Below are 69778 nucleotides of genomic sequence, written 5' to 3'. Positions count from 1 at the left end.
AGCTCAGAGCATGTGCATCTACACAGCCTGCCAGCTGCAGAGCTGAACTCAGCGACAGCAGGCACGGGGAATGCAGAGGGAGAGAGAAAGGGGTTTCCTTCCTTAGACTTGCATTTGTCAAGGCTCAGAAACCTTCCTGGCTGCCTGCTGGCCAAATCCAGCTTTTATTTGTTCCCAGGTGATTTCGAAGATTGCTCTATATAGTTAGTCCTACAAGGTACTGCCAGGCTCACAACGACAGGTCATGGCATAACTGGGCTGTGGAAGGAGAGAGTTTGGACACTCTGGTTGTATACAGCAAAAACGTTTCACCCGACAGTACAAACTGTTTTGATCTTGCAAGACCCAAACACCGCGAGTGCCTTCAGTGACATTCAGAAATTCTTTCTTTCTCTGCCATTTGTCTGTTACTTCTTAATAAAAGATACTATTTTGTTTAAAAAGCAAAACCAGGGTACCCAGCTGAAGGAGGGGATTTAGAAGCGAGGGGTGGCAGAACAGAAGAGCATATTCAGATCAGCTACAACTCTGATATAAGTCACTCATGAGAACCCTTCTTTTCTTCACACTGCAAACTGCCACCCTCTTGGCGAGCCTGTGTTATGCAAGAGGAACAACATACAGTCCCTTTCCATGGAGTCAGTATTTGTATAGATGGACTCCATCTTTATACACTTAGCTTGATAGAAATTCCGTTCTTTAGTATTGCCATAGGCTGTAATTCCCAGTTAAATGCAAACAGAAGTTACACAATAACAAAATTGCACTTGGAGAACTTGGAAAATAATAGTTTCTGGGTTTTTTTCATGTCAGTAGTCAGCACTCAAAAACATCTGGTAATTTTTTTAAAGAAACAATGCACTTCCTGCCTTGTAGCTCATGGAAAAGCAATTGTTGCCATTTCCAAAGTACCCATTGTTAAAAGAAACAGCTTTACAAGTTCAGGGACATAATTAAAGACAATGAAAGTTGATGGGAATAAAATGAAGAAACATCATAACAAAAAGAGTACAACAAGCAAGAAAACAACTGCAACATAATGGTATATCATAGCTTACAATTCAAGGGCACAATAAAATATGTCAGCTGAAAATACATAGAAGGAAAAAACAGTTGGAGACCTGTGTATTGTGAACAATAAATACTCATAAATTTTAATATATCTATTTCAATATACAATTCATCTGCAAAAATGAAGTCCACTGACTCCAAATACATAGCAAATGTACAGGTTATACAGGGACAGATGCACAGGGTTGTCTGGCACTGTACCAGCATTTTTAACTCTTTGCAGCTCAACACAGACATACACACACACCCCAGCTTCGGTAAACTTCCCATAAACTTCCTGTTATTTATATTATCATCATCATAAAATTGGCCTTGATTTCTCTGGCTGAACTGGTACCAAGACTTACGAGGAAATCACAAGGACTGTATGAAGTCTAGAAAGGAAACAGTCATGCTGACTTTGTTAAAGCTTAGATGCACAGAGTTCAAGGAAGCTATGTACCTTGCATAGGCTTATGTGAAAGCTACACAAGAGATTTGTTCACATTTCTTGCATGATTTTTAATGCTTTTCTCCCCTTGTAATACTTCTACTTTTTAGTTGCATTTTTGTTCCAAGCCAGTGTTACTACCAGTTTAATATTATCCATATTTAAATCAGGACTGTACTTACTGCAATGCTGTACAAAATCTGCATTCCAGTGGATGTGTAATCAGCTGTGATAACACAAAGCACTGATACAAGATTTTGTAGTGATACTATCTAACGTTCCTTGTGTCATACAAGACTTAGCAAATTGTACAGTTTGCTAAGTTCTCAAGATTCTATTCAAATCGAGCCAAGATGTAAAATGTTAAAGTGCAAGAGTTCCAAAACTCTTCAACTGCAAGTTGATTGGCATTGTAATTTTAAGCTCTGTTCATAGCTTTAGGCGTTTTCAATTCAGGCACTTTGTATGAAGATAAGTTACAGAAAAATGCAGCATGAAAGAGTCTAGCAAGCGTACAGTGTAAAGCTAGCCTTCTAGGCGCTTGCACGTCGAATCATTTGGCCATGCCAAGTATTGCTGAGTCCTGCTTCAGCCTTTGTCTGCAGCAGAATAACAAATCCATCATACACTGCCCCAAATCGAAGAGAAGCCTGTCATTGCTTGAAGAAGTTTGACCAAGGAATCCAAGTCTGAGTCACTCAGGACTCTGACAGCATGCTCTGAGCTGCAGATCTTGCCATATTTACCTCATTAGATGCCATTTGCTGACAAATGTTTATCATGCAAATTAAAAGAAGGGAAACAACCACCATGTCATCAGCTGTTCCAAGTGTCCTACAGAGAGGCCCAGGCTTCATGTCAAACAGGGAAGACAAGCATATGATAGTTCCAAAGGAGCAAACAGCAACTCTTAGGAAAAAAATCCACACGAGACCACCCCAGGTGAAGACACCTCGCAAGGCAAGAGTCAGGAATAACGGCATGTCATAAAGGTAATCTGCAAACTAAATATTCAGATGAGTTATTTTGCCTTCTGATGCATGCAGTTCTTTCAGTTCAGTGTGTCTCCTGAGCACTTTTAGATTCAAATTTCTTGAATGCAGAAACTTCCTGTGCCGTCCAAATCCACCTACACCGTCCAATTATTTTGCAGTATCTAGAGGCACACTTCTAAAAGGAATCCCCGCTGCCCCACCACTTTGAAAAGAAAGTGCTTGACAGTTCAGAAACTGCACGTTAATGGCTGCAGTGAGCATATGCCTGTCTTTACAATCTGGCATCGAGTGTAGGCTAGGAATGCTTGACAATGAGGCCTCGAGTCTTGCTTTGGTGTGGACAGGGACCATAGGGCTGAGTGATTATTCCTCTTCATTAATGCTAGTTTGTTGGGTTGAAAAATAATATTCTCCCCCACAGTGCTTAGTTTAGCCCATAGATTGAAACAGACTCCACAGTCCTTTCAGGCCCCCTACCAGGATGTGACAGGAGAGGAAGATTTGCTTTGGTGATATTCTACACCCTGTCAAGAACGGGCCTCACTGGTGCCTTCAGCCCTCATCTTTCACATCATTTCCACTGCCTGCCACGTCTCTGTACCAGCTGGGATTCCAGCTTTAAGAAAGTGCAGAGCCAGTGTGGACTGTTCGAATTTGGCAATACCTGGCAAAAACCCCAGCTACTTTCTAAGCTGGAATCTGATTTGACATTTTCGAGGCAAGTTAAAACCCTGGAGTTCAAATCTGAGTTCATATTTGAAAGTTCCAACCCAGACATCTTTAGTTCTGCTTTGCTTCCTGTAATTCATCCCACACTGCTTTCTCCTCCCTGCCAAGATGACTGCAGAAGGACTCCTGTGAGCTAGGAGCTCTAAGAAGCACCTTTACTAGAAGGTGCTGGACCCAGCAGTGGATGGCAACACTTCCACTATGGTACTGCCAATAAGGGCATAAAAAGGTAATTCACATAATGATACAAACTAATTCTCATTACTGGGTCTCTATGTGTTATGCGGTACTAGGTAAATGTAGATTTATAAATACTTACGGGTCGAGGTTGCCCTGAGAAACGCTTGTTGTAATCTCTAATGTCATGTACAATTTGTTTACATGGATTATCTTGTTGCTTTTCACAAGAGATGTTATCCAGAAGAACCACCTTCATAAGAAAAGATCGGAATTAGCACAGTTTATTGTAATCTCCTGTATAAAGGACAGTGTTCTGTAGTATGTGTCTCTCCATAGTCTCTCTCTCACAACTGGACTTTTGTCCAGTTCCACAATAGCAAGAACCTTTTCCTTTTATAACCTTCATCCAACCTTCCAGTACAACAGGCAGCCTCTGAGCAGGGTCAGATGAGATTCGGAACTTCCATGTTGCTTTATATGGGAAGTTATCCCAGAGGTTCAATAAACTATACAAAAGTAAAATGCTGCAGGCCTGTTTAGTATTTCACAGAGTTGCCTGAAACGATGTGTCGAATGATAAATGCAAATGGTTGCAGGGTCATTCAAGTCTAAGTGCGTTTTGAAATGCTATGGAAAATTATAGGATAAATAAAGTTGATCCTAAGAGCACAAGCCTGTCATTTTTTATGTATCATAATGCAGATGTCTACAAGGGAGGTAAGTCTTACCTTTTGTCTGCAGAGAGGGCAGGTTATTGCTGCTAACCAGGGACTCTGTTTCCAGTATGTGATCAGACAGGAACCTACCAAAAAAAAAAGAAATTGTATAAAGATACATTAAATGTCTTAGAGGATATTTAATGTTTACAAGGAAGTTATCAGAATTAATAAACCCTCTTTCTACAACTGACTGTAAAAATTAATGTAATTCTTTGTTTGCATTTTACTACCTGGTTTTACTCTGCAAAGTAGCTGTGTAAAGATGGAGCCTTAGCTCTTCTGTACTGGTATACGGAACTATACATGGACCTCCTAAGGGAGACTTTGATTCAGTTTCTTTTCCTGTGGATAGCATCTTACTCTTGAAGCTCCCCTGACTGTGGTTGAAGCGCTCAGGAATACAGGCACCCTTCAGAGCACAGCGTTAGCTGCTATGGACAAAAGCAGTGCAGCTGCATAAAGGTGGAGTTCCTCCAGAGCTAGTATGAATTTTATGGGTTATGAGGGCCAGTTATTCCAAACAAACCAGCATGCACAACCAAGGGACAGCCTGGGGATGCAGACTCCTGGTGGCACAACATATGTATTGGGGATGAAGTATCATACATTGGGCTATTTTGTATGTTTGCTCCTCCCCTCCCTGCCTGTACTATATTTCAACTCTCTTACCCTTCTGGAACTGTGTAGCCCTGGAAGAGCGAGTTACAGCATTCCTTTTGGTTCTTCTTACCCAGTCAACTGCTAACTAATTTCCAAATACAACATACTAAAGTCTCAGGTGTGAAAGAGGGCAGAGCCTGAGGACAGTAAGATTAGACCACGCATATAACTGACAGCAGTGGTTGACATACATGAATGTCAGTGCTGGCACTAACAGCAAAAACAGCAAAGCATAAATAGCATCTAATCAGAAGCAGCACCGCTTGACTTTCAGCTCCTGGGCACAGTGTGCAGTGTGACAGGTCAGGAAAAAAAAATCTCTCAACATTTAAACTGATCAAATTTGACAAGAACACCAGTGAAACAGAAGCAGAACGCTGCGCGGCCAGTTTGATGGAATGGCTTTATTGAATTGAACAATGCTCTTTGTTCCTAAAAATAACCAGCAAGTAGTTTCTTGTAAGCAGAATTCTTCAGTAACAAAAAGTCTTCAGGAGCCCTCAGTGCGGGGTTTTTCTGCACCGAGGCTTACTTTGTCTGTTGTCTCTGAAAAGGGAAATATTGGAGAAACTGTGTTCGCAATCAAGGATAAAAATGTTCATGATGCTATCAGTTACATCCTATATACTAGGACAAGGGATGTTAAATTTGGCCCAAAGATATTTTTAGGAACCTTGCTCTGACTTGTGCTTTTTACTTTTGTTTTTGAGCGCAGGGTTTTTCTTTATGACTCTTCTATTTTGTTTGCATATACAGACCAGTTGGCTGAGCACATGGCTGTGTTTATACCTAAATCCCCATGCGGTATGTATAAACTCAGTCTGGCAGCCAGCTTCCAGCTTTCGTTTGAACTTTTGCTTTTGACAAACATCATGCCTGACTTCAGGAACTGCTTTGACCCTCTGGGTCCAGATCCTGTATCGTGACCCACAGGGCTGTATTGCTGTGCCTGTGCCTGTGCTCAGTCCCGGTGATGACAATGGGCCACTAATGGATCCCATAGTTCTTCAAGGACTTTCAAAAAAAGAAGCCTGTGGAAATTAAAATTTGCTGCATGCAGAATCCTTTGTTCAGTAGAACAGGAAAGGAAGGACTCCTCTGAAGTTGACCTATTTGTGCTCGGGTGCATTTTTCATAAAATAGACAAAATCCTGTTTTAATCTAGCCTGCTACACAACCTTCTGAGGGAGTCCATAGGTTTCTCTAAAATATCTCTGTGGTTTTGTTAATTAGAAAAAAATAATATTGCTCAAGGATCGCTTTTCAGTTGAACTTCCTGAACATATGGTTCAAACTGAAGCTGAAAAGGAAAACTTCAGGACAAACTGTATGAATTACTACTAATAATAAAATCAGACATTTTTTGTAAGTCCACATTAATCTTCTTTAAAAGCTCTGGGTTGACCACATTTTTTAAATAAAACTTTTACCAGAGTGGAATTTATTAAGAGAACTCAGCGTTGCCTTAGCTCTGTTCCACAGGGCATCAAGAGAAGTTTTATTACTGATTTCAGTCACAACAGACTTAGATCTACGCAGAATGGTTTTGATAAGCCCAATGTAAAGTTTTATTGGTTTAAGACACGAAAAACAGACATGTTACAGAGACCGCTTCTACTATATAAACATAGTTATATATAATGCCTTGCACTGGAATCAGTGCTTCAGAGTGTAAATGGTGATGAACTTGAGGAAAGTAAAGTCCAGCTAAATACGTACAGCTAATGACAACCAATATATACCAAGCCTCTATATGGGACTTCTCCTCTGCGGATCTCAAAATAAAAATAAAGTCCATATGATTATGTCATGTTCACAGGTGGAAAAGGGAAAATTAACCAGGCCAGAGAAAGAGGACAGTTGATGATCTTTGTTGCTATGTCTGTTTTTGTACTTGAAACTGTAACTACCGTGACATTATCTGAAACATGTTTTGAGGCCTTATGCTTACTGTTTGTCCCGGAGTGAGATATATCCAAAGCACCCTTCTCCTCTATGTTATAAATCAATGTTATAAAAACATGAAACAACCTGAAGTATTAAATGGTGTCACTCATGAGCCCTACAAAGTGTCCCTATGTGTTGGTGATACACTGATTTCGTTGAGGATTCAGAGGATGGAGATAGTGGCAGTGGTGATGAGGAGTTGTGCTGTGTGAGTGTCATTTCAATCTAGAGAAAAATGACACTTCCTGAAGATAAAAATGTGTTTTTATTGCACCAGCATTAACAACACAGTCCCTTGCTCTCATTTAGGCTTAGGTCTTTTTATAACACTCTTACATGGTGAAAAAAGTGTAAATGGCTTGTAAATATAACTTGCACTTGCTTTGAGGTCTCTGTAAAATGCCAGCGCAGTAGAAAGGAGGTTTACAGTTCTGACCAGTGTCTTCTGATGTGTCTTGCTGTTGCACTGTCAGATAGTACTGCCTCCAGCAGCCTGCCTGCCCCTCTGCCAGAGATTACTGATCTCATGCTGCACAGTAGCCCTGAAGTACCTTCATGGGCAGTTTCAGCCTCATCAGATCATGAACTCCAGTTCTCTTGTAGATGTGAAAGCAATGAGCAAATAAAAATACTGTTACTGATTTTTGGGGGTGATATAAAGATGGGACTTCTGCTTCTAGCGTGAGCACTTACGTTAATTCCAGGGAGGAGGGCTTGGTCCTGGTTCTTACACAGGACTTGAGATTTCTGTAAGAAGAGTGCTTTATTTAGTAGCCTGTATAAGCACGGTCAATCCAGAAAACTTACCACAGAATGAATGTCCACAGTTGGTTTCTACTGGGAGAGTAGCTGTCTGGAGACAGATGGGGCAGCTGAAGCCACTGTGATCACTATGCTGCCAAATCTGGAGTGCTTCCTGGAAGAGGAGTAGTACAGAGTCTTCAGTAAATTAGTATTTTGATTGACATATAATAATAATGTTCATTAATAATAATTTGCTATGATTAGCAGAGAGTCACAGAAACTAACTATAGATGTCACACATAAATAATTGTTACCTCAGCAGATAATGAAAATTAGGCACAAAGAAATTAAAAGTGCTTTGTGTAATCCTGCAGAAAGGACCAGCATCAGAGGTAAGATCATGATGCCACATTTCTGCTTTTGATGACATATCTGCACACCACTGGATAATATTTACGTTTTGAAAGCCAGTCGAGTTTGGAGCACTGGCTTGTCTAGCTGTCATCATTAGTCGGACGGCACCCGAAGTCTGCCTCAGAATCTTTTGGATCTTTTTCCTCCTCCTTTGTAGTTAGGTCCATCACTTAAATGTACTGAAATAAAGAGCAGTGCGTTCTCTGCCTTCCTTGGGTGGCAGAATGGTATTCTTAGTGTATATCATAAGCTATGCAACCATGAATCCTTTATTTAAGTAAATAAATTGCTTCCAAACAATCCTTCCCTTTGCTTAACAAAGTCTATAATTAAGAATAGTACTGAGCTTTGTTTCTAGAGCAGGAAGATAAGAATTCTTAAACCTCTGAAATGCTGAAGAGGCATTTTGAAGCACATTTGTATTATAATATTTCTGCAGGGGAAAGGCTGAAGGAGGTACATTGGTCTTCCAGTCTTTGCTCCTAAATCATTCCCTGAAAGCAGTGAAAATCTATTTGGCAGTATATTCATCCATGCCAGGATTGTTTGGTACAGTGGGAGATAAAAAACCCATTCTTACTTGATATTCGTTCCTTACCATATTGAAAGTTTTTGCTACCTTTAATATGATGCATTAGATAACCTGTAATGGATGATGGACCTGCTTTGTCTTAGCACACCATGGAGGAACTTGCATTTGACCATATGTTCAATTGCCATAACCACAATGAGATCAGTCTTTGAAGAAAATGTAATAATAATGTGGTTAGTGTCCGTTCTTTCTCAAGATAAAGTTACTTCAATGTTTCTATCGGTCCCAGAAACAGATAGAAATTGTGGGGGAGCTTCCGAGGAAGTTCCTTCACTTTAAGGCAAAGTCTTGAAGTCTATTGACTGTCCTCCACTGCCTACACATGCTTAGCAAGCTTCAACAGGAGATGGCGTCAATTGCAGTTTTATTTTGTACTTTGATAAAAAAATTATGAACTTCACATGTTTCTTAATAACCACAGAGGTCTAGCATTAGGTGGAATAGGTATTATTTCTCTCTCACTGAGGAAGGGCATTCAGATGAGATGATGGCATACTTTGGGATTACAGTATCACTGTATGCATGCTGGCCCTTGATGCCCGATTTGGACTGCTTATTTGGTTTTTAGGTATCTGGTTGGCATTGGTCTATGTCATGGATCAATGAATACACTTTCAAGTATCTGACCTATTTATAGAAGTTTTGATACAGAGAAAATTAAATAGACTCTATATTTTGCATGTCAAATACTGGAAGATCCAGAGTGACTGTGAAGATTCAAGCTTATTTGACAACAAAGATTTTATTTAATTCATTCATTTTTCTAATGTAATAATTCCAAGAAAGAAGAGAGAGGTTGTCATGTAGATCTGCCAAATGAATGAGCAGGAATCCAGGTCTTTTAGACACGGCCACAGCCATGTCTAAAATGAAAAGTTTACCAAATTAATCATTTTAAATCAGCATCTTTAATGCCAGTCTTTCCTTCCTATAATGAGGATCTGTAAATAAGGACCAGAGGTTTTAAAACAATGTGCCATAACTACTGGAAAAAGTCTCTCTCTTTTACTGTTTGTGAAGTTATAGATGTATTTATTTCTGATTCTCCAGAGCAAAATTTCAGATGCTGAAGGCATTTACATTGTTTTCAGTTTTTCCTCTTTATGCACTGAGAAGATGATCTCCTGCTGAGATAACAACCACACAATAGCCCAACAAAGCTGGGCTGACTGAATATGTGTAACTAAAACATAACAATGATCAGATGCAAGTCCAGTACACTGACAGGTGAATTCCAGGCAAGCAAGTTTTAACAAAATGCTACCTAAAATTCATATGGCACATCACATTCCTATATTTTGACTTCCCACGCAATACCGATGGGGTACATGCAGCTTCGGAAGAGCATTACTTCGACTGATACAAGCTGTAATAGTTTTCATCAGCTGAGGAACTGCCCCAGAGCAGTTGTGTTTATAAACACTGCATACATGACATAAGCCAATTAGGTATCTACTCTTTATTTTTGCAAAGTAATAACGCACACATTTCTTTAGCTTTGTCTCATACAACACAGGGCACCAAATGTGTTTCTGATTATGCAGTAGATACTGAGTCAAGGGAAACCCAGCATTCCCAGACCATAACCAATGGAAAGTTTGAAAAACTCTCTTGCCCTCTGCAACCTCAACAAGTTGAAAGTGCTCGTGTATTTTGTATTAGAACGTGTTGTACAATAATTAGCTTACTATATGACTCCTGGGGGACAAATGATTATAGTTTTTTTCCAGATGACTCATCTTCTGTTGACTTAATGAGCAAGTCTGCAGAAACAGAGTTTGTGCTGTTCAGAAAATAGGAGAATTGACTGTTGCTGTGTTGCTGTATGATACCAGTTCTGGCTGCTGAGGTAAGCTACCACGCGAAGGGGCTGGAAACTCGTCAGCTAAGGGCAAGTTGCTGTTGAGACCTTGAAAATGCTCTCAAAGCATTTGAGTTAGAGCTAGGACTCTATGAATTAAAGCAAAGAACCAAGCAATGACCCTGTACTAATGACACTAGGTGAATACATGCATGTATATGGTGAAGAAAAATCACTCAAACTCAGTATCATGAAGCAGAATTTTTTATCCTGTAATCTCTCTCTTACTGAATGAAGCAAGGTGGGAAGCAAGCAGCTCTGGCAGTATGACTAACAGGTGACACATTCCAAGGAAAAAAAAAAAGGCAGTTCTTTACAATTAAGCAGGGGATGTTCTTGTTATAGATGCAAGAAACCTCTGAGTTCAACAGGTACTGGGCATCAAGTACTATTAAGTGTAAAGGTGGTACCTCTGACTGAGAAAGTTCCTGAACCATAAATTGCTAGAGAATGGAAGAGTATTCCAGGGAAGTATCATTAATGTTTTTTTATTCTTCGGTAGGCATCCATTGCTGCAGAGATGGCAAGATGACCCTGGTTTGACCTGATATAGCCATTCTTACATAAATAGAGCATTTTGGGGAAAGAAGAGACTCAGAATCACCTTCAGCAAAGATACCAGTGACTTAGTCTTGTCCTGAGTAGACAGGCTAGGAAAAACATGCCAAATCTTTCATTTATTTTTAATACATTATGTGCACATAATCAAATTTCTGATTTATTTAGTCCAAGCACTCAAAACAGTGTTCAAGTTGGCTTTATCCTAGTTATAAGGGGACCGCCCAGCTGGGTCTGACAGCAAGAGAAGACAGATTATATCTGATACAGCTGTAAGTCTGCCAGAATTAATTTACCCCTTCCAAAACCTTGACCCAGCCTTTGAACATTTGAACTAGCAGATTGAATTAGAGATTGAAGTAGCGATTATGGCAGTTAGTATTTTGTGTCATGAGGCTGTGAGGTTTTGATGGCATTAAATAGTCTTAACAAAATATTTAGTGTGACTTTGCCTAAAATGACAGCTTTTTAGGGAGCTTCCTCTCATACGGTAGTTCTACATGTAATTATAAACAGTAATTAAAATTGTCATTTCTGTTAGCATCTTAGGCTGGAAACTTTGAGAGTGCCCATAAAAGTTGTTACTACTTCATAGCCTTGTATTTGGATCTTGGTGTCTATCTCACCTTTGAAAATCCCAGGCCTGGATAATGCCATACTGATACCGTAAAGCAGCTCTGATGAATAAAAAGGGGACTATGGAAGTAGTTTTCTATGTAGCATCCAGAAATTATGCTCCTGTGCCAGGAACATCTCTGCTTTGGGAGACATGGGGCAACCTTGCACCATTTGTCACCAGAAACATCATTTTGCAGTAACTGTTGATTACCTGCAGTCAAATTAGAGAGCACCACAAATTATAGTACAGAAAACCAAGTGTGGAAGTTCCTTCAGGATTCATACTACTCACATTGGTGAGGTTTGAAATTAGTTTGTTCCCAAGTCTAAGGGACAGAGGGAAGCTCAAGAGTTCCTTGTACTTGAAACCACAGTATTCCAGTTGTGTTATATGAAGAAAGATACCAAGTCAAGAGTTTCCATATAATTTTCTTAAGACTACTTTGAACACCTAATACTATAGTTTTTGTCCGAGGTTCATCTTAAAAAATCCTAAAATATTGGTGTTTCTAACCTATATGTTCTTGGGAATTGTGCTATGGCCAGAATGGGACGGTAAAAAGTTAAGTCCACTAGAAGTCAATTCACTTCATTTGGAAGACCTGGGGGAAAAAAACACCCAAAGTTCCGACGCAGATTATTCTGAAAAACAGACTTAGAATCCAAAGATCCAGAGAGAGCCCTAAACTCTGCCACCTCAAAGTTTAAGTGCCACAATACCTATCTTTTGGGTATCCCTCCCACCATGAATTCCCTAGTCTGGAGTTATGACTCCCAAGCACCTTATATAGCACAGAGGGAGAGTGAGATGTAGAAGGACGATACCCAAATCACGCAGGCCAAGTACTAGAGATGCCTACCACTAGCCAACAGTAATACTAAACACATAGGTTATGTCTAAACTCTCACCATTTGCAAGGAGAACCCTGTCATGTTGTGAAGCTGGGGGACCCAGCATCCTCTCAAGGGCACAGGAGTATTCTTTGAAAGAACTGGGCAGGGCTCAGCATTCTAAAAGAGTGGCACTGGCCACCTTTTAAATAATTCTCGGTAGTGAAAGCTTTCACCCACGTAGGAAATGCTGGCATAGTGCTTTCACTGACCAAAGAGATTCTGTCCGCATGTCCAGTGAGAAAACCCTCACCACCACACCAGTGGGGACCATCAGCAGTTTTCACCAGTCCATGTGCCTGAACTAGCTAATGGACATAAAGTAACTCCCTGTGTGAAAACACTGAGGGAAAATGAACCCACCTACTTCAACAAACTAGCAAGGCAGCAACTTGAATGTACTGTGACACACATGCTCATAAATGACACAAATGGCTTTTGAAGACTTATATTAAGATCATAGGAGTTGCAATGGATGACGATGTACAGCGCTTCATGTCAAATTTTAAATTTGTTGGTTGGCAAAGGCCGTGGGAAGTTTGCACGTTTATTTTTAAATACCGTTTGAACTTTTTCTAAAGTCAGGTCCTTATGTTTTTATTTCTTTCTCAGTGAGCATCACAGGTGTTACTTGCTTTTGGGGTCAAATTTGCAAAAGAATTCTCCATGTAGGTACCTCAGCAGGGGCCAGGCTTCGAAGCTGGTCAAGCCCAGAAGTTTCCTATGTGACAGTCAGATTTTTGAGAAAAAGGAGATCTTTTAAAATCCAGACAAATCTTTTAGCTTAAAATGAAAGCTGAGCATTTCAGAAAATAATTGTAGCAGAACTCTGCAAAAGTAAGCCTATTGTTTTAAAATGCTGCCACCAGATTTGACACATTTTTAATACATAGATGCAAAAGAAATGCATGAAGTAGTGATCAGGCCCTTGATTATGAAGCCAGAAACCCTTCTCTCTGACACAGCTCAGCTCATGACAACAAGGAAATTCAATTTTAAAGCATCAGTGATGAGCCCCTCCTCATCAGCATGTTTGAAGAGAAAGACTTAAAGTTTAAAAGCACTCAGCAGATTTGAGTGCTAACAAGCATTTATTATTTTTTCCATGAACATGTGCTACTATTTAGAAGTAAAATAGACCTTGCTTTGAGGTTTAAACTTGTTAGGAAGGCATGATACTGTGTGACCTCTCGGTCAGATTCCTGTGATAGCGAGCAGCTGCTCTGTGTCTGAAATACAAGGCCAATTAAGATGATCAGGGAGGATACACAGGACAGCTCATTATTTCACAATATATATTTAACGTAATCAGAAGCAAATTAAAAATATGACACATTTTAAAGGGAAGAATTTAGCAAATTTTCCAAACATAATCGAGTGACTAAAACTATAAATAAATACTTCAATTATTTATTCATAATCATTCTAACGAACACTTCCTACCGTGGTTCAGAAGACCTACATAAAGTTTGGCTTACCATTCCTCTTTCCAGTAATTTTTGAGAGGGGCCGAGTAGGTTGCACCAGCTGACAGTGTTGGTGTGGAATCATTCATTGAGGCCAGCTATGCCTCTTTGTCAATTATTAACTTAGTTGCCCAATGGCAAGGGTCTGTCAGGTTTTCTAAATTACGGTTATGCAAGAAACATTGTGGTGTTCTTTTTTTCTCCTCAAATAAAGGAAACCTGCTAAAAAAGAAGAGGACTCCTGGGAAAAAAGCCCAACAGCCCTCACTTTCTAAAACATCTAAATAAATCTTCTCCCCCCCAAAAGATGTTTAACATAATTGAAAAGATACCTGAACCTAATTAAAAAACCCCGCATTACTATTTTTAAATATTAACTCGATCAAGGGCACACTACAGGTATTTTGATAATCTGATAGAGTAGTAGCTTACCAGTACTCTTGTGAAACAGGCTTAAAACTTGCCAGACACTTGTGATTCTTTGGAATTGCATAATTGCAGAATTAGATTGTGTAACACAATATTGTCCAATTAATCAAGTAAAGTGTAGATTTTAAGCAGAAGGTCCAACATGGTAAAATAATTTTAATAGATGGGCATATATACTTCATAAGGTATTTATTTTTGGCATGCTCTATGGTCCTTAAGAAAGGCTTGATTTCTGTAAAGACGTTCTCCAATTTAATGCAGCAGAATTAATAAGGAAACCTTTTAGGGGCTTGGGTTTGTGCAGTGTTGGCCATCCTGATCCTGATTCAGCAAGGCATTGAAGCACATGCCTAGTTTTCAGCTCTCAGGTAACACATAACTTCATACGGAGGGGTTGAGTGGGAGTCAGTAATATCGGAATAGAAATACACTTAGAAGAAAAATAATGCCCCTGGCATTCCTGCTGAAGCACTGATAAGCTAAACAAAGCACTTTTCAAAGACTAATAACCGGATGGGATTCGTAGCATAAACAATGCTCCTTGTTAGTCACCAGTCCCCAGGGCATCTTCCTCACTTTGTTACCAATAAATTGGCAACAAATGAAATTCTGTATGTGATTTCCTGCCCTGGGTATGCAGGCGTGCTCGCATGCCAGTGTGATAGCTGTCATTTATTATTTATCCAAGTATGTATACAAGTCTGCAGTGTGATTTAATTACTTATTAAAGGTGCCAGACTGACAGATGCAGAAGCTGGAGCCGTTTCTTTATCCAGAGAACTGACACAGTGTAAGCTGTGGCATCCTCTCCCGGCTGTTCTAGTAAAATCCTCACCCCAATGGACTCCCCAAATATCTGAGCGTAGCTCTCTCTCCCCAACCTTTTCCCAACTACTCTGCTCAACCTGTTGAATTCATAAAGGCTGCTAACAAAGATGTCAGTTATTCCTGTGACTTTTAGACAGGAATGCTTATATACTGGAAAACTGGTTTGGAAACATTATATCTGTTTTAGCTAAACCTCTCAAGTATTTGGTTAGTACCAACTTAAAAAAGGATTTGAATGGTTTTAATACAGAGGTGAAGCCCCCTCTAACTAAATAATAGCAAAAAGAGTATAGACGTTTTGTAAAGGTGAAATGAGCCCAGAAGATTTCCTTTTACTTGCCAGGGGCTGTATGTGTAGTGCTACGGCTGTTTTACAGTCACTTATGGCCTTACCTACTGACAGGCTAGTCTTGGAAACTGGATGCCAAATTCTGCACTGTTTCAATAAGCAGGATTTCAGTTCCATTTTTTATGTCACTCTAACCCTATTATTTCTCAGTTATCACTACAGTTCAAAGCAGTTCTCCCCACCCCCAGGCACGGCTAGATGCAGGACAGCAGGGAATCTGCAGTCTTCTCACACTTTCACTCAGCACCCAGTCTTTTACGGGGAAACTGAGATTTTATTAGGCTTAACTCTTTGAATTTGACCATACCTGTTTGCCAGATCAAGACTGTTAAATAAGAGCAAATTTCCCTTCACATAGCTCCAGAATATTTTGTGAAAGATAATGGACCTAAGAAAAATCTCTTAAACTTCTATGAATCCATATGTTAAACCAGTAAAAACATGATTGCCCACGGCCAGCCGTTCCTATTGCCTTGCTAACTTTTTTGGTCCCAGTACATGCCTGAAAGTTGCAATCCTGGACCTGTTTTGTCTAATTGTAGGTTGGGCTTTTTTGGTGCTGGATCTTTGGCTGAGGCCTTAAAGCACAACTACAGTGCAAGTAATACTGTTTACTGATAATAAGCTTGTCATTTGGGCTTTGGAGTTTGAGCTGGCAAACACTTAGGTGCCTGAATTATTTTGCATAGTTGAATAGTTCCATCAAAGCCAACAGGTCTGTTCATGCCAACCACTCGTATTATCGCATTATTAATTCCCAGTTTTACAAACCAAGTTTCTTATTCCACTCCACAAAAGTCTTCCTAACCAAAAATTGGGACTGAGAAGTATAAAGATGGGACTGAGAAGTACGAAGATGTGAAAGAACACTTCCTGGCAGTGTTCTGGAGCAGGGCCTGTGTAATGGCATTGACACAAAGCAGGGGGTTTTCGGCTGAGATGGGGTTTTGCATTATATGCTCTCAGTGTGTCCCAGCTGTGACCCAATTCCACCCTGGGATGTAAGAGCGGTGGCTGCTGGCAGCTGGATACGTAGGCAGGCTTCACAGTGTTCTGCTAAAATGAGGAGCTAAGCTACCAGAACTGCTGTGAACCCGGTTCCGATGCAAGAGCAAAACCTGTCAGACCAGCTGTCAGCGAAGAGCATCATGAAAGCAAGACAGAAATCCCCTGAAATGGAAACATAAGTGAATGGCTAGTAAAATCAGACAATCAATCATAACTTTTATATTAAAAAGTGATCCAAGTGCAAAACGCAATTTTGTTAGAAATGCCAATAAAAATAATTGTAACCTCCCTGGCACTGCTTAGAGAGCAATCTGCTAAGAAGAGGCTCGACCCCCCTGCTGTAGGAGTTGGCTTTCACTCTTTGGAATATGCTGTATCCAGAGAACCTTAAAATATGTAAGAAAATGTGTTCAAAATGTTTAGGCAAATCGAAACTTGTTTTCAAAGGAAAAAGGAAAAATGACATCGGTACAAAAATGATGGGAAATCTGAACGTGGTTTTGACAGGTGCATGCTAACCTGCTTATTTAATATGTAAGTGTGGTGAGTACCAGAACAATTCATCTTATGCTTTACATACCTACAGCTATCCTACTCTGTTTAGCTATAGTTGGCTTTTAGACATTTCTGTGTTATTTAACAGCAAGTGATAGCTATGACATTTTCACCTAGTGTATCTATTTTTGAACACAAGACTTCTTCGATGAGAGAATACTACTTACATACTCCATTTAAAAACATGTATTTTAGTAATTTTTCACACGAACTTATTGATATTGAGAAAGGAATACTCTCTAATTATCCATTTTAAAATAACATCAAAGTTATTAATGTTGTATTCAGTGAATCTTCTGTACTGATGATGATGTTTCTGAATAATGAGACAACTGTATATAATGGCATATAATAGGTACAATAGAACAGAGATTTCTGAAAATTCTTTCCTGTTTAGAGAGATTAGATATATTATCAGAATTAGTTTCTCTATGCAAGACTACATACCGGTGCCCTGGCACAGAATCAATCTAAAGGGATTACTTCTTTTTGGAAATTAAGGTTGTGATTTCCCTCATCTTGAAAAAAAACATGCTTATGAGCTTAGTCACGGAGTAACCCCAGACTGTGGTGAAAACTGGAGGTATTTGGTGCACAATATTAAATAAGTGCAAGGATATTCTCAGGATCAGAATCTACAAATCGAGTGGTTGTGTTGGGACACAAAACCACCCACCAACCCGGTGCCTTAGAAATCACAACATTGCACTGCCTTTTCAATGCACCTGTGGAAACAGGATTTGAAAGCACGCACGTGGATTTGTTTGTGACAAACACGTCTCTGTCCCAGTTCATATCCCAGTACTGAATTTTTTGTTACTGGCACCAACTGAAATTGTATCTGGGAAATTTGATACATGTGAACTTGTAAAGCCAGGAGCTGCTACCACGACAGCGCAAACAGTTCCATGATGTCAATTAATGCCAGCTAGCTAGCTAATACTGGAATTGCCAAAGCCCGCTTTCACTTGTGACCTTGTTCACTGAAAAAAAGATAAGAGTACTAAAATAGAAGTGCAGATATCTTTGAGAAAGTAAACAAAAAGCCAGAAATAGAAAAGTGCAGATATGAGATTGATGAATGTTGGAGAAACAACCAAGGCACCGAGCGAGCATGCTAGGAGGGAAGGTTACAATGACAAAGTGAGGTCTTGTTGAGAAAAAATAATGTCGTAGAGGTATAGATATTTTATCCTGCTCGAGTCACTGTTCATAAAAGTTCCCAATTCTGAGATGTTTCCCTGGGGTAATTGAAGTAGATCACTCCTTTAAGACATTAACCATTTATTCTCCTGCTGTATGAAGCCAAAAGGCACAATTACAAAGATCTGGTCACAGTCTTATTTATAAATGTAGGTAGGTAGTTCTCCGCCTCTGACCTGCTTTGTTTCCAGTATGGCTTTTTATGGAATTTCATGAGATACCACGACTTCTGTCTCTGCAGCATTATTGCCATCTTTTCTCTAACCGCCCGCCCCCCAACATGGGAATTGCATTATACTAAAGCAGAGATAATCCATTGTTCTCTGCACTCATCTTTTCTAGTTCTTCAAGGAGTGACCAGGTAAGCTAGTCCTTAGATAGTCTATCTTGCCTTTTTCTTTTTGACCCTGCAAACTGCATTTCCTTTCCCCAGGAGAATTTAGAGACAGTGGACTGGTCAGAGACACTCACATATATAATTTAAAAAGAAGCCACATTTCTGCAGAGCCTGTGGTTCTGAAGGGTACTGAGGCAAGCAACTTAACAATTGCTTCAAATCAAGTCCAAGCAGCCTCTCTGTCCGTTCAGCTCCATTCCCCTTCTCTTCTTTCTCCAACGAAAGATAAAAAACTGTCTAGGTTTTGTTTGTCATATGCATGAGATGATTAGCAATAGATTCCTACTTTGCAATTTAATATTCTCTGTAATAAAATGGGATCTGCACATCTCATGTTAACAATATTGTTAAAGTAACATCTGTTTCACTTTATCAATGCCTACTTTACTGACATATGATAAACCTGAATTAATATTTTTATAAGTACTTGCGATTATTTTCCGAAACTACTATAATAAACTAAAGATACTAAAACAATAACACAACAATTGTGTTGTTATTTTTCTGTGCAACAGGTGTAGGTGCATTTGTACTCTATACACACACTCACTGTATCACACGGGCTAAGATAACTATACCTGAAATTTTGTAACCAACGACCCCAGAATTCCTCCAGTCAAAACAAAATTCATTGTAAGACAGACTAGAAATGCCAGTGCAAGCCTTCACGGTTTTGGTGAGACGACTATTTCTTACCACCATTAAGTCTGTGGGGATCAAAGAAAATGTCCATTGAGTTAAGATGTGCTAAGAAAAGTGTAAAGAGCATAAGTGGCTCAGGAATTCCAGGAATCCCACTGGCTTAAACAGTCTTTTATTAAAAGCAAGTGTTCTCATAGTTGAATGACTTCCAAGAAGGGCCTCAAGTGATGAAAGTCTTTCCATCAAATGTGAAAATACTTGAAAGATGCTTAGTCCATGTGAAAATATTTCCACCTTTCAGAAAAGCCTGAACACAAGACTCCTTTGATGAATATACTCTCGTAAAAGGTATTAATTTTCAGATTTAATATACAAAATATCCAGAATTCCTAGTATTTTTGAGAACAAATAGATTATAATGACTTTCATCTCCTACAACAACCAGACAAAATATCTCAGGGTATTTTACAAAATAGATACTCCAGTTATATAGTGAAAAATTTTACATTCATCATCATGACATTGCTCCCATTTCCGTTAGGGCATAATTGACCTGGAAAGTATTGCAGAGCATCTTCAGATAAAAAGCAACAGGAGCTCCTTCAAACACGTCACAGCGCAGCAGTCAGTCATGTTGGCTAGCTGTGCAAGTTAGACACACCCTATATACCCTATAGCGTCCTCCCCCCCTTACCTAAAATAACAATAACAGTACCTCCTGCCCTCACCAAAGTGCATAGACCAGAAACACTGTGAAATGGCCAGCTATCCCAGTAGTATGTCAGCCACCAGGACTGTCTCTTTTTACTGTTTCTGGTTTTGTCCTCCTTTTCCGTTTCCTCAAGCTGTTTTTCTCAGCTAGAAATAAGGAGGTAAGCCAGTATCATGTGCCCAAACAGCTCCTTTTGTAAGATTTTCTCTGCACCTCAACTACTCCCTGCTCTGGGAGTTATGACTCTTGTAAAAGGCAATTCATGGCGAATTGGAAAACAATAATGAAATAAGGCATCCGTCCCCACCCCCCAACCCGTTCTTACACTGGAATGGAGTGAGCAATGAACTGGTATGCCAGTTACAGCTGACACGGGGCTCTTGGGTAACCTTCTGAGGAGCTCTCGGGCCCTGGGGGTGCAGCAGTAATCACAAGACTGCGAGTGCTGCCTGCCAGCGACTGGCAGTTTTTAGAAGCTTGTTCTGTCTCTTGTGCAATCGGGAAACAAAAACCTGGGTGAGACCAGCAAGGTACTGATAATCTCCAGCCATTCAAATAATGTGAGTTCGCATTAGAATCATGACGTGGTTTTTTGCTTCGTATTTTGTGATTTTTAAGTGTTCAGTTATGCTGAATGTTCTTTATTTGATTATAAGGACTTCTAAATCGGCCGCGTTTGGGGAACAGACAGATAGCCAATGCCTTTTTCATGAAAATATAGTAATTTCCAATACACAAAGAGCTTGATTCAAAAGGAAGTGGGAGTGTATATGCCAGTAAGAGATTATGACAGGACAGGAAGAGTTGTGTGGCCCAGGGAACACAGCAGGTATCAAATCAGCTTGTATTGTGTAATTATTAACCGCACACATTTTGGCAATTGGTTAGTTTCTAGTTTCTGTGTCTGAAAAGCTCAAATATGCCTCAGCGCCACAGAACATCCTGACGCTTATTTGATGCTTCTAAAGGTTTTGAAAGATGCTCGGGTGCAGGTTGCCATAAACTGTATCAGTCAAGCTACTAAATATGACTGAAAATCTGAGGATCATTTTTCATCTCGTGTATTCTAGTGGCGAGAAATGTGCAAGTTACATAACTAACCACCAAGTGTCACTGTTTGGTATTTTTCTGTTCTGACGTCTTTGTCCCAAGTGCTTAGAAAATCCCTTTTAGCTGCAGTCCTGTAAATAAGGATTTTCCAATAAGAGCATTTTTAAATTACAAGAGACATGCATATCTGCCACACAAGGCACAGAAAAACTCAAGTGTCTGCGTATGCAGCTTTCTTGAGCAAGCCACCAAGTAATGTCTGAACTCAATATTGCCCATATTACTGGATATAACAATGTAAGTTCCACTGAAAATAAAAAAAACCCTTCGGAATCGGACTTTAAGCTAGCAGTTTAAACTACTGTAGCAAATGCCATTCTTCCTTTTTGTTAAGAAATGTAGACAACCCTTTCTGCCAGATTGTCAGATGCTTTGTCAAGAAGGCAAAGGATGCACTATCAAAACGAGTGAACACATTTTAACTAAGTTCCCATTGTGAGAAGTAATTTATCCTGACTTTAAAATGTAGTAACAGCAGACATTAGACATTGGGAGATTGAAGCAGTCCTGGTGTGAAGTGCCAAGCTAGCCTTCCCTGTTTCTAGAATGTTAATACAGGTCATAATCTTTGATTGGCACGAAACCAGAATTTGCTGACAGACATTCATGTCAGCTGCAGCTCATGAAGAAATTTCCAACTAGGCTTAAAAAAATAATAAAACCAAACTACCTTACTCTACATAACTTAAATAGCTTCCCTTTGTTACTACTTCTGCCCGCAGCTGACCTCTAAGCACAGCTTGCCAGTGCCACGGTGTGCCCTGTGTAGCTGCAACTGGAAAGAAGTGAAATAGCTGCACAGATTCCCACATATATTTTTATTGTAGTTCTCTGAAGAATTTGGTGTGCCATAAGTTTAACGCTCCTTAGGAAGATCCTTGCTGTGTGTTAATACTGGTTTATCTGGATGAGCACTCAGTCATCCAGAGTCAGCCATTTGACACGTACGCAAGAGCCAGGCGTGCACGGGTGAGGCAATCTCTTCTGACATAATCCCAGATGACCAAACCTGTGTAGCTTGCCTTTTACTTCAAATCAGTGCCTCTCCCACAGATCTCAGCCGAGCTCCCTGCACTACTGACAGTCTGTAACACTTTCCCAGCATAGGCATCTCTTATGAATAATAATTCCTAGATTCTTTTGAATGAGGAACAACCTGAAACTGGGGTACTAGGCTTTGGCCGGGTCTGATGACACTCCACCCTTCCCTCCTGGCTGCACTGTATAGCCCTCTAGTGGAAAACTGCTCTCTGCCATAGTTTTTGCATGTATGGAAGATGACCCAACAGAAACAGAGTATGTTGTCCGGGCCCTGAGTGCATGAATAGAGCTTAATGGCCTCACCTGCTGCCTCCATCCACACCCTCTGCCCACGGACCGCTCTATTTAAGCTCAGCCCTAGGCCTTCGGCAGAGCCACAGTCATGCCTGGGCCTGGCCATGGACTCCGCTGATCTGGACTGTGACGTGTGGACTGAATTCCCAGCTTGACCTCAGAACCGCCCAGTGATCATGGGACTGTGCCTGACTCTGGTTAACCTCGCTGGGCCTGACCCTGACCAGCGGTTGGCCTTCCAGGCTTTACCTTGTACTTGCCTCATCACCACGAACTTGCCTGACCGTTTGAACTCAGGGTTGAACATCTCTGCACCTCCCCTGCTCGGATACTGTGGGACGGGGCCCTGGCTGGTGAAGCCCCCGCCCCGCTGGCTGCGCTCTTGCTCTTGGCTCCATGTTCCCTGGAAAGCAGCTAGCTTTTACCGCTCCCTGGCTTAGATAGTGTAACCCCAGGAAAAAAGGAGTTGCCTGTAGAAATTGTATAAAGAAAGCAAGTGCGTGAGAGGTCAAACCTGCAGAGAAAGTGCATGAAATCAAGCAACTGGAATACTGAATTATATGTCTCTATGAAATTGGTTGTAGGAAACTGGGTAAAGGCTGATAGGAAGTGACAGAGGCTAGAGTATGATAGTTCCTGAGAGGGGAAGGACATAAAATACTAGAAAGGAGAAAGAGTAAGCAAATGAAGAGGGGTAAAAGAAAAATTAACAAAAGCTAGTAGAAATTATAAAAGAGTAAAAATATTAGAAAACTAAAATAAGCATGCTCATCAGTACAAATTCTAGCACCTAACTGTAGGATTTTACTGTAAAAACCTTTTATTCCTTATTCTATTTTTAATAAGGATTTCTCATAATCTTCCATGGCAACCAAATCTCTTTAAGAGCCTTTGGTGAAGGAAACAGTCAAAGGGTTTCCAGAAATCCAAGTCCACTCTCAAGCCGTTATCAATTCTGGACAGCACCATGGGGGGAAAATAGTCACGTAAACACTGCCCATGTCATCCACCACAATTTTAATCTTTGTGAGTCGAAGTAGAATCAGTAACAGAAAATTAAAGCACGCATCTTAAGGTAGAATAGCCAAAAAAGAGGACTATATGGTGCCTGTAACAGCTATTATTCAAGTTATTCAGTCCACTTTTAGGCTGACGTAAACACTGATGTGTTTAATGCCATCCTGCACATCCCAGTAACAACAGGCAACGTAAGACTCTTCATAAAAAAGAATCAGCTAACAAAAATTAATGGTTCAAATCAATTAGTAAAAGAGGCTGCTGGAGAAAAGAGTTGCTGAAGTTCTCGTGCTGAAACAGCAGAGGGACAGAGTAATCGCCTCTTCTTAGTGTAAGGTACTTAGACTTTTTGCTGAAGTGTCTGAGGCAGGATATCAGAGAAGACAAAATCCTGCTCCAGGCACGCCCAGGATCTGATCAGTCTCCTCTTGGAACAAATACAGCAGAGGAAAGCAAGTGAAAGAATTCTGGTGTGGTTTTTTCTCTGAAACAAAAAGATCAAACAAGAAAAGCACTCCTGCAGTTCGGATACCGCGTAGTGAACCACGCAAGACGGAAAGAACGTGCACGTGCGCGGTGCCAGCCTGTGCGCGCGCCGTCCTGCGCCGGCCGCGGCGCCGCCGCGCCCCTCCCGCGGCCCGGCCTCCTCCGCCCCCCGCGACACGCCGGAGCCGCACCGGCAACGGCCGCCGGGGCCGCGGAGAGGAAGAAATGACGGTATAAATGATACAGATTAGGAGGTAGAACTGCCGTAGCCCTCCTCAGTCCCCGCGGCGCTGCGGGAGGGGCACACGCCGCCCCTCCTCCCGCGGAAGGGCTGAAGCAGCTGCTCAGCGGCCTCGTGCTCAGGCGCTTTCCGGCCTTCGCCTCCGCAGAAGGAATTGGTATTTTTGCCTCATTTAACAATGGTAGTTTTTGAGCAGCTCCGTATCCTGCTCTGAAAGCACCACCGGTGGCTGGTGCAGGCACACTGACCCGCCGACACCCGGGGCACAGCGACGCCGGCACAGCACCTCCTCGCGCCGCGGCCCCCCCGCCCGCCCCGGCAATGACGGTGATGCTGACGACCGGGAGGCGGCGGGAGCGCGGGGCGGGAGAGCAGGGGCTGCGCCCGCCGGCTCCCCGACCCCCGCTTCCCCCACGGCGGGGACCCGCCCCGGGGCCCGCCGCGCCGGAGCCCGCGCGGAGTGGCGCGGCCCGCAGGGGAGGGAGGTGGTGGGCGGCACCTCCCCGCCCGTCGCCAGCGATTGGCGCGAGCAGCCACACCTTCTCCCTTGTGATTGGTCACGCCCGCTACCACTCCCGGCGTTTGAAGGCATGGGCGGGCGCTGACGTGTTCGTCCCGACAGCACACCCCCACCCCCCCACCCCCCCGCGCGGAGGTGGGCACCGCTGGGAGCGGCGCGGGCGGGGGTGTTCCGTCACCTCACGTCAGCTGCGCGTCGTTCCGGGCGTCAGCGCGCTCGGTGCAGCGGGTGCTTACGCAGCCGCGCGGAGCGGGGGCGGCGGGCGGCGGCGGCTGCCATGGAGGCGAAGCCGGCGGACCCCCTGCTCTGCGACAGCCTCATCCTCTGGGTGAGTGGCGCGGGGCCCTCCTGCCCGCGCGCCCCGCCCCGCCGCCTCACCCCGGCCCGCCGGTGGCGCCTCCCCCTTGTGTCCGGGGGCTCCTCCAGGGGCGGCGGGGGCGGCCTCCCCGGCGGAGGGGGGCTGTTCCCGCCAGCCCCCGGGGCGCGCACCTACTGGACCGGGGCCGTGGGGACGGGGGCGGCGGGCGGGGGGAAGGTGGCGGCCGCCGGCGGCGCGCTGGGCCTGTCAGCTGTGCGGCGGCGGGCGGGGGCCGAGGGCGGGCGTGCGGGCCCCCTCCCTCCGTCCCTCCCTCCCTCCCGGCCCCGGGGCGGGCAGGCTGCTCCTCGGGGCTCCTATGAAGGGTGGGAGAGCCGCCCGAGCGGCGAGTGAGCAAAACCGGAGGCGGCTGGGTTGGAGCCATGGCTGCAGTAATGGGGCCTGCGTGAGAAACGAGTGCTCTTACGACGAGTAAAACGTTCTTGCAAACACCCTTGAAGTGTAGATGTGGTCGTTTAGGTTTCCCCTAGGCCCAGGTAGTGGTTCTCCAGCAGTGGCTTCAGTGTGGAAACTGCTCAGTAATTAATAATAATAACAAACATATGCAATTAATTTGAGCTGACAGGAGCAGAAACCTCAGAACGTTTCATACCAGCTTTCAGCTGGTTGAAGTATTCACTACCGTCAGCCAGAGTGCACCTAAATGTGTGGTGTTGCCTGCCCAAGAAGTGCATGCTTGTTCAGTTCATCAGTCAAACTTGCTTTTTTTTTTTTTTTAATCCCTTGTCCTTTCCAGGTTTCTTCTGCATCCTTGTCTGTAATTCTGCTCTTGCAGGTGCAATATTATTGGTGAGAGTGAGCTCTACTAGATAGATATTTTGCATGAAATCTTGTCAGGGAAGGCTGCAATTACCTGGTGTGAAGGGCTTCCCTAGAAACAGCAGGTGTTTTGCCTATGGGAAGTGTAAATCAGGGAAAGAAGGGAGTGTTTTAGAAGCATTGTGAAGGTCCAGGAACAAAACTGGCAAAAGTGATAGCAACAGTTACCAGAGCAGGTGTTCCTTTTGCTTTCTACATGACAGTACAGAAGTTTTAATGAGTTAAATATTGCAATAAATCACGGAAAACCAATTTCCTCCTTTCTTATCCTCCCTCCATTTTACTTTTAGTGACCTTGTATGCTTCCAGTGTTTTGTTGGTCTTTAGAACTTCAGTTGTCTTATGCTTTCCTCTCTGGAGTTGGATATCTTTTGTCATTTAATCTGTGCATCCTTTTCTTTCTCTTTTTTTGGGGGCTCTTTAATTTTGTATTTTCCTCACAGGAGTCAGGTTAGAATAACTCCATCATAATTAATTTGTAAAATAAAACAATGTGTCTCAAAATCCTGTCAGCAGTGCTGAACTCTTATATAATTTTTACAATTCCTGCTTAAAATATTCTAAGCCTAATTCTTATTTTTAGTATCATCACAGTGCATAGTTGTAATTACATCGTGAATCTTAAAGGGAATGCTAATGGAACTTTAACTGGCTGTGAACTGAAAGAGCTTTGTGTAGTGTTGTTGATGTAAATGAACATCCAACTCTGTGTTCAAGTTTTGTATACAACACTCAGCAGATGCATTGCCAGCTGCATGTTTTTAGATTTAACACCCTGTTTTTCAGACCTTGTTTACACTTGGTAGAAACTGATTGTTAACGCTAGACATCCTTTCAACTTGAACTTCAGACTGAATAATAGAAAAAAAATTACCTTCTGAAGTTGAGCATGTTTGGGTTGAAGTGCTGTGTATCCAAAGAGGAAAGGGTTCTGTAACTCTGTGGTTCTAAATGTTTCTCAATTTATTTAGTCATTTATATAGCATAGAGATGCTTGTGCTTTTCTTGTGTTCTGCTGCCAGATCTTGTATTTTTTTATTATAGCAAATTCCATATCAGAAAACATGCTTTGTTGAGAAAAGAAAGAGACAACGCAAATAAAAATGTTATCTATTGGTTCTGTAAAACAGGTGTCATTGAATTCAAAGTTTTGAGGATGTTACAGGAAAACCATAATGGAATTAAATTAAATTATTATAGGGGAAATATACATGAGTTTCCAAGGAAAATTGACCTAAGTAATATCTGTTAAGGTTGAACTCAAGTCTGTTGCAGAAACAACTTTCTAAGTCAGAAAGACAAACTCTGGTTAGTATATGTGAAGTGAACCTTAATATTTTCCACCCCTGGATAGCAGTGTTTCTTGACTGTCTTTTAGTGCTGTACTGCTCTGAGGCTGCGTCTGTTTTTGTCTCCAAGCTAGAGACTAGATGTGTGGTATCATCTTAAACAGAAAGCTTTTTCCACAATAGATGTACTCCTCCTGTTTAGCACTGGCAGCATTGGTAATGTTAACTTTGGCAGTGCCTGAGTTATTCTATTAATATTCTGGGATTTAGAATGGGAATGTTTATAGTTACGTTACAATCTCTTTGACTAACTCTATAAAACTTCTGTCCCTGGTATGTGTAATCTGGGTTTAAAATGGAGAACCTCAACTCTACATTGTCTGGATGAAATTGAGGGCATACCTTCCCAAGAGTTGAGTGGCTTGATTTCTACTGGATACTGTGAAGAGTCTTGTTTAATATTCAGCTGTTTGGAGGTAGAGCCTTCAGCAGATCCAGAGAAAAGTCATTAAGTAAGTGTTATGTGATATAGAAATAAATTTCTATATGTATAGTGTGAGCATAGTAGTGGTATGTCCAAGAGAAAAATATTTGCTCCTCCCGTAGCAGCAAGTGGCAGGATGCATTTAAGCTATTCATGAAGTAGTCTTCATCATGAGTAGCAGCATGTACTTGAAGCTACACGTAGTAAGACCAATCAAATTTGTAAAAAGATTAGGAATACTACATGGTGCTGAAGTCTATGGCTGCTTCTACCAACCTCTTCCCCATGCCCATTACCTTTACTGGCTTTGTAAGTACAGTAAAAATCTGTTTTGAGGGAATGATTGGGCTGGCACGGTGTTTAGAGAACCTGAAATTAATACTGCTCTCCTATAATTTCTAGGTGCTTATGTAACTTTAAAATACATGGAGAAACTAAGACTCTCCGTCCTGCTTTTTGCTTAATTAAAATTAGCTGTTTCTATTCTGGGCGATACATAGACCAAGCAGCGTTGTACGTCACAAGGTTTTCTAAGGCTTTATTCACCTGCTCGGAGAGGCTTGGGTGAAATGGTAGGCCTGTACTTCCCAGTTTCTTTGGTTTACGAGGGGGTATATCCAAATGGCAGCATCATGATAACGTACCGTAAAACTCTGCTTTCTGGCATGCCGAGTCTTGACTTGTCAGCGTGTGTGCCTGTTCTTGCGTTGGCATTAAGGCTGTTATACTATTAGGAGCAAGCACTGTCAATCACAGCTGCTTCAGTTTCTGTTCTTCTATTTAGCCTTTATGTAACCTACCACGGATTACTGACTTCTCATTTGCTGTAATACAGGATTTAAGAAATACTTTTTTAATTGGAAAGCAAATGAAAAAACTTGCTCTACATATTTTTCTCTTCTTGGCTCGATTAGACTCTCTGTGAAGCAAGTGATTAAATATTCAGAGTATATGGTCACTCTTTATAAACACAGAATAGATAAACAACTGCCTCAAATTCTCACAGCTGGAAACTACTTGTCCACCACTCTTTTCCACGTAGCTCCATTTCCCAAATGCACTTGGCAAGGTCGTTCACCAGTGACCTCTGAGGAAGGTTTGTTTCACAGGATGTTTCTGAAAGCCCTCTCACAGATGGACAGGTAGTTCAGGACATTGTAAATGTAATAGGTTTAAGAAGTCAATTTTTGCAGTGGACAGGGATTATAAGAATCTATTTGTGTTTCCATTCTATTCTACATATACATCTTTTAGTAGTTTTAACAGAAAACTTTCCCCGTTATATTTTATTCATCATCATAAAGAAGGCTGAACTTAAAAGAATTGCCGATGAACTCTTTTATTTTCCTGAGTAACCATGTGATGAACTGACACGCATGTGGAAACAGCTCTCTCACCTGGAGGAGTTAGCTCCAAGCTGATTGGGTTTTTGGGAAGTATTGTAATTATAATAATTCTGTTAAAATGTTAGGTATAAGCCTGGGATGGTTTAAGAAAATATACAATATCCCAAATGGAGAGATATTTTTAACTTTGAGGTAATCCCATCCTACGGATCTTAAATGCAGGAAAAACAAAACGAAGAGAAAAAAATTACTGTCCTCATGGGAAGTATGGAAGAGCTTCCAAATGAGAATTGGCTGAGTAGATGAGGACTGTTGATCATGGGAAAGACAGAGTGGGAGGAGATGGGTATGGTAAAGGTCAATACAGATGAGCTCCTAGAGAAGGCAACTGGGGAAGAGTCTGCACAAGTTCATGGAAGAAAACTTCATTGAGGACTGTTAAATAGAAATGTACTGTCCGTGCTCCAGGGTTCTCCAAGACACAAACTCCTGGAGCCTGATGGAGTATTTTGCAGAATTTGCAGTCACTTGTTACAGTCTGTGGAGTGATCTGAGGACCAGGGTGCCTCTGTGTATAAAGCCTTAGAACATGAAGCAGTCAGAATTGCAGGCAGCAGAAGAGCTGCCCATGGATGTGTAATAAGCTAGTATTATACATCAGGTTGATGATGGGGCTCTTACGTATAGAGCTGTCTGTTGGGCATTTACTGCAGTGTTTGGTAAGGACGTAGACATGTTGAAGGTTGAGTTGCTTTTGGAGAAGGTAACTGCAAAGCTATTAAATTTTATTCTTTAAGATGGGAGTTGCATCTTGTTTGTATAGCCCTGATACAAGCACTAGTTAGAATGCAAAGATTGCTCATAACAATTCATATAGACTAGATCAGACAACTTAATATAAAATGCTTCTGTCTGTAATCTGGTTTTGTAATAGAGGAGAAGAGTGAAATCTGGGCCTTTGTTGCTTAATCTTTAGACAGAAATACGTAGACAGGGTAAATTACATCCAGCCCTGTGTTTAAACACTACATAGTGTGATGCTTGGAAAATAACAGGAAAATATGTATATATTAAATACCAGGAATAATATATGAATAAAATACAATTACCAGAAAAAGATGTATAACTTCAGGTTATAGTAAAGCTTCTTGGGTTTATAGCAGCATTTTGAAGTTGCATATTTAAATAGAAACATCTTTAGAGTAATTTTAGAATTCCTGAACTGCAAGGAAATACATTGCCAGCTCACAGGACTTGAAATGGTTCAGTCTTTTTCAGCTATCTTCATATCCTTAAAGTGTGTGGTAGCTCTCAGACAGCTGTTTTTTCCACTGTTTTTGCATAACTTTCTCCCTTGTATTCTTAACTGCCGCATAATTTCAGGGGTCTCTATTGATGTCCTGACTTCTATTACTAAATGCTTGTAGTAGAAGACTGCAATTATTTATTTTTTTTTAAACTTCAACTTTTGCCTGTTCTTCTGATGCCATTTTCTGTTTAGGAAGTTATGTGTCCAGAACTAAGCACTCCAACATAATTTGAGATATGGATAAATATAACTTTAGTTTCTCAAGTTAGTATTCCATAATCTGATTTCCAGTCGAAGGACTAGCATGAAAAAGTAAAGCGTGGTAATACTAACTTATGAAGTTACTAGTCATAATCAATAGTCACAAGTATTGAGATAATTGGCTTGGCTTAAAATCTATGTAGTTCAAAAAGGATTTCAGCTGCCTCCAGTAGAAAGACATCTTGCTAAATGCTTCTGCCTTAAAGAGGAAAAGGAAAGTGGTAACTAATTTCCTCTACCTGTCTATTGAGTGAGAAATTGAGTGTTTTTTCCTCTTCTAGTTGCAGACGTTCCATACTGCCGCACCTTGCAGAGATGTTCAGGACTTGACTAATGGGGTTGCCATGGCACAGGTACTTCACCAAATGTAAGTTGATACTTAAGTCTGAAGAAGAGGTATTTAATTTCTTGAGGCTGTTGTTTGACAAGCACAGTTGCTTTCTCCCACCCAGAGGTTTTTTGTATAGTTAAAGTAGACAGAAACTTAGACAGTTTATAGCAGAAGATAAAATAAACCTTCATTGTTGTTTGGGATGATATAATAGTTTAATAATGTGATAGAATAGAGAAGGCGATGAGATATTCTAATATTTCATTATTAAATTCATACTTAAGGAAAATTGGGCAAGAATGATATCTTTTTCACTTTTCCCATCAACGCTATTTCCATGCGTATTCATGCTTCAGGCAGTACGTTCCTCTTTTTAATGAAGAACTAAAAGTTCAAAAGGCACATCTTTGTGTTCTCTTCCTCATGGGATTACTCAATTAATTTAGATTTAAGTTCTAGGATTTAAATGATAACTTACTATTTGTGTGGGGAAAAAAGAATCATGAAACTTCTTATTATTAAAAATAATAGTAAGCTAATCAAAAGCAAAATCATTCCTGTTTTATCGGTGTGATGACAAATGGTACTGGGTTGAGTGACACACTAGTCTTGAACTTTAAAGTTACTTCAGAGGGTTGTAACATGAGTCTTTTATTTGAAAGAGTATCATGCTACAAGTCATCATTGCAATTTCGTTGTTGGCTCAGATAATAAAGAAGTCTAAGTTACCATCTCCTGCTCAAACTATATTTTTGATTATTAATAAATTACTTACAATGAACACTACCACCCCCAAAAAACCCAGAACAACCCCCCTCCTTCACCTCCCAAATAAAGCTGCCATTCAGAAAACCCCGTCTTCTTCAAAAGGTTTTAAATGTGCTGTGTAATGACAGAGCTTTCCCTTTTCCTGGGATGTGGCAAAAATTGATTTAGCATTGCTTAGTGAAGATTCACTGAGGGTCACTTCCCATGTGTTTGTCATACTAGGCTGCCACAGGCTTTGGGGAAACTTTTTTACCACCAAGTTGGTTGATATGCAAGTAGGGATAATAATTGTCTTTTATTAGGTGCTTTGAGACCAGTGAGTAAACAGTATGATGTAAAACTTAAGATGTTGTTAGATATGCTGTGATTATAAGCTTGGCGGCTCAGGTGTGGAAACGACTTCCTCAGCAGCTCATCCTTGTTTATGCTGGCAAAGCATGAATTATGCTGCCCGGGGAACCAAAGACATAAAAAAACCCATGATATGCCAGTAGTTTAAAATGTTGTGGGTTTCCTTTCTTTTTTTCTTCTTGGTAAATGCCTTTGAATTGTAGCGAATGTTGGAAAATCTGGATGTACAAGAGTAGGTACCAAACTTAACATCAGCACTAGTCAAAAGAAGATGTTTCTTTACATCATTATGATCACTTTGTCAGGTATAAAAATTCAGCATGACAAAGGCCTTCACGTCCTTGTGTTCCTAACTGTAGCTAATTCAAGCATGTACAGAAATTCTTCTGGCCTTGAAGGCGGTGTCTTAATTCAACCATCAGGATGGAAATTTCCTATGACATAGGTATAACTTGCAATCTCTAGGAATTCGTGCCTCATTAGACACTGAGTCAAACATCTGATGATTTAATGCTGGCAATATGGTATCTTATTTGTGTGCTTATTGATGTTTAATAATTTAATTTTGTTTCAGAGATGTTGCTTGGTTTGATGCATCTTGGCTAAATCGCATTAAAGATGATGTTGGTGACAACTGGAGAATAAAGGTATTCAAAACTGAAGTTAGTGAAAGTTTGTGGGTGTGGATATCATGTCTGTCCTGAGAGTATCTAGCAGTCCTAAAGCAACAGAACTAAGTGCAGACTTTTTAGGTTATTTTAAATTAAATTGAACTGTCTGTTGGTAGTTTAAGTGCCTTCCAGCATTGTGTTGCATGGGGATTTTCTGTTGCAATATTTCTCTTCCCCTGTTGTTACAGGGTCCTCTTGTAGAGCTGCTATGTAAACATCTTATTATAAATATTATTTAATTTCAGCAAAATTAAGAATTTTAATAAAAGCCTGTAACCTTATATTTCATGTACAACGATCAGTCCAGTAATCTGAAGAAGATACTGCAAGGAATTATGGACTACTATCATGAGGTATGGAAAAAGCAGCAATTTTTTTTCTGTTCTAATCATTAAACGTGATTATTGCCTTCCTTCACCTAGGTTTTCATTCCTTGGCAAAATAACTTATTTTAAGGATTACTTTGGCAGAAAGTGTATGATAATTATCTGGTTAAGTGGGAGGTCTGAGTGCATATAAAATTAATTTGAGCAGGTGTATTTTAGATAAGGCTTGTGGAGTATAATCTGGAAACCATGTCTGTCATTTCCCAGGTGAATGTCATAAGGACTGAGCTGCAGCATCCTGTTGACATTTGTATGTGCATGCATATTTGCTCTTTATCTAGTGAAGTTTTAATCCTTCGCTACTCAACAGAACAGATTAGGCAACCCTAGTCTGGGTTTTGTGATACTTACTTGGAAGCTGGGAGTTAAGTTACTATGTCCTCCTGGACATAGTAAGGATTATAGTCTTTTCTCTCTTGTGCAGGATGAGTACAGTAGCCATAAAAGGATGTTGTATTTTGAGTAAAAAAACCCAATGCTGATGTTTGTATGGAGCTTAGTTATGGTTATATAATGGGTATGGTATAGAAAAACTTGCCAGATCATATTATGGCTTCCTGTTTTTGTCTGGGCTTAGTTGTGATATTGAGTGCCAAGCCCTTTCATATTGCCAGGACTGAGGTTCTCTGGCAAGCCCAGCAGTAGGCTGCTTGTAGTAGGCCCATCTTTAGGCTTACGAGGAACTTTTTGAAGGATTATGGAGCAACTGGATTTGGAAGCATTTTAAATTAATTTTTTAAATTATGTTGGTAGAATAAATTAATTTTCTCATGTTTGAGGTCTATCCCAAGAACACTTAACTTATTACTGTTGCTTTTTCTTGTGTAAGTAGTCAGTTAACTAAACCCCCAGATAACAGACTTCAAAAAATTGCTGTTTTGTCAGAACAGTTTTATAGAACTCTTACTAAGGGCATAACTTCACTGCACTAAGTAACTGCAAGGTGTTTTGCATGTATTTTTAATGCTGTCTACTTCAGATTAAATTTAGGCCTATTCAGAGAAAAATCTGAGGTGCCTGGTGTGGCAAAGGTCATTGGCTAGCAGTGGATTGAGTACCCCTTCCCCCAAACACACATCCACACTGAAGGCTGGAGACAGACATTTGGAACAGCCTTTGGCCCAATAGAGGCAGAGTGTGTCGTCTGGGTTTCATGTATGAAACCCTCTAACAAATGAGTTAAGACCATCTGCTTTATCTAGACCTCTTCAGATTTCCTAATCTGATACTGCTTTTTATGTACTCTTTCATAATCCAGTATCTTTAGTGTGTATCTCCACATTTAATGTTTAAAATCTTTCCCTTCCATAAATGTTATAGTAACAAACTTATTAGTAGACTGTTTCCTCTGGATGGCTTCATGAGTGCAGATTTCTTACATGACAGCAGATTTTCATGTTGTACAAAAGTGGGAGTCCACTTTCTTAATATTTTTTTTTTTCAGTTCTTGGGTCAGCAGATTTCAGAAGAACTTATTCCAGACTTAAACCAGATATCTGAGAAATCGGATCCTACTGAACTGGGCAGGCTTCTGCAGCTTATTTTAGGTTGTGCAGTCAACTGTGAAAGGAAACAAGGTATGCGCTACCTTACTCTGTTCAACAAAACAGCAGACTGCCTCAGGTGATTGTAAAGGTGGAAGAGATGTAGAAACTTCTCTTTCTTATGTATCAAAAAGTCTCTGTTGTTAATGTGTTGCATGCCTATTCTGAAACTGGAGTTCACTTAAAAGCAGAAAATCTATGGGAAACATCTGTGAATAAAACTCAAACTTTGCTCAGGGTAGGTTTAAAAACATAGGCTGAAGTGTGTGTGGATTATTCATACTTGTTAAAATATGTACCAAGACCTAAAACTTGCTATTCAAATGCAAATCAAGCAAATTAAATTTAAAACTTTCATTAGAAATTGCCTTTGTTTATCTGCAGAAGCTCAAGACTTTTCTCTCCCCTTACCAGAGCTAATGCTCAGTTCTTTGATGGATAAGGAATCGCCAGCATGATTCTGTTAGTAGAATAGGAGTGATTCCTAGGTAGTCTGAAATACCTGCATCAAAGAATAGAACAGGATAAAACAATTTAGGTTGGAAAAGACCTTTAAGATCATCAAGTCCAACTATAAACCTAACACTGCCAAGTCCACCACTAAACCATGTCCCTAGGCACCACATCTACATGTCTTTTAAATACCTCTAGGATTGATGGTGACTCAGCCAATTCCCGGGAAAGCCTGTTCTGGTGCTTTCAGTTAAGAAGTTTTTCCTAATGTCCAATTTAGGGGGTGTTCCTGTGCCCCCTGCTCTAGGTGTCCCTGCTCAAGCAGGGGGGTTGGACAAGATGACCTCCAGAGGTCCCTTCCAACCCCTACCATTCTGTGATTCTGTGAATTTAAACCTCCCCTGATACAACTTGAGGCTGTTTCCTCTTGTCCTATCGCTTGTTACTTGGGAGAAGAGACCAACACCCATCTTGCTACAGCCTCATTTCAGGTAGTTGTAGAGAGTGATAAGGTTTCCTTTCAGCCTCCTCTTTTCCAGACTGAACCACCCCAGCTCCTTCTCATTAGATTTGTGCTCCAGACCCTTCACCAGCTTTGTTGCCCTTCTTTGGACACGCTCCAGCAACTCAATGTCCCTCTTGTAGTGAGGGGCCCAAAACTGATCATGGTATTTGAAGTGTGGCCTTACCAGGGACAATCACTTCCCTACCCCTGCTGGCCAGACTATTCCTGATACAAGCCAGGATGCCATTGGCCTTCTTGGCCACCTGGGCACACAGCTGGCTCATGTTCATCCAGCTGTCAACCAACACCCCCAGGTCCTTTTCTGCTAGGCAGCTTTCCAGCCACTCCTCCCCAAGCCTGTAGTGTTGCATGGGGTTGTTGTGACCGAAGTGCAAGACCTGCCATTTGGCCTGCTGAATTTCATACAACTAGCCTTAGCCCATCAATCCCGCCCCTCCAGATTCCTCTGTAGCACCTTCCTACCCTCGAGCAGATCACCATTCCCACCCAACTTGGTATTGGCTGCAAACTTACTGAGGGTGCACTCGATCCCCTTGTCCCGGTCATTGATAAAGGTATTAAACAGATCTGGCCCCAACACTGAGCCCTGGGGAACACCACTTGTGACCACCCACCAACTGGATTTAACTCCATTCACTACAATTCTTTGGGCCTGGCCATCCAACCAGTTTTCTTACCCAGCAAAGAGTATGCCTGGCCAAGCTGTGAGCAGCTGGCACTCTCATAAAGAGTGTTTGGGAAGTAAGCCATCAGGCTGCATTGAGAATGAATATGTGAGCAGTTAATTTTTTTTTATTAAGTGTTATTTATTAACTCAATTGTAAGCTTGTTGACTCCTTGCAAAAGCTTATGTATATACATACATAGAAATATGTAAGAAGAACCATGGAAATACAGATGTCTCAATCTCCTTGCTCTATTATGCATAGTATAAATTCATTCACCTAAGAGATTATAATCCCTTATGTTTATCTACCATATTACTGGATATTAATGTTGTCAGTTAATGGTAGTGCTCTGTATAAAAACAGTGCTACCTGTTTTGAAGAAGCTTTACAGAGAACAGTTTATTATGGATCTTCCTGCAAATGGTATGTCATATTATTGAAGCCATTAACATGAACAGTGTCACGAGTCACTACAAATTTTTTTTCACAGAACACATACAGAATATCATGACCCTTGAAGAGTCTGTTCAGCATGTTGTCATGACCGCTATTCAAGAGGTAAGTAACAATTCATAGCCTAATGCTGTCAGTTGAGAAATCTGAATATCCGTTTGTTCATCTTCATGAATTCTTTCATCCAAGCAAAGGTCAGGGAAGAGTGTAAGCACTTCCCTGTATTATTTGGGAGGATCAGGACCAAGAGGCCCCAGACCTCAACGAAGGGGTTTTGATTTTAGTCTCATATGCCCAAACGTACAACTTGTGGAGACGATAAATGCTTAAGATTTCCTGTTTCACAAAAGAAATGTATCTCGTTGCCAACTGCTGATTATACTGGAGTCAGGTTCTGAAATTTCTGTCCCAGTGCTGTAGTCTTGGACCCAAAGTTCAACTGATCATAACCATGAGGCTGCATTGTTCTGACAGACCAGTCCAGCATCTGATTTTATAAACTCCCAGCTGCATCTCCTCTATCCTTGTCATGGTGTACTCCCCCTGCTATCTCAATTTGTTCTTAGTTGGAGAATCTTAGGGATCCAGGCCACAGCATAGCTCTAGTCACTCACTGTCATAGTTTAACCCCAGTCAGCAACCAAGCACCACACAGCTGCTGGCTGACACACCCCCCACCGCCAGTGGGACTGGGGAGAGAATCTGAAGAGCAAAAGTAAGAAATCTCATGGGTTGAGATAAGAACAGTTTAATAATTTAAATAAAGTAATTATAATTAAAATTGTAGTGAAAAGGAAAACAGTAACAGTGAGAGAGGAGCAAAACCCAGGAAGTACAAGCGATGCAACTGCTCACCACTCACTGACCAATGCCCAGCCACTTCCCGAGCAGTGATCGCTGCCCCCCAGCAAACTCCTCCAGTTTATATACCAAGCATGACATCATATGGTATGGAATATCCCTTCGGCCAGTTTGGGTCAGCTGTCCTGGCTGTGCTCCCTCCCAGCTTCTTGTGCACCTTGTCACTGGCAGAATATGGGAAGCTGAAAATTCCTTGACTTAGTATAAACACTGTGTGACAACAACTAAAACATCAGTGTGTTATCACATTATTCTCATGCTAAATCCAAAACACAGCACTATGCTAACTACTAGGAAAAAAACTTAACTCCATCCCCAGCAAAACCAAGACACATCTGTGAGCTTCAGGACTGTAAAGCAGAGTGTGGAGGGAGGCAAAAACTGAGTGCTGACTTTGAAGAAAATGTAATGGGTAACTGCACCCTCATCAAGGTAATAGTGGAGTTTGTGGTAGGCTTTAAAACTTAGATTTAAGTTGACTATATAGTCTTTAAAACTGTAAATGTCCAGTTGGAAGAAATAAATCCATAAATCTATTGTTTGTTCTATTCTGACTAATGAAACTTTCTTTCTGAAGAAGGTCTAGAAATAATACTGTAATTCCTTAGTAAGAAGTAAAGCCCTTTAATTGTTGATAAACATACTGTGTACATCTTTGTACTGGGGAATCAGTGAGAGCTATGTTAATGTTCCTGTTGTTTGCTTAGTGGCAATTAACGTAACACAAAAGTGTGATAACTATTAAATTAACTGAGTGAAATCCCATCCTGTGCTTCACTCCATTTTAACTTGACTAAGGGGTAGCAGTAACTTCAACAGATCACAGATTCATCCAATAAGATGTTACTGCTAAGCTGGTTAATTTGGGTTGGGGGGAGGTAAAAAATAGTCATCAAATTCTAGATTTGTTTAAATCATATACCAACCATGAGGTGGTCTTTTTATTATTATTAATATATTTTGAAATATTGAAGGGATGTAAGGGCATGGTGGAAAATACAATTGGTACTCAGCAGACGGTGAACTTAAATATCTTTAACCTCTAATTTAATGTTCTTTTCCTGTGGGCTCTTTCTGTAGCTCATGAGCAAGGAGATACCTGGTCCTTCCACAAGTGATGCATCAAGTGAAATGGAGCAGCAGGTAACTGCCTAATATTTGTTGCTCTTGTAGTTCCAATCTCAACAATAAGTTGGTATCTTGCCATCACTTAAATGAAGAGGATGGCTGCTCTTCCTCACCAATTCTAAAAATAATTAAAAAAAAACAACCTCAACAATAAACTGCATTCTCTTGTCTTCTATCTGCACAAACTGATGGGTCTGTTTTCCACTTGGAGCTGCTCTGACTAAACCATACTGGTTCACACAGGGCAGAGCAGTATACTGATGCAGGCAGAGAATATACAATAAAGTAATGCTATTTTTCAGTTCTGATTAAGTGAAAAGTTACGTGCTATTTTATAGCTTCTTTAAAAAAATGCAGTGACTGCTATGTCGTCTTCCTGGATGGGGTAAAACTGGCCAGTGCAAACCTACATTGCAAGAAGAGCTAGGGGTACATCAAGGCTCAGCCATATTAGGCTAAACACTTCAGGTTTTTTTTAAGGAGTCATGAAATTTCTTGGCGACCTGAACACTACAAGGTGTTGCACATAAAATGAAGTTGTCTTCAGAAGTACCTGCCGATAAAGAAGCATCACTGTTTTTATGCTGAGATGAAGGACATTTGACTTAACGGGCAGGGATTTTGAAATTGTGACAACAGGAATGCTGCTGTGTTTGCTTTTGTTATGTTTTTAGCTGAAGTTATTGTGTTGAATCTGGATGTTATTCTTAAGTTTCAATAATCTACTTACTACATGTGGTAGTCATTTAAAATGAGGGTGAAAGTAACAATCTTGATCTAACAGTGTATGTGTACATTTCTGTGTCAATGTGTACCTAACATCCTTCTTAAACAATTGGTATAAGCAATTGAGACATTTTGGAAGTTAGAACCGTGAGTACTTTGGATATGGGCCAGAATGATTAACTGTCTTATTTTTTAAAAGCTTAAAAAAGCTTTGGAAGATCTTCAGGAAGCACTAGCAGAAAAAGAAGAGTTGGCACAAAGATGTCAAGAGCTAGATTTACAGGTAAGAAACAGCATGTCACTTCTTTAATATGTAATGGTGCTTCTATTAAGATGCAGAAATTCTGAAGGGCAAAGTGAATTTTGCATTTAAGTTTCTATGAGAATTCTTAGCTGTTTGTGGGGGAAAAGCAATCATTCTGTACTCCAAAATGCAATTAGTGGAAATAGCTTCTGGTGGAAACGTAAGCTGAGGTCCTGTGCCAACTGTTAACTCAAAGGTGGTTTGGTCTGCTAGCTTTATGTTTACCCTTAGCAGCAGGTAGCCATCAGAACAATGTTACCATGCCCATTTCATTTTTAGTCACTGCTATCTCTAGTCTTTTGAGCTGTGTCCAAAACATCCAGTTCATGTAATAATCAGTCATTAGATTTAATGCTGTTTTCAGTAGGAGTTGATGAAAAACTAAAATTTGAAATTGATCTAAAATGTACGAGCTTTTTCTTGTACACAGTTGCAACATGGGGGATATTTCAGGAAATAAAAATCATGGAAACTAATAGATCGTTTCAAAACACACCGATAATAGGCCTGCTTTTTGTTTTTGGTGGATATAGAAGTTGATCAAGTCACTCTTTAGAAAAAGGAGGCAGGACTTCATAACAATAAAAAGTTGTTTGAAATGGAAGTTCCTGTTTAAAGAAAAAAAAAATCCATGTGATTCCTCTTTTATGGCACTATAATCTCAGAATTGAAAGAAGTTGATCTGGTAAGGCAGTTCACCTCAGATTTGATTCTGCACAAAGAGAACATTTGGGTGGCATCTTCTTACAGGAGCCAGAGTGCTATACTGGCTGTACTAGCATCTGAAAAAAAACCTTGCAAAACCAGAGGCCAGTTTTGCATTTCTGACAGGTAATGATGCTGAAAAAGTAGAATACTTGTATGTAAGTAGCTCATAGCTAATTAGCATGTTGTTGTTAACTGTTGTTAGAATTGAATTGATATTTCATTCTTTTTTTCTTGAGGCAGTAGTAAGGATGCCTAGTGAAAAAAGAGATCTAAAAATGCTTGTGAGCAGAATCTGCAGCAGAAAATTATTTCTTTTAAATGGGCAAGAGGATTGATTTGACAGCTGAACACACAGACTACAGCAGTTAAACTTCAAAACACGTGTTCAGTGTTCAAAAGGTTCCAGAGGTGCTGGGATAACAACTTGCACTTTCTGCTTCCATTAGGAGATTTAGTATGTCTTACTAGAGAAGTCCCAGGGTTAGTCCTGTCTCCCACAAACTTCTCTTTTGAGATTTCTCTATTAATTAATAATAGGTTACACAAAGCCAGTTGCTCATAACATAGCATGGGCCAGGTGAAGGTGTGAAAGGTGTTTGAGGGAAAGGAACTGCTGAGTATAAACAGATGAGTTAATGACACCATAGGTGTCTTTAATACTGGGGTGTGTTCTTAAAATATCTCTTCATAATTTGTGTTGACTTCGACACCACTTCTGTTATGTTGAAATAATAGAAAAAAAAAAAAGAAAAGAAAGCTATCAGAAAGGAACTGAGAAAAGATGAAAAACTTGCTCTGAGTTGTGTGAAAGTTTGTTGGTTTTTGGGGGTGGTTTTGGTTGTTTTCATTCTGACACATTATTCTAAAAGTGTGAATGTTGTGCATGTTGAAGGAGTGGCTGAACCTTGAACAGGAAGTATTATGCTGAGCAAGGCTCAGATATGCACTCTACTCACAGGTGTTTGTGTGTGCATGTGTATAGTAAAGTGGCATCTGTTATGTAAAAAGCAGTGAACCTAGAAAGCCAGCACCTAATGAAGTAGTAGATTAATTGCCGCTTTGTTTCTCATATCTGTTTGACTGGTAGACTTTTAAATTATGGTCACAAACAGTTTCCTAATATTGCATACTCTAGGTTATATCTGATGTTTAATCTAATACTGTCACCATGATTTTTTTTTTAATTTTTATTTATTTGAAGCCATAATATTGACTGACGCTTCTCATTTAAACTAATTCTTAATAAATTCACTTGTAAGGTCTCAGTCTTCCTTGATATTTTCCAAGAGTATAAGAAAGGTAGGTTTTCTTTATGATTCAGGAAAACATAACCCAAAAAGCATATTGTCCCTGTTTAAATGCCAATTAACTAACACATGCTACATGCTCTTATGTTTGACAGGATGTTAAAATTAACACAACAGCTTTCACTAGAAAAACTTTAAAGGTTCTATCCTCTTAATCCTTCCCCATTTTATGGCTGTTAATATACTTACTGTTTCAATGAAGTGTTGTATTCTCATTTGCTTAGCTGTGAACACTTTCAATATCAAACTTGTTTGATTGTTGCAATAAACGCATGCTCTATATGAAGCTGCCTAGGTTTTTTCTTTTGCGTGTGTGCTTACTAGCTTATGGCGCCTGAAACGGCTTCTTGCGCAACCATTCACTGCTGAGCGCACGGCAGTACTGTGTTAGTGTGCTAGCCAGTGCCATCCTGCTTTTTATTGTTAAGTACAAGCAAGATGGAGAGTACTTTTACACCAATACTTAGTTTTTTGTACAGCGTCCGTGGTACCCTTTTTAATGAAAGTACCAGTTTCTCTCCATATCATATTGTCTGCCTTTACCGTGGTTTCAGTTACAAAAATTTGTCATTTTTTTAGAGGGATTTTAGTGCTTCATAACTGTCATACACTAAAGCATCTGTATGCTCAAGTGTGCTATGTAAACTACATTCTAAAATTTCTAAACGCTCACCTTTTTCATAAACTAATTTGGTGATGTACTGCTGTCTTGCTTTAGTTCTTTCCAGTCGGACAGGTCTTACAATGTTGATGCTGTTTTGTCTGCACTAGGTGGCTGCCCTCCAGGACGAAAAAAACAGCTTGATGTCAGAAAATGAGATTATGAATGACAGGCTAGAGCAATTAGACGACACCCTTGATGATCCAAATACTGTGGTTGCAAAAAAGTATTTTCATGCACAGTTGCAGCTGGAACAACTGCAAGAAGAAAACTTCAGGTATTAAATGATTTCTCTTAAAAATCCCTTGCTTGTTATGTCAAATATATTCTGAGAATTTCTGGTACTCTTTCAGGATTTTCCATCTCGATTTCTTTTGCTAGGAAAGCTTTCTAGTTCTGTATAAACATATTTTAAAGACAGTCCTTGCCTCTAAAAAGAAAAACTATTACTTTTTATAGAAAATATTACTTTGTAATTGCCATATTGTAGCCATTTGACACTTCAAAACAGGGGATGGAAGGCAGAAAATGAGTGCGGGAGTGATTTGTGTGTAAACAAAACAAAAAACCCTACCCCTTCCCCCCAAAACCAGCATATCTCTTTACTGTACTTATTTCTTTTACGTATTAGTCTTTCTCCCTGGGATCCCTAGGGGGGAGAAAAATCACTTTTCATGTGATCCCTTGATACTGATATGGTAATTTTGCAGTACACAATCCATTATGATTTAACAGGTAGATAATAAAATGTTCCATGCTTACAGTACCATTTTTTCTGGCTACTTAAATAAATAGGTTTGCTTAGTCTTATTTACTTTTGGTAGATCTAGCACTAAATGAGAAATGTATAGTAACAATGAGTTCTTAACAGAGTTCCTGGTTTTGATCTGGTAGGCTTGAAGCTGCAAAAGATGATTATCGTGTCCATTGTGAAGATCTAGAAAAACAATTGATTGAACTGCAACACAGAAACAACGAACTAACCTCTTTGGCAGAAGAATCGAGAGCCTTGAAAGATGAAAATGATATTCTTAGGTATGTAACAGAGAGTGCTACACACATACATTAGAAGGATTTAATCCAAGGCTTTTTATTTTAAAATATTTTTTTTCTGAGGCATTACGTCTAGAGATAGGTCTTATCTGAATGAGATCTAAAATAAATGTTGGAAAAGGGCCCTTTGACAAAGCAGAAATGGAGTGCAAGCTTTCAGGCATTGCCTCTATTGTCTGCATAAGAATAGCAACGTGGAATTTTTCTGGGAAGCAGGATTAATGATTACAGAAATAATTATTCTTCATGTGGGATGGAAGGTTGAAGTTCTGCAAGAATTAAGAAATTTTTATGGTGGTGGGTGCACTCTTATTAAGGGGACATTTGTGTTAGCAAGAGGCTGCATTTTCTGATGTACAAAAGCATATATGCAGCTAGAACTTCGACATAACTTTTGGTGTCAGCATTCTAGGCTAGATTTAGGTTAGTAACATGATTAACAAAATGAAGATGAAATACACAGTAACCTTGATGAGAATCTAAGGCAACATTCCAGCTTGTGTAAACTAAATTGAAAACCAGACCACCCAGGAAATACCCAAAGTAAATAATTTTGCAAAAGCAGGTCTGCTATTCATAAAATAGTATGACTATAACATGGAATGAAAAGTGGTTTCATGTGTTTAACTTATAGTGGTTCTTAAATAACATCTGAAACAAATCTTAACCTTACATTTTCTTCCATAATTTCCTTGTACTAGCTTCTAGTGATGTGAGATGGCAGATATTAAACACAGGTATTAAAATTGTGTGTTTATTATCCAAATATTTTCTTACCATGTAGGTTTTTGTTAATGATCAGCTGGTAATTCTTGGTCATATCTACCAATGTTCATTTTCATAGTGCAGTTATGTTTTAATTATGTATAACCTCCCAATGAGGACATCTGTGTGGTTTTCCTTACCAAGTACCTGTACTTCAAGATGACTGTCTAGCACAGGATGTTGTGGTGCCTTTACATTGCACCCCACAGAATTCTCTAGAGATAGTTGACTTACTAACCCTTGCTTGTACTGCTGGCATACGACTGTCAGTCTTACTCCCACTTAAACCCTGTGGTGATTTCAATTTTTATAAGCAATCTTTGCATAATGCAAGTTTGCATTGATTATGCATTTAAAAATAAAGCAGCAAGATTTAACTCTGCTGTTAAGCACATTGCATCTCTCTTTGAAAATAGCTTGAATGTGCATGAAAGCAGAATTTGACTTTTCTAATCTTTTGAAGAAACACACTTTCTTCTAATTCCTGTTTATACTTCAAGGACTACTGCAGACAAGGCAAGTAAGCTGGAATCAACTGTTGAAGTGTATCGTAAAAAGCTACAGGATTTGAATGACTTCCGCAGACAAGTCAAATCTCTGCAGGAGACCAACATGATGTATATGCACAATACAGTCAGTCTGGAGGATGAGCTGAAGAAAGCCAATGCAGCACGTGCCCAGCTAGAAAGCTACAAAAGACAAGTAAGGCTGCGTCTATACTGAAGATGTTCCTTTTTCCTCAGAGTCATCTTACCTAAATAAAATTATTTTAATTATGTTTTAATGAAAAATATTGAACAACTTAATTTAACATCCTGTGGGCTTAATCTGCACTGTCCCCTTAGAATTTCTTATTTGTGACAACTCCTTCATACTCTGCCATTCACTTTGTGGTTTTCCCTGTTTATTAAACCATTAAGCTTAACTGTAGCTGCCCTCTCAACTGATTGGTAGTCCGTGCTTTGCTTTTCTTCTTCACTTTAACTGAGGTAATTTGTGTGCCTGGGAGAGGTTGTTCAGCTGTTGCTGAGATCACTTGTGTGTAAGATTCTTAACTTTCTCATGGAAATTTGTTTTAAACTGTAGTAGTTTTATTTCAATTTCACTTATTTCGGTAGTAATTAAGAGATGCAGGAGTTAAATATTTAAAAAACCCAAAAGACAAAGCAGAAACCAAAACCAAACAAAACAACTACAGAAAAAAATCCAAACACAAAGGTCCCCATTCCATCTCCCCTTCTCTAACCTTGGAGGACCAGCTGTTTATTTTGGCTGAACTGGGCAGGGGTGAAGGTTTTAACATAGCTTTTAAAGGTAGCATCTTGCAACATTCATGTGCTGAATATAGTCTTTTTATGAAAAGGTCCAGGAGCTTCATAACAAACTGTCTGAAGAATCAAAAAGAGCTGATAAACTGGCGTTTGAAATGAAGCGACTTGAAGAAAAGCATGAAGCTTTAATCAAAGAAAAAGAGGTAAGTCTCTTAAACAAGAGTTTATTTGAACGCCTAATAAGTCTCTCTCAAGTGCTCTGCTTGAGGAAAACCTTCCCAGAAGTAGTGTTACGATAAAAATGAAGTTCAGTGCCTTGTGTGTGTATACACATATAAACCATAAATACGTCTTACAATGTATGTGTGTCAGTACTAGTCCTAATTAATGTTCTTTGGTCTTAAAGTAGTGCAGTATGACTTAATTCCACCTCAAATATATCTTCTTAGAGACTGATAGTACAGTGTGATGCATTAAAAGAGACAAATGAAGAGCTCCGGTATTCACAGATGCAGCAGGATCATCTGAGTCAAACAGGTATTGCTTTATCTTCAGAGGCTTTTTAATGTATATTAGTGATTTCTCTAAATTTGTTAAACTTCCCATGCAATTTCAGGTGCATCTCGTGTTAAAAGCCATGAGAATCTTGCTGCTGAAATTCTGCCAGTGGAATATAGGTAAGCCAAAAAGGTTGAGGTTGTTTTGGGATTTTCATGGGTTGAAGCATAATATTGTTTCTGTGAAAGTTCAAGTCTTTTTGGCAGCAGGACTCTGTATCCCACTTCTTGCTTTCTCTCCATGATGCTTGTCTGGACCCCCACGTAGCTGTTAATAATTTATTTCCCCATACTATTATTAGTTTGCATTCGTTCTTAGAAGCATATCAGATTGCTGTGTATAAAGTTTGGCTTGAAACATTGTCTTCAAGGAGCGAAACAATTATTACCTTGCCACTAGTAGATGGAATAAAGAAATAAATAATGCACAGACAGAACAGCTAAAGGCTATCTGATACTACTTCTAAAATCTGGTAGAGAGAAACATCATGGCACGATAAAATCTGGGGTTGGAGTGACTTAATTAAAATCTTAGTTCATATCCCTTAAACTGTTGTGGTGATTGAAAGTTGTAAGCTATCTTTTAATAAAAAATTGCATTGTTATTCCAAATATATCCGTAAGAAGAACTTGTTTCACTCACTTTAAGGTTGGGGGAGCGAACAGGAATATTACCTCCTAGTCTTAGTCACCTTTTTTGTAATTAACAGTGACTTTTTCGTTGTTTTTGATTCAGAGAAATGTTTATTCGGCTGCAGCATGAAAATAGGATGCTTCTATTACAACAGGAAGGATCAGAAAATGAACGTATTACAGAGCTCCAGGAGCAGCTGGAGCAAAAGCATCGGACAGTGAATGAATTAGAAACTGAGAAAAGGTGATGGGTGAAACAGCATCTTAAAATATAGCAAAAAAAGTTATTTCTGGACCTTCAGAGTGGCCTTGTGGTTTGCATCTCTAATGTAGCACTGTGCAGGAAGCCGATTATTCTTTTTCTTTTACCATTGTAATCATAAACGAAGGGTTATGAAGCAAGCAAGAAGGAAAGGAGCTTAAATGTGGTGGTGTAAAATGTGGTAGATCTGTGTGTAGGGTACTTGGAAGAAAGTGTTGCTTACAGGACACTCTTCTTAACTCTGAATGATTCTTGGTAGACCAAGAATAGATGTAGACTATTTCTAGAGCTTCAAAATAATAATCTTGCAACACTGGGATATGGTCTGAATTTCTGTGTTAATGAATGCTGAAAGTAGTTTACTAGGATATGAGAATTTTGGGTAGTTAAGGTTTTCTCAAAACTTAAAATGATTCTAGGTGTTTCATTATAAAATGTTTAATAAAACTGCCATGTGTTTGTTTCAGCAGAAGTTAAAGTCAGACTAAAAGCATTTGAAATGAGTTTCTTTGTGGCTTAAGCCCTGCTGGGTAGACCCTCTGAAAAATTATCCAGACATGAAACAAAGATCTGTCTGTTGTGATCTATTTAGATGGGTAATATCTGCCTTTTCTTCCTAAAAGGCTAAATGAAGAGCGTATTGGGGAGTTACAGCAGCAGATTGAAGATCTGCAGAAGGCTTTACAGGAACAGGGATCCAAGACTGAAGGAGTAAGTGAAAGTTCAGGCTTCTTGACCTTGAACACATCTTGCTAGTTTTGTTTAAAATCCTTCAGTGTAACATCAAGTCCTTTGTTTAGATGTGCCTCCTCTTTTTCAGTGTGTCTAGTGCAGATAACTACTAAGAAGGCAGGATTGTGGTTTGGTGTGCTTGCTTTTATGTTTTTTTTAAGTTAGTTTGAAACGCAGAGGTTTAAGCAGTAGTAAGAGTAAGCAAGCTCTGAAGCCTCTTTGAGTCACCGACCCTCTCCACCCCCAAACTGAACAAACACACACATTTTAAGAGACCTTACAAGCAAAGATCTTAAACAATTGAAGCTGTTCAATGTATTCTAAAAACTCTCTTCTGCCTTAAAACAGGTCCCTCGGTTTAGGTAACGTGCACTTGGCTCCACTGTAGTCAGAGCAGATGAGCTTCATCTCTACAGAATGAGAATCCATGTGACCCCCACACCAACTGCATTTCAGTTGAAAATTTCGTGTTTTCACATGTTCTCCCCACCCCGCCACCCCCCTTCTTTAAGGAACTGCAACTCTTCAACATTCTACTTTACTTTTAAAAATCTCCAGTTTTATCATTAAATGGTGGTATAGTGAGAAGGATAGCTTTAAAGAAAAAATATGTTGGACTTGGTGTGATGCAAAAAATATGAATGCAGTTACAGAAATGCATTAAAAAATGCAGTTTTCTTGGGATTTATTTGCTTTGACTTATTTAGGTGTGCTAATTATACTTGGCTGATTTGTAAGAGCACTTTAACATTGAATGGTATGGGATACTGAAATATAACCGAATTTTAATTCTTTCCTTTCATAGTCTAGCAACCTGAAGCAGAAATTGGCAGCACATATGTAAGTAAGAGACATGCCATCCACAATAGCTTATTTACGTTAAATAATTTGACTGTTGTATCACAGAAACTGCCTAAGTCTTTTTAGAGATGTCTTGTATTTCTAAACCACTGATCTGAGAATCGTGCGTGTTGTGAGTTAACTATTAGCAATCTAGTTTTGTCTGCTCCAATCATGATAATCTTATATTACTAGTATTCACTTAATTGTCTCTTCATCACCAATAGCATTTTAACTGTTCTGATTCTACAACAGGCTGCTAAAACCATCACTCTCACTGGACTCAAAATGTATTTCATTCTTTGGAAATAATTCCATCCTTTCAGCAGGTGTAGTTCATGCTAAGGGAGATGCTGAAGGGGTTTTTTGTTCATTTCCTTTTTTGTTTCTAGTTTTAGGTAAGTGAGACTCAATTTAGAAGTCACAACTTCTATGGTTCTTCAAAAATTCGTACTAATATTTCTATTTAAACTCAAAAGAATTGCCAGAGTTTAAAATAGTTGTCGAAACACTTCCACCATCAAGTTATGGCTTTCAGCTCTTAAAACTGTGCATGGAATTATTTGTGAGCTTAATCCTTAGCCCAGCCTTTCATTTGTAGGGAAAAGTTGAATGAAGTTCATGATGAGTTACAGAAGAAAGAGGCTGATCTTGCAGAACTCCAGCCTGATGTTAGTCAGAACCGTAAGTTGTTTTGTGTGTTTTGGGGGATTTTTTAATGAGACTGTGTTAAGTTTCTTCTGAAATGATTCCCATAGTCACTGGGCTATGGGATACTTGTCTGGATAAGGCTTTCTGCCTTAAACCTGAAATGGGGTGGGTGTTGTTTGGTTTTTCTTTTTTACATGTGGTGGTGGGGAAGGAGAGGTTTATGGGGGCTTAGGTTTTTCTTGAACAATACTCTGCAAAATGGGAATTCAGGGTCAGGTGACCCTGGTACAACTGAAACAAAAATAAGAACTTAAGAAATTATGGAGTAGCTATAAAGTTTATTGTGTAGTAGCTAGAAAGGTGGTTAAATCAAGAGAATACGAAAGCCTGGAAAGTACCATGTCTATTTTTATTTTGTATGTCTTTGCTGATAATTTCTGTGAATAGCCCAGAAGATTGGAGAGCTGGAAGCAGCTTTGCGAAAAAAAGATGAGGATATGAAAGCAATGGAAGAAAGATATAAAATGTACCTTGAGAAAGCAAGAAATGTGAGTGGCATATTTCTGAACATATACATTGCTCCCTCATAAATTGTTAAACAGATTGAGTCCCCCCCCTCCACCTCCCAATTCAAATTAGTAGCTGAATGTTGCATTTTTAGTCAAGTTGCTCAACTGCAGTCAGTAAAGTGTATGAAAGAATGGGGTTTAGGCTAAAGCATGAGGTGCATTAATGACTCCTTTGTACCCTTTGATATCTTCTGTTGTACAGTGCAACAGCCTAGTTTTCATCATAATTGCCTACCTAGTATTCAGTCTGTTTTCATATTTCTACTGTGAGCAAATGAGATGCAGAGCTGGTGAGAATCAAACCTGACTTGTAATGCTTTTGTTTTGCCTTGTACAGGTGATAAAAACCTTAGACCCCAAGCTAAATCCAGCTTCAGCAGAAATTATGTTGCTCAGAAAACAGATAATGGAGAAAGACAAAAAAATTGAAGCACTAGAGGTAAAAATTACATATAATTACTTCTAATATGTTCTGCTGTCTCAGATATTAGACACTCAAGTTACTGTTTCCTGATGATCCAGTACCCTTCAGCGCTGCATTTAGTTAGAAACTGCACAGACCATCAAACCTAGAGATTTTTAGCTTGGCTCAATTAACCTTGTATCGTAGTATAAGTCTCTCAGAGCAGTTTACTGTTCAACAGTGTTTTTCAGTGTACAACTGAAACTCTAATTTGGATTCTTTCTAAACCCTCTGGAGAGCTATAAGTGAAACACTTCATAAGACTAACAGTTTTGCCACATTAGGGTAACTTGTACAGAGCTGCAGAGTCTGACCTTTTTCAGTAGTAATGTAAGTTGGTTTGTATGAGAGATTAGGTATTTGAATGGTGACTTGTTTGATTTACTAGACATCTGATATCAGTGGCTTCATGTACTGGAGTTCTTGAAACTATATAGAAGAGTAAAACCTGTTACTTCAGTAAAATCTGCTTGGCTGAAATCCTGAAGGGGTTGTTGATGGTAGTCCAATAACCAAAAAAACACGTGGGAGATGCTGCATTCAGTTTTATAGCAGTATTGTTGGGACTGGTTAGAATAGTTACCTGAACAAATACAAAATTCCTCAACACAAGTTAGTAGGCTGAAAGACCAGACTTTTTAAATGCTGTGGCCTGTGTGTATGCACTAGGTAAGTATATTATATAATAGTAATATAACATGATAAGATTATTCAGCCAGTAGAGGTACATTCTTGTCTTTGCCTTTCAGGTGAATTACTAAATTATTTATAGACTTTCTGATACACCCTACATTTTCATGCATTTCCCCCCCCATGCACCCTCAAAGTATATTTCTAAGTCGAATTGCAACTTGTGTAAAGTTTAGCCTCTTCTTGAAGCAGTCTGTAACTTCTCTTGTAGTCATTTATGGAAGTATCCTTACATTTCTAAGCCTTCTAGTTATTTTGCATGTTTAAGCATTTCTCCTGCATGTGTTTATTTCACTCAGTGGACTGCAGTAAGTTTATGCAGATTATTTTTGTGTTTTATGTGAGATTGTCTTCTCTGTTGTCTGCTTACAGGCCGAATACAAACTTGCTAAGTTACGTGATTATGAGGAGAAACTAATTGTAACTGCATGGTATAACAAGGTGGGTCAAAAGTTCCTTTGTTGGTATCTCGGAAATCAGAAAAGCACATTTCGCTAAATGTGACAATAAAATCTTACATTGCCCTTTTCCTCACTTTGAGATTCACTATAAAGTGGCGCTTAGGAGAGAAAGCTGGCAGTTTAGCTACTTGTAGCAAAAAAATCAAACTGGCAGATTAGTTCCCTATTTCTAGACATGAGGCCATACTAAAGACAGGAACAAAGCCTGAGAGTTACAGTTTAAAATGAGGTTGTCTTCCACTTGCTAATTCTGACTTCAAGTCAGAAAGCAAACTTGAGTGAGTTCTAGCTGGAATTTCCAGTCCTATTGGGTTAACTCGGGAAATACCAGCATCAACATTTTTGATAGCAGCGTAAAAGGAAAATATTTTAACAATCAACTATTTTGTAAAACTGTTTTGTTATTTGTTTTCTGCTTGTCTTCCGTGCTTTGGAACAGGAGACTTAAAATTCAGCATAGGCCGTGACTTCCATGTCAGTAATGTACTATTTGCTGCCACAAGCTTCCACCTGGATTTAGCCGGCTAAATCCCTGAATATTCAATAGCATTCATTGCTGAAGTTTTTGGGCTTGAAACAAAGAGAGGCCATGGTTCAAAAGGTTTCCATACTCCTGCTTTAGATGTTCTGTGTCTTTAGCACAGTATTTGTGAAATAAAGCTAGAGCCACCTTCTCATCCTGCAGCAGTGTTGCAAAGGTTGTTAGCAATGTTAGATTGCTGTGAAAAGGACTGGAGAAAGTTGTTCATCTTCATATGAAGCAATGTTTAAATAGAGTTTTATAAAGACAGACTGGAATGGGAAATCAAAAAAAGGAAAGTAAAATCAAATGGCTTGCTTAATACAGGAACAACTTTACAATAAGCTAAAATTAACACATTCCATATAAATGTGACTTAATCTTATTTTCTTCAGTCTTGATTCAAACCTTTTATGGCAACAAGAGGGTATATAAGAAATACAGTAAAAGAAATCCTGTGTGTGTATTAAGTAAGCATGAACTTTGTGTATGAAAGGTGGCCAATTTTTTTTTCTGTTTTTGCTATAGCTTAAATGTTGTTTAACTTATTTGCAGAGCCTAACTCTTCAGAAGCTAGGTATGGAAGCAAGGCTCGTTGGCAGCAGTGGTGCCTGCAGAGATGGTCCTGGACGTTCGTTCCTAGCTCAGCAACGTCATGTCACCAATACAAGAAGGAATCTCACTGTTAAAGTACCAGGTGCAACATCTGACTAAACCACAAGGACCATGAGGAAAACTTACATGCTAAAGTGTCCTTAAATGTTTTATAGCTTCTGCTTTAACTACTTGATGAAAGAGGAGGTTAGAATGGTTGGGCAACTGCGAATTCAACATCAGAACCTATCAAGAAGTGATTTAATTGATCAGTCGTGTGTCTAGAAGGTAGCACATCGTTTTGCAGGTAGAAGTAGGTTTAATAACTGCAGTATGTATTTACAAGCACAACTTAAAAGATTTATATTTGCCTTCAGAATATATTGTAAATATAAAAATTGGCACTATATATTTAAAACTTTATTTAATGGGTCTGGGCTAGAAAGTTGACTTTTCTATTGGGAAGATGTTATGCAAAAATGTACTTCAGGAAACTGGCAATGTTGGGCATTTTTGCTGGGCTCTTTTAAAATTTAATTTAATAGATTGGTACCATGTTTTAAAAAATACTTGCTTTTAAAATTGTGCTTTGTATTCTAAAAAAAAAGAAAATACTTGCATTTGTAGAAAAAAACATGGTGTATTACCAGTTGACTTGTTATATAGTAGAAGACAGGATTTGTTTTGTCATCTCAAGTGGGAAGCAGAATTACTCAGTTTATTTAAAAGAGATTAAGTTTGTGCATATATACATTAAGGAAAACCTGTCTTCAAGATGTTGAATTCACGAAAGCCAAATAAGCTGTCTTTTCCTGTGTAAGAAAAAATCTATTATAATAATTCAAAAGTCTGGGCTATGTTTTAAAAGTCTGGCATATTGGTACACTGCATTTATTTGCAGAAAGTGGGTTAGGTGGGAAGGAACCCCATTTATTTCCAGCTATTTATACAACCCTGTGCATAGAAATCAATTTTCCTCTTTTGAAAATGTGGTTTCGCTTCAGTTATTCTGAACTAACTGTGCTAGGCAGATGAATGAAAGATAGCTTTGCTAGTTGTTGGCAGCAAAGATTGTTGGCATGCAAAAACATGCATAAACTGTAATAGTTTTGCAGTTTCTAGATTGAAGAAGACGAACTGGGGACCGATATCTGAAATTTGTGTGTGGGAAGCTGCTATCTTTCACAGAATTTGTGTCACTTTGTTTACCAAATGTCTTATTTTTGTTGTGAACTGTAGTTTTAGGAAACCTGTTAATGTCCATTCTTCTTTGCAAACTGTGTAGAACAAATTCATTATACCCATAGTTAAATAAAATTTCAGCAGCCCTTCAAATAAAATTAATACAATTGAACTAAGTATTTGAGGGTGCTGTACTGCTCCATGACCTAATATAAAGCTCAACCGTATGCGTGAATGAAAGCGTGTCTGCTTCACCACTAAGGCCATCTTTGATTTGAGAGCAGGGTTCAGCTTTGCAGAATTTAAGTTCTTTACTGTGAAGTTTGAGTAGTCTTCCATTTTGCATGCCCCTCAGTATGGCTTGTTCCTTGATTTCTTCCTTCTCCAGCATCTTAAATTATTTATTGGGCATTGCATGCAATGCTAGAGAAAAGGGAAGTATTCAATTTTAATACTTAGTCAGCGTTGTTTCTTACTTGTGGTGATAGTTTTACAGTGCTATACATCTAGGCATTCAACAGAGATTTCCTCTTTCAACACTTCTGTCTACACAAGGCATTGTTTAAAAGCCAGTCTCATGCTAAATGTGGTATGAGCAGAGACTACGCCAGCCAAACTGCCGTTGGGCGGTTTTGTCTGTCAGGTTGTGTTCTTCAGGACTTTTTGCTTCTTTGGACTACCTCTCGGGTTTTGAGGTCTTTTATTGCTGCAGTGATATTATTGGGGTTTGTATTTTTAAGATACAATTGCTTGTTTAATCTGCTAGTGGTGTGGGAGATGGTGGTGAGCAGTGGAACAGGAGACTAAGTCTTAGCAAGATGTTTACGTTTCCAAAGCCTGGTACTTCAGTGTGTTGTAGTGAAATGTGAAACTGTCACTGATGGTGTTGAATGGATCTCTTAACCCTTGTTCTTTACAGCATGGAAAGAACATCTAGTTAGTAGGTTTGGTGCATTTATCATACTTCTCACAGTAGTAGAGCTGTATCAGTAGTCATATCAGGTGCTGGATAGTGAAAAACTTGGAGCAGATGTCTTTGTACACTTCTCAAAACTGCAGTCCCTGGCACCAGAAATTACCAAGAACCTCCCTATCATTTAATTGGAAGCTCGTCTTCTGATTAGCAATGGAAGCATTTAAATACAGAACAGCAGACAGGGATCAGCCTTTTTCAGGGCAAGGTTGTCCCCAATAGTCTTTTTGGGGATGCCAAAAATGAATTGGGTGTTCAGGTATTAGATAAAATTTTACTTATTTGGGACTTTTCCAAACTGTTAAGTTAGCGTTTCTTTGGGATTAAGAACCTCTTTAAGAGTGGCTGATTTATACCTGGTTAAACTTGGGTTACATACTGCGAATGAGGAACCGATCTGTAGAAATAAACGTTTGATTATAAGCCATGGTGTTGTATTCACTTCAGCTCACCTGGGTGTGCAGAAAGGATCATTAGAATAAGTATAATTTTAATGTTAACTTCATTCATGTCAAACAAAACCCACTACGAATATTGCTTTATTGTGTTACAGCTGAGTTGTATGCAACACATAGCAGCAGAACAATGCCAATACAGTGTTCTTTGATGTCATGGGCACCACTGCTGAGGCAGGACAAAGACAGAGGCTACTTGTGTCTGCTGCAAGATGAATTTGTATCATGCCCAGACAGCACAGTTAGGAACAGATTCAAATTATGAGATTAAGTTATTGAATATTGCTGAATTTAATCAGCGTTATTAGTAAATTTAGCCAGTTCCCAGTAAAATGGGTAACATATATCCAAAGAAAAAAAATGTTCTGATTGACATGTCATTTGTTAATATTTTTGTATATAAGAGTAACCGCTATGGAAGGGGAGAGCTTTTTAGCAATAATACAGATTTTGGACTAGTAGGTTCTTTTACTGAAGGTGGACCAGGCAGCAGTTCTGAGAAGATTCTTTTGCAACAACTGTATTATAGTGGATTAAGAAACATTCACTGAAAATAAATTTTCACCTAACTGACTTTTTTGTTTGTTAAAAATACCTATATGGGTACTCTATTTTCTACAATATACACTTACTTGGTAATAAGTAATACAAGCAATACTGATGTTTTATTTAGGTAGCCATAAATACTTTAGGAATTAGAAAATGAAACCAATTGTTTAAGAGTTGGTAATGTCTGGTAAAGTAATTTTCTTAACTTTTTCCCTTTTTTCCCTTCCCCCCGCTAGTCAAGCTAGAGTTGAGGTCTTCAGTGTATCGGTGTCTACATCTTCTGTTTAAAACAAATGTAAACACTGTGTGGCATAGAACTTGAATAATTGCACTAATTTTTAAACTTTTGGGTTTATTTTTCTTTGGAAAGAATTCTTTTATATTCACATAAAGACTTTTAAAATTAATTCTTTGGTGTCTTTATTGCAAGCAACGCATTTAATGGTCCCTAGCTGATGCAAGCATCCATACTTCTGGGCAACATCTGAACTGAGCCTGCATGTTGATATAATTACACTGTCTAAAATGTCATGTTACAGGATATGGAACGTGTAAGTGTGTATGTTTTGCTGTAACAACAACAAATCAGAGTTGCGCTTCCTTCCCCTCCTCTTCAGTTTGTTCCCACTTGAGAGTTCTGCTGCCACCCAAAGCTGATTACCTCTGCTCAGAGTGCTGACAGTCATCTGAGAGCTGGGCAAGGGACCTTGTGAAGTGGAAAGACTAAAAGCCATCACAAATTAGCTGTCAAGTGACCTCAGTAATTGCTTATTGCTCCTGAAATAAGTTAGGATCTCTGCCTACTCTCCTTAGCTCCACCTAAGAGGACATGGGACAGGTACACGCTCCTAAATCACCATGCTTGTTGTTATTTGGAAAAAAACAGTGAGTGTCCTCTTCAGTCTGCTTTGCAGGTTATTTATGTGCCCAGTTCTTAGTCTCATTGACAGCTTGCTTTCTCTTAGCACTAACCTCAACCCAGAAGTGAGGTTGGGAATGAGAGCAGGCTGCCTTTCAGCCCTCCAAAGTGAAGCTCAGCAAGGAAAAGGTGTCACAAGTTTCCTTCAGGGCCGTTTCAGGGCTGTTTTTACCACAGACCTTGGTTTTCCCTTTCTCTGAACTATAATCCGCGGCCTGACTAGCCTGACATTGCTAAGTAACCATTATTTATCGCCTTGGGCAGTTACCCCTATGAGGATGGGGAGCTGCGTTATACCTTGACAGAGAAGGGCCTTTGCAGTGGCAGAAGTGTCCCAGTGAGCATGAAGTGAATGGACAGATGCAAAAGAATCATTTTTTCCTTCTTTCTCAAGTTGGACTTAAAAGCATTTTCAGACACTGAAGGCCAAAAACTGCAGGTGTGTGTTTGAGAGAGAAGGGAAGGGAAGAGGCTCAGCTGTGCAGGAAGCCTGAGCTGGGCTGCAGGATGTTTTCAGCCTGTATGTGATCTGTCACAGGACAGACACCGCTAGCTACCACTGCCTTCCTGAGCGCAGGAGGAGTGAGCAAGGGGTGGTGTGTGCAGGGGAAGCTCTGCTTCCAAGTGCTTGGTCATGAGAAGCTACGTTTAAATGCAGACTGCCTGTGCAGAGCCTGGGTCTGTGACCCGGTTTGCTTATGGCTTTTCTGGCAGCTCCTTAAGAGCCAAGCACTGCAGCAGAAGGTTTGTATGTTTAGGCAAGGGGTGTCCCTGGAAGCGAGGTGCAGGAGTACAGCCCTGAGCACGAAGAGAGGAGGTGAGGTCAGTCGTGCATGGGAGGTGGTTTCGGTGGAGGGGGCAAAACATCCAAGGAGCCCCTGTGCAAAACAGTTCTGTGAAATGTTATCTTTGCTCAGAGTACAACTAACCCAGGCAAGCCCTGGGGAGGAGGGGGAGGAAGCTTTTGGACATAGCAGCAGCCTGGGAAAGGAAACAGGATTCTAGGCCAGGGAGTGAAAAAAAAGAAGTCAGATGACACCTGCAAACTGGAAGTGCTTTGGGAGTAATCCTGCACACAACAGAAACTCGTCACTGCTCCTCTCTCCTGTTCCCAGCTGATTCCAGGCACACAGCCTGCTTCCAGCCTTCCCCTTCTGCTTCTCCCAAGGAAGGAAAAGAAAGAACATAAGGTCTAGAAAGTCAAATGAACTTCCTCATTTCTGCTGTGAAGGGAAGATATGGGAGCCCCTTGCCAGGAGCAGGTCTGGAGGGCAGCTGCAATGGGGAGAGGAGGGGTGGAGAGCTGGGGTTGGTGGTGTCTCATCCCACTTCTCGTAAGAACCTGGTCAAGTCTCCTGCATTTTATAAATAGGTTGGTTTGGTTCCCACCACGTGTTCTCACATCTCCACCTTATGATTCTGCAAAACAGGAGCCTTAAGTACCAGAAATAACATCTTAGTCTAATTTTGTGTTTGTGCCTCGCACAGAAAATCAGAGGAGGGGGAAGAGCCTCCCCACCAAGCTCTGTGTTTGAAGGAGCCTTGCCAGAAGCCGTGTTCACCTGCTATAAATTTCGTTTTATGTTGTACGGCTGTGCTTGGCCTCACCGTGCAGCTGTGGGGCCACACGGTGTTTTTGCCTTTTTCTGAGCAGGTCTGCAGAGCGAGCCCAGCCTTCCATGCTGCCTCCCCTCTGTGCTCGGAGGAGAAGAAAATGCAGATTAAAATAAAAGGATTTAAAACCCACCCAGGCATTAATGCTTGTGTGAAAAAAGATGCTTTTAATTCCTTCAGGAGATTACTTAATTCTCAGAAGAGATGCTAGGAAAAAATTGTTCCCTCTAGGAACATGCAAAAAGTACTCCAGGAAAAATAGAAAATGAGCAGGAAAAGATTGCTTCCTCCTCGCCTCCTCAGCAGGTGAGCAGGAGCTGGAGGTGTTTGTTATCTGCGCTGTGCTGTGGCTTCCTGCCTGGAGATGCCGTTTCTCACACCTGGCATCCCACAGCGCGACTGTTACTTGGAACTGTTTAACCTTGCATGTGTTGGTTTAAAGTAATAGTAATTTGTTGCTAGTATTTTCCAGGGGACCCTTTTATTCACCAGACTATCGTGCTCAGCAGGCTTAGCTGTGCATCCTGCGTGGCCGGAGCTTACCACTCTGCCCCTCAGGCTGCTCAGAGATGCTGGCCAGGTAAATGGGGAGGATTTAGTGTAGTCTAGGAGGCAGGACCCACAGCTTCTACGGCTACAAGGACAGATGTTTTATAGAGATATCTGTCAGCACGGAGAGCACGCCCTGCTCTTCATGTGGGTGCAACACTGTCAATTGCTGCAGCGTGCCAGGACTTGGCTGCAGGCTTTGGTGGTTTCATTGCTGCTTTACTCATACTGTCAGGGTCATTTGTCTTCATCAGTTCTGTAGGAATTGCCTTTGCTGTTACAGGGCCAACCTCTCTGCTAATGGACAGCAATGCCGCAGCGGTGGGGGTCAGGTGCTATGCGGCTGCCTCGGCCTGCGGAGGCTGTCAGCCCCCTGCCACCCCTGCTGAAACACAGGGCACAGCTGGAAATTGCCTGTGTTGGTCCTCACTTCACAAAAAGCCTCATGGCAAAAATGTTTCAGTAAGGATTTATTGTTGAACAAGAAAGAGATGTTACAGAGTAACTCTTTTTTTTAGCAGATTATTTGTCAAGTACAACAAAATGAAAAAATGTTGGCAATTACTATCTGTGTTACAGTTATAAAACAAGGACTGGTACTGCTCTTCCACAGTACGGAGCCACAGCCTGAACACTGCAGTCTATTAAAGTGCTGCTCATTCTTTTGTGGCTGGGAAGCATGGCCATCCGTCATAAAATTAGGAAAGCCAGAAGCCCCTCATTCATTTCAGTGCTGTGTTGCAAGCCTAAAGGTGCCCTGGCAGATACCAGGCTGATCACCTTTCTCATGTGATACAGAGTGCAAGGTCTGCTTGTAAAAGAAATTATTTTGCAATTGCTTTAAAAGAAACAAACTGCCCAGCCCCTCACTGGAGCCATGTGGTCGTTACCGCTGCCTCGGGGAGCTGCTGAGGGCTTGTTTTCAGCATCCCTGCCAAAGGATTTTTCCATTCGAGGATGGTGGCCAAGGCTTCCTTACCGAGGCATGGCACAGATCTTGTAGGGCTGCGGGGCTATTGTGATGCCCAGCTTGAACTGGAGGCTGAGTGTGGTGTCTGGGGGTACCTGGAAGGTGAATTTCTGGAGCAGAGCCGTGAAGAAGAGGAAGAGCTCGGAGCGGGCCAGCACCTCGCCCAGGCAGGCACGCTTCCCTGCAGAGACAGCCACCCATGGCATCCTCAGCATCTACTGGCTGCTCAGCTGCATTTGCTGCCAAAAAAAGCCTCTGCCGTCCCTTAGGACTATGGTCCAGCTGTGTTACCCCCTTCCCAGGATGAGTTTTGCAGCCCAAACTGAGCTCCCCAATAACAGCATCATGGGCTGCCCCCCGAATTGCATGACTTTGTGAGGACATGTGCGTAACCATAGACACTGGCATTTTATCCTTCCCTGCTTCGTTAAGCTGTGCTGCCACACATGGTCTGGATGTGCTCATGGTGGGAGAGGTTGTTGATTTGAGCTACACCAAAGAGAGCTACCAGAGAAGGTGTGGGATGCCGGTACAGGAAACCGGGATTCTGAAAGCAATTTCCCCAAGGAACTGTTGGCTGGGGTATCCTGTGGAGGCAACAGTGAAGGCCCTAGTGACCTCAGCCATGTGGGAGCAGGAGCATCGAGCAATGCTCTTGCCTTGGTGAAGGTGTTTCTAGGGTCTCTGGCATTGTAATGGTCTTTTATTTATCCTCATCTCTCTTCCATGCATGTCAAAAGAGACAAGAAAGGGCTCAGAGTGTGTTTGTGGTGCTTTGGGGTGGCCAGGTGAGCGCTGCTTGAGTGGCACCTCCCGGGGTGCAGCCAGTGTCTGCCATTTAGAGTTGGAAGCCCCATCCTACTGCCTCAACACAGCACGAAAATGCAGCAAATCTTACCTATAGAAAATGGCACAAAAGGCTCCCGTTTCCAGAACTGACCATCCTTCAGGAAATGCCCAGGGTTAAAAGTGTCAGGGGTTTCAAACTCGTTCTTGTCAAACAACACAGAGGTTAAATTTGTGAGCAAAACAGTACCCTAAAAGGAGAAAAAATAAAATAAAATGCACATTCTCTGTCATTGACAGCAGGAGAGGCATTTTTATCTTTCAGTCTCCTTTCCATAAAGAATATCCATAGTCAAATTCTGCTGCAATTATTTGTCCAACACCTCCTGCACAGCTGATTTTTCCTACTTCTTGTCTGTTCAGAGGTGCAATGATTATATACCCACATTTTTCCCTCATCAGCGTCATTTTTATCTGCCGTAATCTTGGGCCAAAGTTTCCGTGACAGCTGTGTGAGATGGATTTGTGCCTCGATGGTGTGAGCAGGGGGTGTCTCAAACCATTCGATGTGCCAGACATTGGACAACAAAAATACGTGTTCAATAGGAGTGAACTCTGGACAGGGCAGAGACGGTGTGGCTCTGCCCCTCCTGCCTGCACAGGAGGGACCTGGCCTCGTGAACCATGCCTGTGGAACTGGGAGTCTCTTGCTAAAGTCTCAGTGCTCAGTAATGGGGTTACCTTTGGTATGTGGAAGCCATCCAAGACCGTGTCCTTCACTGTCAGTCTTGGCACGTTGAAAGGGATGATGTTGGCTTTCCTCTGCACTTCATGGATGACAGCATTGGTATAGGGCATGTTGCCCCTGTCCTCTAAGGCTGGCTGCCGCGCCTGCCCAATGACTGTGTCAATCTCAGCTTGCACACGGGCTGGCGGGAAAAAGCAGGGATAAGCTAAGGTCCAAGCAAAAAAACACTTCGACCAATGCAAGGTGGTTGCTGTGAGGGTCCCCCAAGGACCAACGTGGGACACCTGCCACTGCATCTCTTCTGTGTGACTGCAGGGGTTTCTCTTAGTCTCTCATGAAGCTGTGAGGGCTAAAAGCAAGGAAACACCAACCTTTTGCTAATTGTACCTTGGATTTCCGGATATAGGGCCATATACAGCAGAGCCCAGCGGATCGTTGTGGAAGTGGTCTCAGTCCCGGCAAACAGCAGGTCGAGTGTGCACGCCACGAGGTTTTCCTCCTGGAAGATGCCGTCACCGTTGTCCTTCACAAAAAAAGATGCATTAGTGCTGGAACAGTGAGGGCTGCCCTGGCACCAGGCTTAGTCAAAGCCAACCCCAAGGATTTTGCAGCAGCTGCTGGCCCCGTGCACCTCCATCCCACTGGCTCTGAACCTGATGTCCATCCTAAGCTCATAAATGGCCACACAAGCAGTTCAGATGGAGAATTTGGGGTCATTTCTTGTCCCTCCTGATTTCTAAGCCCTGCTGCAGAAGGGTTTGCTCTGGGCTGCTGACCTTGGCTATCTCCTGCAGGTAGCTGTCAATGAAGTCCCGGCTCTCTGAGGGGTTCCAGTCCTCCTTGTGTTTGCTGATCTTCTCTTTCACAAAACTTTTCAACAACCTCCAGTTTTTAAAAATGGTTTGGTGGGATCCGGGGAGGAACTTTATTATAGATGGGAAAGAATTGTACAGCTTTGGACACAAAAAGAGAAAGGCAAATTGAATGAAGGACTGAAAAAAACCCTTCTGTTATCACAACTGGAGGAGCCTGCAATACCACGTCTACTAAACTGCTGGCGTTGGTGGAAATAGCTCAGCTCCAGAGGAGCTTTACAAGGGATTGGGATTCCTATTATGGAGTGACTTGTGCATTACCTGATGTTACAGCAGGCAGGTAGGCAGTCAATGGGCAGGAAAGGTGATGTTGGGTGAAAGAGAACAACATGAGCATTGCGCAGCGTGAAAATAAGGCAGAAAGAAATTACAGGCAAATCTACCCTATGCAAAGGAATAGGGAATGACAACGAAGTTTGGTGATGAAAATGCTGCAAGTTTCAAAGTTGACTTCACAGAAGAAACTATAGCCCTGCAAAGCTGCACACTGTCCACTTTGGTGTCATGAGGGCTGTACCTGGCTCATGATGGTCCCATGGAGGCTAACCGTCTCATCCATCAGCTGCAGCAGCCTTTGGAACTCCTCATCGTGGTAGTCAAACCGATTGCCAAAGGTGATGGAGCAGATGATGTTTGAAACAGCATTATTGATTTTAAAGTGAGGGTTGAAAGGTTTCCCTGGAGAAGGAAAAGGGAATGATCAAGTCTCTTCCAGTCTTCATGGACAAGGAGAAGTAAACAAAGTTGTCAGAGGTGAACTATTCATAAATATGAGTGAAATGAGTGGCCCCTGATGGGTACCCGCCTGTGTCACTGCTCTCCCAGGATGCCTTACTGCCCTCACAAGCTGGCCAAGCTTGGCTGGGCAGCTCCAGCGGTCCCAGTTCAATCAGATTACAGAGATGTTTGTTGACTTTGGAAAGCAAGGTCTGCAGAAGAGCAGACGTCATTTGAATTAATTGGAAAACTCAGTGTTTACACACACACGGGATTTTCCAGAGATCTCCAAGAGAGCAGTAGGCTGAAGGTGGGCTATGAATAATGCTTTGGGTGTTACCTAGCTGCATGGACCAGCCAGTTTAAAGGCAAAACACCTGTAAAAGGGAGCTGGGATGCTAGCAGGGTACTAGCATCACTTGCAAGGCGAGGTATTTTTCAGCCTGCAGTGAATCATGAGTGAAATTATAATGGACCATGCTAGTTCCTGCCTTCAGCACAGCTTATGAGTGCCATAGCACTCACCCTGCTCATCCCCGAACACATCCACAAGGCATCGGCACTCCTCCTGGATGCGCTCCTCCAGGGTCCTCTTCCCCAAGCCAAAGTTTCGGAGGGTGGTCAAGGTGAACCTCCTCTGCTGCTTCCATAAATTCCCACTGGAGGAGATCAGACCTGTCAGAAACACCCCCACCATGAGCCAAGGCAGGTCCCTCCACTGAGTGGAAAAAGCTCCAGGGCTCTGCCTTATCTCCAGCTGTCCTGGACCTCTGCAGGGTCAGTGCTTTGACCTTACAGCTGAGATACATGTCCTGAGGGATAACTTACCCATCTTGCTGAAGACATCCCTGTCAAGAGGAATTTCAGGGCGATCTATGAAGTTTTCCCCTTGGTTTACAAGAACTTCCTTAACCATCCGCAGCCCATTTACGAACACAAATGATGTACTGCCCATCTGCATGCTGAAGATGTCCCCATATTTTTCAGTAAGCTGGGAGGCAGGGGAAATAAATAAAAGGGGTTTCATTTGCAATGAAAGTGTCTGTTGAGACAGGGACAGCCCTGGCAGGAGACACGGGTGAAAATAGGGGAAGCTGAGAGCAGGAGGGGAGACAGGGCGTTTGCAGAAGTGTCTGCTTGTCTGTGTACGGTCTTTTTTCTTTCCCCTTTTCCCTAATCACTGATCAGGAGTTGGTGTTAACTTCATCCATGTTGCTACCGCCCGAGGGCAAACCTCCTGCCTACCCCAGGGTGAGCTCCTCCAAGTCCTCATGGGCCATGGAGTTTGGGTTAACCCTCTCCCCATGCTGCAAAGGTTGCATAGCCACAATCCCCTCCGACCCCTTCCCCATCGTGCCCACGACCCCCATACCTTCTGCACCGTAATTTGGGGATTGCTGAAGTTCAACAGGTGGATGTGCCCGACAAAGGGGAGGGAGAAGGGGCTGGGAGGGAAGTGTTTTGGCTTTCTGTGCTTCATGTGGTCGGCCACGAGCAGGAAGACAATGAGGAAGATAAGAAGCATCTGCAAGGAGATGCTCTCCCAGAGGAAGCGCAGCATGGGCGGATGGTGGGGCTCTGCACGGATGTGTCCTGCAGTAGGTCAGGGCAGGTCAAGCTCACAGGGCACCACCAAAGCCCCCAGGGACAGGGGAGATGGGCAACGTGCTGGTGCGCCTGTGGGCACAAACACAAGACAGCATGGAGCAGATTTTGCTGACCTGGCCTGGAGGCTGCACTGGGACTCCAGCTTTCCCAGGTTGCAACAAGGACTGTTTGATTAAACCCCTCAATTAAACTCATGCATTTTATCTGACCTCATTAAAAAAGCCACAAAGCCAAACACAAAATACAAACCAAAACACCCCCAGCTGCCCCTTTCACTTCCTGCCTCCCACCACTGTTTTACAAAACCCCAGTGATCCATGTCCTGGTCTAACGGACAGAAATAAGCTTTGCAGAGCTGGGATTAAAACCTTCTGGCAGCCTCACCATGCCATTTCCACAAGCCCATGGCTCGGTGCAAGCCCCGTTCTCTCCTCCCTGTGGTGCCCTCACCGTGCCACGTCCCGGGGTCGGCTTCACGGTGCAGGGGAGGCTCCAGTCACTCTGAGCGCCTTGCACTTTCCTCACTTGCAGAAGCTTGTTCACTGGTATGAAGAGTCCAGACCAAGCCCCAGGTCAGTGGGGACATCTGAGATAAGGCTGCATAAATCTTTCACAAACCATCTGACTCATGGGTTGTGGTTTCGGTGTGTCAGGGTGATGTGGGCTGGAAGCACAGAGCCGTCCAGGATCTGCAGCAGTTTCTAAGCACAATAATTTTCTGATCTCCACCGGACAAGTGCAAGCAGAGCTACCTGCTCCAGCCATGAGGTTGGCCCTGCCCCAAGCCCTCCCTTCCCTCCTGCTTTGGCCTTTGAGTCCGTAGCCTGTGCTGAAGCCTTGCCCAGAGCCTGACAAAGCTAAGGCAGCTGCTGAAAAGCCAAAGCAGATGCCCAGCTCTGCAGGCTGTGGCCCTTCAGTGGCAGCTGGTAACAGGCTGTGTCAAATTTTCCTATCTAAGAGTGGCTCTGAGACAGGTAGTTCATCACGCACGTACACCACACTGAATTTTTATGTATGTGTTACGTTTTATTGTGAAAGAAGCAGGGGCATTTGCAGCAGCAGTTTGCAATTGCACCATGCAGCTCCGCTGTGGCTGTTTGCAGTCGTCATCTGCCACCTCATGCTCTGGGGGACGATTTGGGTTCGTCTTCTCACTTTTGGGGACATCAGTTGTGCCTGTTGGGGTTGTCCAGTGCTGAAGACAAGGCACAGAGATGCAACAGTGCCTCTGGAGCAATGCCATATGTGTGAGAGCAAAGCTGCTGCATAACCTTTACACTTGAGAGATTTGAAAAGTTAAATCACTGTTTTATTGTGGAACTTAAAAGGGAGGAAAAACTGTTTTCGAGGAGAGTCTTTTTACCTCTGGCTTTTAAGCACACTTAGGCATGAACCTGCGGAGACACATGTGCTCCCCTTCATTGACATGAGATGTTCCACTCAAAAAACAAACAAATTTATGCCTCCTGCCTTTGTGGTATGGAATCATTACATTTAAAAACGGGTTGTGGGTTGTTTTTTTTTTTGTTGTTTTTTCCCCAACTGATTTAAAAGAAAAAGAAGAAAAAGACAACTTCAATCATTTGTTGTCTCTATGAGTAGGAAAGAAAACCCTAAAGTAACAGGGAAAGGCAAGTTTGAAATGGAAGAGGGAAGAGATCAACATTTGTTTGCTAAGCCTGTGCAAATAATACAAGCTGTAGCCACATACCAGAGGTCAGACCTAAACCAGAGTGAACAGAAAAATGGCAAGAAACTAGTGTCAAGTCCCAAATGGCTTTGAAAACTTCATACATGAAAATACGTTCACAGATCTTTTATGTTTTCTCTTTTAGAAATTAAAAAAAACAACAACAACAAACCAACCACAGGAGCCTGTAACCGCAAAACATTAATTAAAAATGCAATAGGATTAAAGTGGTCAGTTCGAAGGACAACTCATCGACAAAATCCCTGTGTGCCTGGCATGGCAGGGATGTGACATGCAAAGGACTCTCCCATGTGGCATAAATCTGCCACTGCATGGTGATTGCTTTATAATGCAGCAAAGCAGTTATTGCTGGAGATGGAGGCTAAAGCCAGTGGAAATGAAACTTGATTTAATCCTTTTTTCCTGTTAACTCTTCAGTATCCTACATGGGTTCTCATAGAAAAGCCATTTATGAAAGGTGAGAAGAAAAAAAACCCAGGAAAATAACCCCAGTCTTTGCTGTGACTATATTCCAAAGAAAAGCACACAGGAGGCAGCATTTCTAAGCAGAAATAGTTGGTCCCATAAATGGAAAATTCTCTACAAGTTGCATACGTAATTAACTGTTTTCCAGAGTGACCCTAGTATGGGCAGAAGCAGTGTCTCCATCACAGGCAGCGCCATGCCCCTGACTCACCTCCTTGGCCCATATGCTATGAACATGCCCTTCATGCGTGGCCACAAATCTTTACCAGAAGTGGAAGGGAAGTTGGTGAGCTTGTGACTTCCCACCACAAAGCCTCCATGCCACCTTTTCCTTCCTGCCAGCCAGAGGCAGGCCACCACAGGCATGACCCTTCTGACACTCTCTGCTGTTTCTTACTCTGTTGGGCTTCAGCTAAACTACTCCTAAGCAATGCCATGCAATTATATTTTTGCAACTTTTCTTTCCCGTTGTGTATTTTATTACCACAAATCTTTGTTGATAAACTTTTCCTGCTCGTACAACTGCAGTACTGCACTTTTATAGCCATTTGCAACCTGGAGGCGTGGTTCCTCATGCCATCCCACTTGGATTGGCCTACAGTAGAAGTTGCTCCTAACACCCTGTAGCCTCCTAATTAAAACTTCCATACATGTATAAGATTGAAAAACTACATACTCCTGCTGCAAGGATATTTCCCTTGCAATACAGCAACGTGGTTGTGTGAGGAATGCACACCAAACCAAGGCTGAGGCTACCTGAGCCTGAGGACCGTCCATGGCCACCTGGAAGTCCAAACTGGTGCTGAGGTGTGGACCCAGAACTTGTACATCCAAGGTCAGCTGCCCTCACTGACCAGGGAGACCTTGGAAAACATAGCCCATGGCCATTGAGGGTGCTACAATATTTGGATTTAGGGGTTGCTAAATGGTGTCTGGGTGGTGGACATATCCCCTTTGGAAGAGCCACCATGGACCCGACTGTGCCCATGGTTTTGCAGCTGGCAGACACCTTCCTGGGAGGTGCTAATGGCAGAAATTAAGTAATAAGGCTTTTACATTCATGCATTTTGTGAAACTGATATAGAGGAGGAGGCAGGAGGTGAATGGAGAAGGCTCATGGGCTGTCCTTTTTGCAGTATACAGGATTTGGTCCTCCTGCTCTTCCCTCTGCCACCCATTGGTGGGTGCTAGACATCTGTGGCCCATCATTTTGGCCGAAAATCTATGGGTTGGATAGGAGAAGGGGCACTTTCCAGGCTTGTGGAGGGCTGAAGCCAGTGAGTGGAGGAGTGCAGGGCGGCCCCCACGCCGGCCTCAGTCACGAGGCAGCGCACAGATCTGGAAGGGCTTGGGACAGCGTGTGAGGCTCAGTGTGAAGGCGAAGGTCAGCGTGGCAGCTGCTGGCACCTGGAAGGTGAACTTCTGCAGAAGGGCTGTGAAGAAGATGAAGAGCTCTGTCCTGGCAAGCTGCTCCCCGGGACAAGCCCGCTTGCCTGGAAAAGGAGCAAAAATAATCCCACCAAGTCCCAAGCGAACTTCAACCACCTCTCAGGCTCCTCTCTCATGCACTGCCTTGTTCAGGCTGCGGGAGCTTTTCTTCCTTGAAAGGTTAGGTGGCAATGTTCACCCACACATTTTGCAGAAATCTTCCCCAGAAGTTTACTGCTGAGCAAACCATGCCGACTGTTTGGATAGACAAAGAGGGGAAACTTGCTGAAAAAAACCCATTTATGCAGTTTGCACAAGAGGAAAAAGCCTTGTTTTTTTATCCTGTGATAACAAATTGATTTCTCTCCTGCTTTGAGCAGTCAGTATTAACTGTGACTGGGATTTTCACTATGGGAAATGCTGGGCGTGGGCTGAAAGCTGGACAAGGATCAGTACCCCCACTCTGGAGGGGGTGTCTTGGGGAAAAAGAAAAGCATTGCAGAAAGGAAAACCATTTTCCCATCCATCATCCTACCTGCAGAGAAGGGCAGAAAAGCCTCCCGCCTCCTGTACTGGCCGTTTTCCAGGAAATGTTCAGGATTAAAGGTGTCTGGAGTCTCCCACACATTTTTGTCAAACATTATCGAAGTCAGGCTGGTCATCAGGGTGGTGCCCTGCAAGAGGTGGAGAAAACGGGTGATTACGCGACAGAGAAGAGACGATGTGTTGTCAGACTAGTTTATTATTAGCTCTGTTCCACACACAACATAAACTACATTTTTTTAGGGGCAAAATGTTTATTCCTAAGCTCTGTAATTAAATGAGGGTGAAAGTCTACAAGATTGTTCACTTCTGTGCTCCCCTATCTATCACCATAGTGTTGATCATACCTTGTACTGCTGCCACTGGTGATGTTAATATAAACCATCTTTGAATTTATAACATTGTGTACCCACAGGAATTTGAAGCAATCTAACCAAATAATTTTCAATCGATCCACTTTATTGTGCTTTTTTAAAAAAAACTGATCTGGTTTATCTCCACATCCTCCATCAGAAAAAGAAAAAATATTTTAATCAGTGTGGAGCAGAATGCCCAGATTTGTTTTATTTTTAATTTTCCTTGATGCAACCAATCATACAGATGGAAGAGACTAGATATATCTAAATCTCATATTTGCTTTCATAATGCCAGAGCAATGTGTATGCATCAATGCCTATTACCTGGCTTTTATCATGTGCTACTTTTAACAGATGATTTTTAATCCTCTGTGGAATTAACAAAACCAAACTGTTTGTTTTCCTGTGTTTCTTGGCCCTTTATTGCCATAATACCTGGAGGGTGTCTTGTGTAACATTTAAGGTATAAACCTTGTAAAACTGAAAATTATGACCAACACTGTAGGCTCTCACGATTCTCCTCCATAAGGAGGTGAGACCCATAAAAGCCCTACAGTGTCTGTCAGGAGGGCTTGTATTTTCAATATAACTGTGACATCTCCATAAGACCCTGCTGATTGATTCCCCTTCAGAGAGATTTGGGACTTGGGCCATGAAGACCTTGCTCTGGTGGGGCAATGGGAGGGCTGGTGGTATCCACATACTTTGGGCAGGTGGAAGCCGGCCAGTGTGGTGTCGCTGGTGGACATCCTGGGCACCCCCAGTGGCACGACGTTGCCCATCCGCAGGACCTCGCTCAACACCGCGCTGGTGTATGGCATGTTCTCCTTGT

At 41.3% G+C, this 69778-nt stretch overlaps 4 protein-coding genes and 1 long non-coding RNA gene across 14 annotated transcripts in view; 1 reads left to right on the top strand and 4 right to left on the bottom strand.

Annotated features, from left to right (window-relative positions):
* Positions 1-14642, bottom strand: part of LOC104048501 (E3 ubiquitin-protein ligase RNF170) — a 29735-nt gene extending 15093 nt beyond the window's left edge. Inside the window, exons 1-6 of one of the 5 annotated variants that reach the window (XM_064454965.1) lie at positions 13888-14288; positions 11527-11729; positions 7539-7647; positions 4134-4207; positions 3545-3655; positions 1-2505 (exon numbers count right to left, since the gene is read on the bottom strand). The exon at positions 1-2505 is cut by the window's left edge and continues 1012 nt beyond it. In XM_064454965.1, coding sequence (XP_064311035.1) covers positions 2200-2505; positions 3545-3655; positions 4134-4207; positions 7539-7647; positions 11527-11729; positions 13888-13960 — 876 coding nt within the window. In that variant the 5' untranslated portion in view covers positions 13961-14288 and the 3' untranslated portion in view covers positions 1-2199. The other 4 variants (XM_064454968.1, XM_064454966.1, XM_064454967.1 and 1 more) reach the window with 4 other exon arrangements.
* On the bottom strand, positions 5169-7532 carry LOC135313930 (uncharacterized). The gene is made up of 2 exons (XR_010373430.1): positions 7425-7532; positions 5169-5330 (listed from the first exon to the last, which is right to left on the bottom strand). It is a non-coding gene; the product is annotated as an uncharacterized LOC135313930 (long non-coding RNA).
* A 10181-nt stretch (positions 14643-24823) lies between the features above and the next one.
* HOOK1 (hook microtubule tethering protein 1) lies at positions 24824-56064 on the top strand. 4 transcript variants are annotated; one of them, XM_064454953.1, is made up of 22 exons: positions 24824-25035; positions 30873-30944; positions 32616-32688; positions 33015-33065; positions 34543-34675; positions 36780-36847; positions 38684-38746; positions 39657-39740; positions 42548-42714; positions 43332-43472; positions 44756-44957; positions 45619-45729; positions 45976-46063; positions 46143-46203; positions 46820-46960; positions 47602-47689; positions 48516-48550; positions 49152-49234; positions 49649-49749; positions 50108-50209; positions 51296-51364; positions 52460-56064. In XM_064454953.1, exons 2-22 carry the CDS (start codon positions 30925-30927, stop codon positions 52616-52618), a joined length of 2040 nt encoding a protein of 679 aa, XP_064311023.1. In that variant the 5' UTR covers positions 24824-25035; positions 30873-30924; the 3' UTR covers positions 52619-56064. The 4 variants fall into 4 exon arrangements, with proteins under 4 accessions (XP_064311023.1, XP_064311022.1, XP_064311021.1 ...); XM_064454952.1 differs by having other exon boundaries at positions 30873-30958; XM_064454951.1 differs by lacking the exon at positions 24824-25035 and adding an exon at positions 25411-25872 and having other exon boundaries at positions 30873-30958.
* Positions 56065-59192: 3128 nt separating this feature from the next.
* Positions 59193-65192, bottom strand: CYP2J25 (cytochrome P450 2J2-like). 3 transcript variants are annotated; one of them, XM_064453363.1, is made up of 10 exons: positions 64828-65192; positions 64208-64512; positions 63664-63826; positions 63361-63510; positions 62636-62796; positions 62020-62196; positions 61631-61766; positions 61237-61424; positions 60608-60746; positions 59193-59948 (listed from the first exon to the last, which is right to left on the bottom strand). In XM_064453363.1, the coding sequence occupies exons 2-10, from the start codon at positions 64394-64396 to the stop codon at positions 59662-59664; spliced, it is 1590 nt and encodes a 529-aa protein (XP_064309433.1). In that variant the 5' UTR covers positions 64397-64512; positions 64828-65192; the 3' UTR covers positions 59193-59661.
* A 1013-nt stretch (positions 65193-66205) lies between these two features.
* The window catches only part of LOC104041927 (cytochrome P450 2J2), a 9942-nt gene continuing 6369 nt past the window's right edge, over positions 66206-69778 (bottom strand). The window contains exons 7-9 of the mRNA XM_009501273.2: positions 69651-69778; positions 68583-68721; positions 66206-68112 (exon numbers count right to left, since the gene is read on the bottom strand). The exon at positions 69651-69778 is cut by the window's right edge and continues 60 nt beyond it. Coding sequence (XP_009499568.2) covers positions 67934-68112; positions 68583-68721; positions 69651-69778 — 446 coding nt within the window. The 3' untranslated portion in view covers positions 66206-67933. The remainder of the gene's footprint in view (positions 68113-68582; positions 68722-69650) is intronic.

The sequence above is a fragment of the Phalacrocorax carbo genome, chromosome 6 (assembly GCF_963921805.1).
Source record: "Phalacrocorax carbo chromosome 6, bPhaCar2.1, whole genome shotgun sequence".
Lineage (NCBI taxonomy): Eukaryota > Metazoa > Chordata > Aves > Suliformes > Phalacrocoracidae > Phalacrocorax > Phalacrocorax carbo.
This window is presented reverse-complemented; position numbering and strand designations above follow the sequence as displayed.

Excerpts from the sequence above, each read along its gene's own strand:
- HOOK1 (XM_064454951.1), top strand. The coding sequence starts at position 25,756 with ATGCTTGTTCAGTTCATCAGTCAAACTTGCTTTTTTTTTTTTTTTAAT. Across the intron at positions 33,066-34,542 it reads TTATGGACTACTATCATGAG|TTCTTGGGTCAGCAGATTTC; the intron begins GTATGGAAAAAG and ends TTTTTTTTTCAG. Across the intron at positions 36,848-38,683 it reads TCATGACCGCTATTCAAGAG|CTCATGAGCAAGGAGATACC; the intron begins GTAAGTAACAAT and ends CTCTTTCTGTAG.
- CYP2J25 (XM_064453363.1), bottom strand. The coding sequence starts at position 64,396 with ATGCTGCGCTTCCTCTGGGAGAGCATCTCCTTGCAGATGCTTCTTATC. Across the intron at positions 62,197-62,635 it reads ATGGGACCATCATGAGCCAG|CTGTACAATTCTTTCCCATC; the intron begins GTACAGCCCTCA and ends TTGTGTCCAAAG. Across the intron at positions 59,949-60,607 it reads TTTTGTGCCATTTTCTATAG|CAAATGCAGCTGAGCAGCCA; the intron begins GTAAGATTTGCT and ends TTTTTTTGGCAG.